Source organism: Argopecten irradians, chromosome 1, assembly GCF_041381155.1.
Source record: "Argopecten irradians isolate NY chromosome 1, Ai_NY, whole genome shotgun sequence".
NCBI classification, from domain to species: Eukaryota; Metazoa; Mollusca; class Bivalvia; order Pectinida; family Pectinidae; genus Argopecten; species Argopecten irradians.
Genome location: NC_091134.1, coordinates 13,951,508 through 14,023,596, shown reverse-complemented (window position 1 = coordinate 14,023,596; position 72,089 = coordinate 13,951,508). Strand labels below are relative to the sequence as shown.

The 72,089-nt window shown below is 36.2% G+C and overlaps 2 protein-coding genes, 1 long non-coding RNA gene and 1 pseudogene across 3 annotated transcripts; 3 read left to right on the top strand and 1 right to left on the bottom strand.

Annotated features, from left to right (window-relative positions):
• The first annotated feature begins 37,856 nt into the window (after window positions 1-37,856).
• On the top strand, window positions 37,857-55,358 carry LOC138309684 (uncharacterized). Its single transcript, XR_011206309.1, has 3 exons — window positions 37,857-38,144; window positions 51,639-51,756; window positions 53,658-55,358. It is a non-coding gene; the product is annotated as an uncharacterized lncRNA (long non-coding RNA).
• Window positions 55,359-55,393: 35 nt separating this feature from the next.
• On the top strand, window positions 55,394-58,350 carry LOC138318433 (uncharacterized). Its single transcript, XM_069260781.1, has 4 exons — window positions 55,394-55,931; window positions 56,265-56,349; window positions 56,631-56,879; window positions 57,170-58,350. Exons 1-4 carry the CDS (start codon window positions 55,515-55,517, stop codon window positions 58,039-58,041), a joined length of 1,623 nt encoding a protein of 540 aa, XP_069116882.1. The 5' UTR covers window positions 55,394-55,514; the 3' UTR covers window positions 58,042-58,350.
• A 142-nt stretch (window positions 58,351-58,492) lies between these two features.
• On the bottom strand, window positions 58,493-62,113 carry LOC138318414 (uncharacterized). The gene is made up of 2 exons (XM_069260746.1): window positions 61,400-62,113; window positions 58,493-60,959 (listed from the first exon to the last, which is right to left on the bottom strand). The coding sequence occupies exons 1-2, from the start codon at window positions 61,942-61,944 to the stop codon at window positions 59,840-59,842; spliced, it is 1,665 nt and encodes a 554-aa protein (XP_069116847.1). The 5' UTR covers window positions 61,945-62,113; the 3' UTR covers window positions 58,493-59,839.
• Window positions 62,023-64,561, top strand: LOC138311440 (uncharacterized; annotated as a pseudogene).
• Window positions 64,562-72,089: the final 7,528 nt, after the last annotated feature.

Sequence of the window (72,089 nt, the reverse complement as noted above, 5' to 3'; positions counted from 1 at the left end):
GAAATAGTAATGTTTTTATTAATTATAATTGTTGCACTATTTCGAATGTTTGTTTGTTTGTTTGATTAATTAACGTCCTATTAACAGCTATGGTCATGTAAGGACGGCCTCCCATGTATGCGGTGTGTTGCGTGTATGTTGTGCGAGGTGCGTGTTTTGGGAGACTGCGGTAAATTCATGTTGTGTCTTCTTATATAGTGGAACTATTGCCCTTTTTATAGTGCTATATCACTGAAGTGTGCCGCCGAATGTAATGATGTACTGTCGTTTCTTTTTTTTTAATTTAATATATATGTATTGTTTAACAACAAAAAATGATTTTTTAACGTAGGTCTAATGGCATATGTAAGTACGAGTTCTGTCAGGTCGAGACATTTGACTGAAGCTTTCTATATGTTAAAACCGCTCAATATCCAGACTCGTCACCAATCATTACTGAAATTTGACTTGATAATTTTAGTCGGTGCGGCATGTCTGGTTCTAGTTTCAAACTAGGGGAGTTAATCTAGTTTACAAATTCTGTTGAGAACATATTGTCAACATCATAGGGTCTGGTGGCCAGTCTACTTAATATATTGTGGTGGTGATAGTTTACATGTCTGTTTCTTCAGACTGGTTAAAAGTTCATAAATTCTACATAAATCATTTTTCTATAAAAAAAAATCCCTACAAAATTATCTCCCCTTCCTTAGATATAGCTTCACACAATGACAAACAATGGTAGACAATTAGAAAAAAAAACGTATAACACAGGCAACGCAACGCCAGTCTACACTCTAACTAATATCGGGCATAAATGCTTCCAAAGTGCAATAAGAACAATGTACATGCTTTTGACAGGGTTCGAAGACAAGTCCATCTAGATCTATAATGGCACCGCACGATGTGACGAAAAATATTGAAAGTTCCAGCTCTAAGACAAGCAATCTGAACTACTTATCATTACTCTTTGACATTTTTGTTTGTAAGGTAAGGGTATGGTAGGGGTACAATGTGTTTAGGATCATCACATAAATCAAGCGTGACGACACGACAGCTGTTGGCGGCGTCATGGCCGGAAGTGACAGGCGGATCAGGTTTGTTCACATGCGCAATCAAGATAATCTATTCTGATAATGGCCGCCGTGAAATCTACTGATAGGCTATCCACCAGATCGAAGTATAACACATGTACTCATTGGTCTAACGAACTCAGTCACGTGATACAACATACATGGAACAATACCCACCTGTTATAAACCCGACGTTTATAATCACAATGAAACCTCGTAGTTTCAATAAATGTTTCAATATGCATTCTAATTCACATATATACCACACATAAAACGTTTAATATGTGTTACAGGAAAAGATATATAGATAGAGGGATTTTCCCACAATTTATTAGATTACTTAATTAGTTTCTGGAGTCTTTATGTAAATGACTAAGTCGAAATAACACAAATTCAAATGTTTTTTTTTGTTTTAAATTCTATTTCAACAATTTATAGTTCTTTTTATTTCTTTATAAAATGTCCTCTCATAAACAGCAATTGCTGCAATTCAGGAAACCATCGGATCCTTCCCCCCTTTCAATTCTTCACATAAACTTTAATTTTTATGCATTCAGAGCGTTTGCGTCAGATGGAAGAAACTACGACCGTTCAAACAACAACACTAATCTTATACAGAGGACAAAAGCAGTACTTATCTGTCATTATGTTGTGTTTACTGTTCTATGATAACCTTTTACGTCTTACATCGTCACACTACCTACCGTTACAGCATATCTCCCCTTTTAATCGTTCGTGTGAGCAGAAGACAATGCCTGCTCCGAAAAATAACTGACCCCAAATATCGAACTAACGATTAGATCGGGTTCCGGTAGCTCAATCCCGGACTAATTAATTTACACACATCGCTGAACGGTTTAATTAATTATGACGAACACACCTGTTTGTAATCGGTCAAAGATCGCAACTTGTTCACCATACGATATTCGTATGTAAATGTCTGGATTTAAAAAGACAATACCTTTAGTGGAGTTTATTTATATAATGTTCACAGCGAACAAACTGATTTAGAATTCAACGCCTTCTAAATGTATCATCTGTCCTGCTCGATGCATCATGGGGTCGCACCCATATTCATTGTTCGTGTTTATGTGTTATCAATGGCCCTTCGCTACAGACTATTGGCCAACAGGTCCTAAGTTGTTGATAAAAATTGTACAACTACATTATTACCCATTGTTTGAAACGCTGGAGCAAAAATAATCAAGCCATTATTATAATGAAGAGACTATTCCTTCGGCTTTACGCCGCAAGTTTGAAGTTCAAGCTATCAGGTGCTAGTAGGTCGGTGGTTTTTCATTTACTAGTTTGGCTTTTACCACTGATACCTGACACTATACGAACTAGACTCTTGGTAGCACGTAGTACAGCAAGAAAACCTAGATCTGCTGATTATTTATTAAAGTTTATTTTGTGAGACTGTTATGTTTTAAGATGAATGTTCCAAATCATGTTCTCTTAATCGTGTATGAAGTAAATGTCGACCGAGATATATCACTGTAGTTCGAATGTCTACACTCGTCTGGTTCTCCTTGGAACTCTAATTAAGTCTTTGATCGAAGTTCTGTTGGTCATTTTTCACCTCCCATGTCATTTTGTCCATTAGGCATGTCCATACCACGACGGCCGGAGAATTTATCTGACCAGTAGCGGCTTTGACCCCTTGACCATTTCCTCTTTATCAATATAGCTGTTTTATTACAAAAATATTTTAACGGCGGATTTATGTGCTCGCGATTGTTTCAGAATGTTGTTTGTATGTAGTGAACAGCCGTTATAGTCGAGAAAAACAAGTTAAAATTTGTAGCGGTCAGTTTTAATGACAGGGTAGGCTAAATACCGTTTGACAAGGGGCGATTTAAGTAAGTTTTATGTGTCCACCATGTGGTCAGCTTCACAATGGTCAGCAAACTTTGAGAACGGCCAGTGATATTTGATAGGTCTGTACTAGCTATGGGGGCATGGTCAGTGAAACATTAAACTTTCCATAGAGAAACGATTCAAAATACCATAAATCACTTGTGAAGTACGTAATGATTTATTTCTTTATACATCATTGATTAATTCGTGTATTTTTATCATGTGTGCACCAACTTATGTTCCGTAGTTTAACAGTCTAAACTCCTTAATTATGATACAACATCTAACCAAGCAGATGTCATGAGGATATGATACTTAAATCGACATAACTACTAGCTGTACACTTACTACTTTTCGAAACTTTCGGGTAAGCAGATTCTATATAGTTACATTTAATTGTATCTACTGATTTTAACAATGTTGAAATAGTCATGGTCATTGCTATCATTGGATGTCGATATTTATCTATCATGGCCTGATTGAGAGGGCACTATTGCCTCATAGTATTGTCGAGGGATGGAATAGTGCCTGAGCTGAAGGCGAGGGCACTATATCCCATCACGAGAGACAATAATATGAGGAAATAGTGCCCTCTTAACCAGGCCATAATGGGTTTAGTACATCACCCTGACATGAGACCCGTTCTAATGTCATCGTATCAGAGGTGGTGTGTTTCAGTGAGATAGGACTATAAAAAGGGCCACAGTCTTACGATTACAGGGAGACACTACCAGACGAAAACTTAGGTTAAATTTGTTTTTGGTACGAACACCTACATATAAATGAGAATGGCATCGTAAGTCACAACACAAGACTGTAGAATTAGAAATGCAATGCATACAATTGCGGGTTGAATGATTTTATATTCCGTACAATAGTTCCTAACGTTTATCTTGAAATATCACGCTTTAAATTCAAGGAGATGGGGGAACAACACAGAGATGCCAGTTGTAAATGTGTAATATTGCACGAAGTCGTTTTTATTTGCAGCATTCTTACCAGAGAAATGTCGTTATCACGACTATATCCGACTACAATGTGTGTCCTGGCCCATGGTCTGTGAGAAATCGCGTGATAGGAGACAAGATTCGCCGTGGATCCCTCCAGAAATTCCCCAATAATGATATGGTGGCGAGCGTTAGATAGAACTATTACAAGCCGTTGGATGCGTGCTCGGCCGTTATATATAGTTAAAAGTTTATTTACGAGACCGATACACGGATATTCTCATTACAGAAACCAGTTCCTTCTCATCGTTCAGGACATAACCTCTGCAGGATTGCTCAGGACCTTCTGGTGATGAAGGTCACTAATTACACCCACGGGTCCAATTAGTCACCTCCTATTCTATCCAGGACATTTCGACACTTCTAGATGGAAATTAGTCACATGCTCGTCCTTAAAGGACATTTCGTCTCCCTAAATTGGCCAATCAGTCACCTTCTCGTCCCTATTAGGACACTTCGTCCTTTTAATCTGACCAGTCACCTACTCGTCCTTAGAAGGACATTTCTTTTTTTCAACTATGGACACCAACTAATCCGTCTTAGGACATTTCGCCCTTTTAACAAGGTACACTACTGGTCCTATTAGGGCATTCGTCCCTTAAATAGCTCGCACTGTTATTACTTTCTTGTCCATCAGTTCGTTCCATTTGTAAGATGGACTAGAATTTGCGTGGTCTGTACTGCTGGCTTCAGCACCACTTCTCTTCACTAAACTTAATCTAGGTAAACGTAATTTTTCTGTCGGTATGGGGAGATAACTCTGTTTGGTTGATTGGTTTAATAGACTTAATGTTCTATTAACAGTAAACACCATTTAAGGCCGGTTATTCCTGTTTTGGTTCGGTTTTGTTAAATTCCATAAAAAACACGACAATCCAAGTTCTATTAGAGTGCACATATTCATATTTTGGCTTATTGAATTCTATTCAAATTTGTCTGTCCTTCCAGGTTTCTGTGTAGAATTAGTGAGTATTCATTTGTTACTTATCCTTAGTATATTCAATGGCGCACACATATGGACGGTTTCAATTTCGTACATGGACAACTCTCGTTAATTGCTATGGTTTCATCCGAAGGGCTGAATATTGTTACATGTTAGCCCCATCGAATATGTTTAAAAGATTCATAAATCTTTTGAATATTAAGTAAAATTCATCGTTACATTGTTAGAAGATAGTGGACTTGTAATGCTTCACACGATATATAAGCGTTACTATGGAAACAAACACTCGTATCCTTAGAATGTAAAACCACTACAGGTCGCTTCAAGTTGACAATACCTTCCTTCAAGGTTATGTAGCTACGTAATGGCGGTTTAAATGTAATTTGTCAATGAAATTCGACATAATTTCATGCATTTAGTTTTAAACCCTACCCGTGCATTACACGGCGGTGACGCGTCAATAAACACGCACGTGAAACGTCTGCGCTAATTTCTAAGCACGTAAGTTCCCAATTAATCACAAACCTTTCTCCTTCGTGATCCAACTCATTTTTCACGAACGCTCCACACAAACTTTCACAAGCAAATCCCAGCCATTTCCTACGCCATTAAAAGACCACAATCCTTGTATTAAATTCATCCTGTTTTTCATCATCTTCTGTATTGTTATTTTGTGGGTTTTTTCTTCGTAGAATTGATTAACAGAGAGCAGATTTTATGTCTTATGAATTTCCAAAAAGGCTGATATTTGGAACAGAAGCTTTGTGTTTGCTCAGTAGACGGTTCCTGTGTCGTAATACAGCCAATTTTGACATTGTAACACTTTAAAGCCGGATTTGTTTGTGTAAACAACGCCCAAAACATTTATTTCGTTTACAACATTTTCCAAAGGTACCAATCGTGTCGTGTACACTGATTTGTAACCCAATAAACGCTTGCTTTGATATTACCAAGAACATATCGCACAAAACAAATCAATATTCAAAATCGATCGGTTTGATTGAAGCCGATTAGTTTCCGTGTTTATGACCATTTGAACCTCTGGGGACCCTTGAACATGGCGGTCGGTAAAATGATAAATGGATTTTCTAATACGACTAGCATAGTTACGGTATCATCTGGAGATGATACCGTAACTACAAGGCAAGACAAAACGTTTAAGTCTCATACTGAAATAAGAGTGTAGCAAAACAACTTTCAGAGCAACATACAGATACATTGATATATGACGCAATCCCATTCTAATACGTCCTATATACTGAAATGAGAGAGCATAGAAACAGCTTTCTTTGGAAAAATACGGATATTCTGGCACATTTCAATTTTAGCGCAAGCTAAATCTCGAACAATGTAAGATTTCAATTCCAGCTATTGTTCTATCATACCTGGAGATATCCATGATTCTGTGGACTCACCAGATGACTGGAACGAAAAACGCTTAATTAAGAGTTACGTTAAAATGTTGACATTTACAGTAAGCAAACAAGCTTTAGTAATTAAAGCATTTACGCATGATGCGAGACTAGCATGAATCCTATCAGATTGTCAAACATATTGACCTTATTCTAAAATATCAAAATAATTTCACACATGCGGTAAGATACGGACTCTAATGCTTTATACCAATGCTGCAATAGCGAATAGGAAGTTACTGGCTTACAGAAGAGAGAGAGAGAGAGAGAGAGAAAAAGAAAGAAAGAAAAAGTGACTTTTAAAGCGCAGACATCTTGAAGTAGTTCTTCTTATGCATGATGCGTGTATACGTCTATAAATTGTTACAGTATTCCCCTATTTGACAATTATACGCCCTGAAATTTTGTTGATGCTGAAAAATACAATATATGTCTACTTTGAGCTCCTCTCCTCTAATAAAATTGAAACTTTTATTTTCACAACGAGTCAGAATAATCATGAACATCTCTTCCAGCGTGAAACGATAAATCAAAAATATTTCCCTGAAGATGAAACAGTTATTGGAATAATTTTCCTTTTATGAGAAGCAACAAATAACAATACAACTCCATCAAAAGACAGGAAAGTCAATTCACATAATAATACACAAAATGATTCAAAAGATTCCGGAAATTCAAAATCATGTCTTTGTGTTTTTGTTTGTATACACTGTTTACATATTTCTGTAGACAAATAAACAACCAGAATTCACAAAAGACGCTATTTTGACGAGACAATTACTCGTCAAAACGAGAAAAATGAAGAAAAAATTCGTAAGCATTCCCTAGTTGCAGGAATAAAATAGCCTCAGACTTTCGGTTTTAACTGCATGACGGGTTTTACGAGCAGTCATTATAGATTTCGTCTCTGTGTTTTGACATGAAACAATGACGTCCTATGGGATATTGTTGCATTATAATTCAGCTGTTTTATGGTGTATTCTGTACATACATGGTAACATATTTGGCTACCAAGGAGAAAATTGATAATATATATCTCTGCCAGATTCCACTGGGGTTTGATTTAGATAACTTATAACGGTTAAGTTTGTACGAAATTTTCTCATTACAGACACTTAACCCACTGCTAATGATTTACTAGGACATCATACAAGAGGAGGGTTTCAAGTAATACCCCATAATCGTGTATAAATATCCCCAAAGAAAGACATATTGTTTTATTTTAGAATTTATAGAAGGAGAAATTATTGTTCATTTATATACTGTAATATATTCATAATGGTATTCTACTGCATAGGTTTGGGAACACGCGTATAGCTCCAGTTTTTTTTTATAATATATTGTGTTTCAAAATTTACATGAAAGCTCCGAGAAAAGTAACATTATATATTAAAAAAAAAAACAAATTATTGCAAATGTAAAACTTAATTTGATAGTAAGACGTTGCATCTTGTACAAACAATAATAAATAAATAAATAAATAAAAACACTTTAAAAGATATGAGACCGGACAAAATAAGAAAAATATTCTTTCTAAATTACACGGAACCACACGGAGAAAACGATACATACACATGGATTTACACAGAGCATAAGTCTCCCCCTCTTTTGCAGCCGAAGACAGCCTACATGTGGCGGCCATGTTGGGGCGGCTGAAGGCGTGAAGACGATATGTAATGGCGATGTAGAGAGCGAGATAAGGCGACAGAACACATTTATTGTACCCCATAGAAATTGGCACTTACACGATAATGTATGTGTTCTGTCTGACCAGTAACAGTCCGTAGCCTGGTAGTGGCGATCGTCAGGGGCAGCATGGTGATAGCGGCCATCTCGATTCTAGATGGGATATAGCCCAGGGTTGACCAACAGCATTAAAATTCCCGAAAATAAAAAAATAACATGTATTATATGTATACATGTTTGTGCCACAGCCACACAATTAGCGGTACTCTAAATGACTCTGAACGTACAAATAAATAAATATGAATAAAAAAAACTATTAAAAACCATGCATGATGTTGAAATTCAGTTTTGATTATCATCTCAAACATTCGAATGGCAGGAAGTTAATATTGCAATGGAGTCGACATTGAAAACGAGGATAACAGGAAGTAGATAGAGGTTGGTTCAGTAGTACGCATGCGTTCATCTGGTGTCGGTTCGAAGAGGCCAGAATACGGACGCTGTGAGTAACTATATATCGAGTTAATTGCAAATTTGACTCATTTAGAGTTATCAAGCTGCTTCATGTTAACAGGGCGGTAGTGTCCGGTAGTAACACAATTTAACAGACCACCAATTCTCTAAGACGGACACATGGCCGTTAATCAGACACAACACGTGTTTTCTGGCCATTACCAATTACTGACCTATTTCCTGACTCATCATCCATTTACAAAGTGATCATTCGGATAGACACAGATACGAACTATTCAGATGCCAAGTGTCTATTCGGAAAAATGGGGTTTTAGTTTATTGCGTAATTTTACTAAAATATCGAAAACCAATATCAAGGCATGGATATTTGACAAACATTTCGTCTATCTTCGAAACATCGTATATATTCAAGTAGTAGGGCCCAGTTTCACGAACATTCCTTAACTTTAAGGAATCCCTTAACTTAAAGTTCTACATAGGAAAGAATCACAGAAGTTGAGGAAACAATCTTAAGGAGCCTTACTTAGAGTTAGAATTATACCTGCTGCCCCTATTGCGTGATCGTAAAAGGCGACTAAATTCAGGATCTTATCTTTTCTCTTTTTCCTAACTTACTTTATTCTTCCTAGCGTTTCCATTGATACCGCCTCACTATTGGCCTTCTGTTGAACGCTCTCCCCTGTGAGGTAGGCTCTGGGTTCTTTCACCTAGCCTAGACACACCAAAATCTATAAAAGTGATAGTTTCTGCTCCTGCTTAGCGCTCAGCATACAAGGAGTGGGACGACTGGTTCAGACGTTGTCAGTATAATGTGACCGGATGGGATGTGTTGCTTGGTGTCTTCGGCGGCATGCTTCAGTAATATAGCAATATAAAAAGGGCTACAATTCCACTATACAAGAAGAAACAAAACTAACATGCCGCAGTCTCCCAAAACAATTTCCTTGCACTTCATACACACTACACACTACATACAAGGGAGGCCGTCCTTACATGACCCTGGCTGTTAATATGACGTTAATTAATCAAACAAACAGACTGTAATGATTTCCTATGGACAATTTTAAGTAAGGAATTCTTAAAGTTAAGGAATGTTTATGAAACTGTAATGTTTCAAATTGGTGTTAAATGTGACAACTATTCTTCTTAACATGCTCGTAAAATACGAGGTCTTCATTTTTGGCTACGGTTTTTGATTGTTGACTAATTTGAATTTTGAAGAGCTAAACATCCGGTCAACTTTCATTTGATATAATGGTAGTTCTATAGTTATTTAAATATACATGTATCTTGGTGTAGTGGTTAAGCCACCCGCCTTTCACCACACGGACGTGAAAAGGTTAGGGGTCACCTGCCCGATCACGTGGGTTTTCTCCTGGCACTCCGGTTTCCTCCCACACTAAGATCCCTCGCGCGCTTACATCCGGGCCATCAAGAGTGATTTACATAAGTTGGATAACTTGTTTCGTAATCGATGTAAAATAAAGTTTAAAAAAAATACATGTATCTCCTCCAGATGTACCTTGTACCGTGTTTTTGTTTACTGCAATAATCGAGAGAAAAGAAATCAATTTGACCTTTGTTGACACAATTACTGTGTACAAATTGACCTGTGGTTATAGCGCTGTAAAAGGGAAGTATATCACGACAAAGGAAACTACTATGGAGAGAAATATCACTTTATTTCATGTCTGTCTATTTATTTGGATGCCCCAATCATCCTGTTAACTATTTGACAGAAATTATTTGTTTTGTCTTTCTGTCTGTTGCAATTTTCAACTCGAAAATGGTAGCAATAATTGGCTCTGACCGCCACAAGCGGCGCTTCCTCTTCCCCTGGGCGCATCGCTGTCATCGAAAAGGCGCCAGGGTGCCGAATCAGACAAGATCGAACTCTGCACGAGAAATCGCGGCGAGAGTCTGATGGTTCATCAATTGATAGAATAGACAATTCCGCAGGAATAAGATTGTTTTACACGGAGATAAACTACGAAATTACAACATTTCTCATAGAGATTATTAAAACACGACAAGCAAATAAAAGTATGACGGCCAATTCCGTGGCCAAGAATGATTGGTAGCTATTCGGCGATATATTTGAAAATGCTATCAGAATTTGATGCAGACAGCGCGACGAATATCCGAAGCGTGCCCGGACCGTGGTTTCCGGAAAGCTGGGTGACAAATGGTTTGTGTGAGATTTTTTGATTAGTCGGCCATTGAATGATAGCGTTTGTAGAAAATGTGTTTGACAAATATAATGAAGGTGACAGCATCCGACGGGTAGTGTTGTGATACGCTGACTAAATACGAAATAATTCAAGACCGATGAAAAACCGTCTTTCTGTAATCTAACTGTAATCGTTTGTACTGGCCGCTCCGAGTTATTACAGCACCGACCAACAATTTTTTTCCCGTGAACAAATCCATTTTTCATTTTTTTCATAATTTTATGTATCAAACTGACAGTTTTCATTTGATCCGTAAAATACATCAGCAGATCTTTCAAGTTCTGACAGGATGAAAAAAATGCGTTGCGGTTTTTATCTTACGCGATAACCACTGATAGCTTCAAATTAGTTTTTGATACGTTTTTCATTGCTTGATATCACCAAAGAAACCATTTTTCTCACCCACAAACACCGGCAAATTCTCCATGGCGTGAAGACGACTTAAATGCAACGGAACCACAGTGCCCCTTAGATCGTAGCAAAATAGATTATTCAAATCAGATATTAAATTTGAAGTGTAATAAACGCCGATTCCATTACCAAAATGCATTACTTTCTCAGAAGCACAAGGTGTCCTACGGCGCCTGCGTTGGGCCCCTATCCATCCCTCGGGCGCCTTTTGTAAGCCAACTCTTTTCAGAGAGTGATGAATGTCCGTTTAAGACGCTGACAATTTCCCGCCAAGTAGCTATATACATTTCAGGAAATGGGATTTGAACGTTAACCGCATGATGCCTTTAACATATTGGCCAAGGACATTCTTCAATCAGAGGTTTTGGTAGTGTTTTGTCATGATAATTATAGCGTTTTGCTATTGCGTGGGGACTTTAGAAACTCTAGCTCAGTACTTGAGAATAACATTTCGGAAAAAAGGGAAAAATCAAATGTAATTTGTACGTAAAAATTCAGAATTTTTGTTTTAAAGTTGGTTAATTTCCAGAATGATAGCAATGATACATGGCTTTATATGTGTCTAATCTGACATCACAAATTGCCCAAGCATACCGTTACATATTTTCCTATACATAGTTTTTTTCTTCCACACATTTTCCTTTATTCTGAATTCAGATGCTCAACCATCAAGTGTTGAATGTTGATCTGACCGATTGTAGGCTTAGCTCGTCGGACCAATTACAATCATCTTGATGGACGTGCGCGCGTGCTCACGAGACCTGCATACCTACCGTGTTATATATTTGCTTACAAATAGTTCAGGCCTATCAAGATTTTGACGAACAAACGAGAGAGATGGAGAGCTGATGAAAGGCGGACACCCTAAAGAACCCTGTCGTTTTAACCATGGTACTATCGTTTGTTTATAAACTGAACTTCGTCAATTGCAATCATCCACTGAAAGGCGTGAATTTATGATTGTACAAAATGACTGACGAAAGCTGATGAAAGCTTCTGTGAGATTTTTCTGTAGATGTTTGCTATCAGTTCAATGGTTAACAACCAATTCACATCACATTTGAACAACAGAGTAAAGGTCAAGGACAGTTGTCTCTTTTCTCGGTTCTTTTCCCATTACAATTTTTACAATTCCGACCACTCGCTAGTTGCTATGTAGAGTTCTGAAGTCGGTTGATGAACCATATTGGTATTTGGGAGCGTTAAATGGTTTTTGCCACATTTATACTTTACCAATATCGAAATAAACAGTTTGAGGATATGGTAATAATATCAAAGTAACTTCCAAATACTAGTTCTCCAGAGGGAGAATATATATAAACATTAAATAGTATAAATATCCCTTCCACAAATTTTCGGCCTCTTGGCCATCTTCAGGTACATAGAAACACAAGAAAAGCTAGGTGAAATCCATCTTAAACCTTTTGATATGATGCCGTAGCAACAATAACGTCATAGATATAGAGATGACGTAGCAACCAAAACGTCATAGATATAGAGATGACGTAGCAACAAAAACGTCATAGATATCAACGACAAGAAGGAGAAGAAGAAGAGAAAATGATGAAAATGAAGAATACATTTGAAAAATGACGCACGGGCTTACATATCTAAATAACACACTAAAGACAAACTGGGTCATGTCACACGCTCCATGCATGTTAAGCTCTAAAGAAGACGACTGTTCACAATATAATTATTTTTTGTCCTTTCAGGCATCTTTTAAATTAAGATCTATTTAGTTTCATAAGAATAAATGGTTAATTAGAGCGAGACCATATATGTGAGAATGTACTGGTTATCAAATCGGCCCGGGTACCGACCTTATTACGTCACAAGTTCTTTGTTGGGTAAAAGTTGAATCCCTGTGTGACAACAAAAGGATATAAAGCACGTCGTTCAACACCTTTATAAGCCCTAACGCGATAATTGGTCATTTCTCGTGTGTCCAAAACGAACCTAATGAAAAAGGTTACTAAAATTAATTTCAAACCGCAGCCTTAATGAAATCTAAATATAATTAGACTGGACCCAATTACAATTATAATTGGAATAGTCGTCAGGAACAGCCAGTGTTCGGATGAATTCTTTGTATGTCAATTTTTTTCTGGCGAAGAAAAATGTTTTTGCTTCAGGCGAAGCATTTACGGGCAGACGATCGCAACACTCTTTGCGGTAAAACTCATAATTGGAGAAAAGAATGGAAATAAGAATTACAATTATTACCGATATCTGTACGATGTACTTGGGCGGACATTACTAATTAATTCAGCGGTTTCCGGTAAATGAGATTCCGGAATTGTTCCAAATAGTTTCGGTTTGGCGTTACCAGTAACAATCTATTCAACAGGAAATTGAAAAATTATGAAAGGTTATTACCCTGCTTGTAGACTGCCGTACCTTTCTCCAAGTGATTGGGATTATCGAGTAATGGATGCCTTCTTTAAATTCGACACAGATATGAGATATACATTCACATTATATCTAAATAGGAAACGAAATTTGGTTTTGTTTTGTTTGCTTTACTCTATTAACAGCCAGGGTCATTTAAGGACGGCTTCCCGTTAATGTGGTGTCTAGATATAATGAACTGGACAATATTGTCATGAAAGTGTTTGTTAAGTACATAGGTAGCCATTTCATAACATTTACCCTTAGAGATCCACTAATATAGACGTATTTGTTTTAATTTTAGCATTTATGCATCAGTAAAAAATGTCCTTGGCTCGGTATCAAGGTGTGGCGTTGTCTGTGAAATAAATGAAAAAGACCTTGACAAAGGTATATAGGGAGGAATGACAAAATATTCAGGACAAATGACATTGACAAAGGTATATAGGGAGGAATGACAAAATATTCAGGACAAACGACCTTGACAAAGGTATATAGGGAGGAATGACAAAATATTCAGGACAAATGACATTGACAAAGGTATATAGGAATGAATGACAAAATATTAAAGACAAACGACCTTGATAAAGGTATATAAGGAGGAATAACAAAATATTTAAGGCAAATGACCTTGACAAAGGTATATAGGGAGGAATGACAAAATATTCAGGACAAACGACCTTGACAAAGGTATATAGGGAGGAATGACAAAATATTCAGGACAAATGACCTTGACAAAAGTATATAGGGAGGAATGACAAAATATTCAGGACAAATGACCTTGACAAAAGTATATAGGGAGGAATGACAAAATATTTAGGACAAATAATCTTAACAAAGGTATATAGGAATGAATGACAAAATATTCAGGACAAACGACCTTGACAAAGGTTTATAGGAAGGAATGACAAAATATTCAGGACAAATGACCTTGACAAAGGTATATAGGGAGGAATGACAAATATTCAGTACAAATGACCTTGGAAATGTATTCGCACAATATGACATTGACCATGTATCCGGGGAAAGTATCCTTGACATTTAATCGAGAGAAAATAACCTTACTGTGTAAAAATGTAAACTACATTTACCAAAGTTCATATGCTTATTTACGTGATAATAAAGAGAAAATGAATATTTTCATAAAGTTATTGAAAAAATTGACATTGGCAAACGTTTTCAAAACGAAAGAAATGGATGGCGTAATCAGAATGAATGACCTTGACAAAGGAACTCCAGGAATGGCGTTGACCATTTTCGGGGTACAATGACCTTAACGACGGTAAATGACCTTGGTAATTGAAGAAACATACTTTCTAAAATGTCTCACACAACATGATGCTTTATTTGTTCAAAGCACTGCATTGACTTAGATTTTTGAATATTCCGCATACGGAATAATTTATTTTGTTGTATGTCTGGTTGGGAATGAAACTCAATTTACGTGGCCTAAATTTGAATTACTCTGTTGATTGCAGACTAGAAGTTAGTGTACTCTCCATCGAGGTCACCGAAACAACGTGGTTTTCAAAAGTGCCTGGCATTCACAGAACCAATATCAATCAAGGTTAAATCCTATGTATTCCGAATGCAGACTGTATCTGTAACCACAGTATCACTAATAGAGAATCGGCGTCGGGAGACTGGACCAGGCTTTAAGTCGTTTGTCAACGTCCGCACAGATTGAAAATCTTGGCTGAAAAAGTCTTCCACCTACTAGATACAATCCGCTAATTACCAGGCGCATATAGCCAATAAATAATTAGTTATCTCCATCGGGTGGATGTAGTTGCTACTTTCATCATTTATCAATGTCCAAGATGACATAACCATGTGACCAAGCGACATGGCGTCCTCGTCGACTATCGTCTGGTATCGTGGCGTGTAGTCGTTATTTCTCAGTAAAATGGAGGAAGCAATGACGGTTTGCACAAAATACAAACACAGCCCCTCATTTATCTGTTATTTATCAGTTAGCCCGCAATCGTCCTTTCCTCCGGATCGCGCGTATCGCAGTTGAGAGACCCGCATGTCGTCTGCCGACAGTGGTTCGTTATGTCGTAAATACTCGCTAAACGAAGTTGTTTAATTCTGTAAGTGTGAAAGGCCAGTGATTGTAGAAACTAAAAGGTGAACAAAACACGAATCACAGATAAATAAGTTACATTAAGGAAGTTATCTTAATATCAGGGGAGCATAGATCATTGTCAATTGTAGCCTATAAATTGTCACACTTATGGGATACTCTGAAGAAACCTAGGGAGTAAAACATCAGATCAGCTCCGTTGTTACTTTCTAATTTCTCCTGAGATCACTGTGGGTCTTAACTGACAAGACGTCTTTTAAGTTCAAGGTCATCTGTCCAAAGACGCCAAGGTCATTTCCATAGACAACGGAGGTTGGACTTAATGATCCGAGTTCTAAAATCTTCAACGTTTCGGAAACATTGAATCTTGACGAGATTTTAAAAACAATACCATGGAATTGACCTTTGCTTAATTTGAAACCCCGAACGTGACTTCGATCGATTTTGAAAACAAAGATCCCAATAAGGAAATTTGTAGTTTTCGAAAAAAGAAACTTTGACCGAATTTGATCATGACGATTTCGCAATTTTTACTTCTTTTATCTCGTAGTTCTGACAGATCTCCGGAGTTATCAAAAATTGACAAAATGTACCTTAATGCTAGAAAAAAATGCTGCGGCTGCTAGGCCTCCGTAGATATATGTAACTTTCCCTTACGTCAAATGGTGACGTTTTCAGATGTAGCGTGAAAATCACGTGGGCTTTCGCTCACAGACATGTAGGTTCGGAGTACGTAGGATGCTGGCCCGATACAGGGCAGAAACGTCCAGGAGTGACATATTTAGTGCCGACTTAGAGTAGGGTCGCTCATGAAAGTTTGCGGATTCGTAATAAAACTGAAGGTTATCATGTAATTTACTTCGCCTTAAAAGCGTTTTATTTGTTGCTGCCTGCTAAGGTACAGGTCAATAAAGCGATTTCCCCCGGCTTACTGTGTAAACATGTGTGTTGTACCAAGTAAGTAAGCATCAAAATCACGGCGTTATACAGTATATACAAACCTAGCCTGGCCATCCGTTTGACCTTAACTCCGGACACAGATGCTAGGAAATGTCTAATTCTTAGAATTATTTTGTCTTCAAATGTCATGGCCAAAAGTGAGGCGGCTTCAAAGGAGATACAAGGAAGAAGTCAGTTTAAGAAGAACAGAAAATATAAGATTCCAAATTTAGTTGCCTTACGAGCTCCAGAACGAACAAACTCCGTTGAGCTCACGAAACTTACAGAACGGCTCGTTTAGAAAAAAAAAACTCACTTGTAGTTTGTAATCTCCAAGTTTAAGTGATGGATGAATGTATCATTAACGAATAGTGTTTTTGCTTAATTCTTCAGTGTTACAAGTTGACAATTTCGATCAGCAGGGATTGGAAACGTTAAAGATAATGCTATTCCAAATGGCCTATCTTAATTTGTGTTAAAAGCAATTTGCCGAAACATAATAGGAGTAGTTACATCAAAACAATAGCGATATGTTTGTTTTTTTCTTTCTGAGAAATCGTTTCTCAGACACCGTATAACAGTTTTGGTGCTGCATACGTTGTAATCGTACGCCCGATAATTGCAGGATTACGTGTTACTCATATATTCTTGCTCTTGACGCTAGAACATGTATATTTACTGTTAGAGAAAGAATCATCAGAGACAATAATACTCAAGTTTTTTTTTGTCGAACGAAACTACATTTATTGGTATAGAAAGAGTAATTAGCTTTTAATTCTTGTATTAAACGAACAATATCGTTCCTTAAAGATTCAGAATATTGGGCTATAATTTTTCGGAACACTCCTTGTAAGCACTTCTCTTTTCCCTAAGTTGTGTCTCTCAGGACCGTTCTATATATTTGAATTAACGCTGCTGGGTAAGTATTACCAGGAAGCTATTACCCACAACGACCTCAGTACATTGTTGGGAGTATCCATATCATGCAATCTTACATGTGTAAGATAGAAGGAAACTATATCTAAAACAAATTTATGGAGATCTTACACATTACAGTAAAATAAAATATATCATGCTGTCGTTCATCACAAATACTCTTTTCAAAATTTCATTATACTTTGAAATGGTCATTTCCTATGTGTTTTTATGTAGCGATCTTTACGTTTTCTGCTAGACTTCAGACACGAACGCTTCGTCACATTGCTTGAAAACTATATACTGCAACGCAAGACAAAATATGGAAGGAAAAACAGCAATTTTATTCCAACTGTTTTAAATCTCATGTCATCAGTTGTTCAATTCTTTTTTAAAGTGGTTCCCGCCCCTATTGCAGACGTAGTGAGCAAAGCCTGGTAGAGAGTAGACAACTAAGGGAGGAAACCATTGATAGTCATTTTGGTTCGCAGAGTAATCTTCCCATAGAAGCGTGTCACTTTCAAAGGTAAATGACAAAACTACATGATCATAAGAAAGGAAAATCGTCGTAACGAAAAATCTCAATTCGTCAGATGGTGCTGGTATTATGCATTATCTGATAATATCACCTTCATCTTTTATTCCTCACAGTACCGAGCTATGATTTGTGCAATTCCCTACATCTGGTACTGACGACTTTCCGCTCTAACTGTCATTGTGAATATAATATCGTAAGCAGGCGTGATAGACCTAGAAGTCATATTTTATAGTAAATCGTCCGTACCGAATGAGATTTTATGAGAAGAATGATGGTCTGGGCCCCGTGGGGTTCCATTCTGCGGCAAATATGTCCGAGACATCTAACATTCCAAAATGGCGGCCCCGCGGTGTTAACGCGCACGTGACCATGCGCAATCTGCATTTTTTGTGCGTACTGAAAAAAACATTAAGTCAGATGTTGAAAACAGACATCATAAACCTGGAACCAGAACAAAAGTACATTATATAACGTTCACAAGATTTCTGGGCCTGGCATTACGATATGAAACACGAGATTTATTTCATCGTAACAAAAAATATATAGAATGTCTAAGGCGAGTTGTATTTCACAAATTTTCCAAACTACGAAACGTGTTCTTCAGCTTTGCAAGTTTACAAACAGTCCAGCGTTTCGAATTTTACACCGATTGCCATGCATCAAAGTCTACTCAATTTGTGGGAATCTGTTTTAGCCCTCTTTACAAGTTAACTGATAAAATTGATCGTATCAAAAATATTATGTTACTAATAAATAAATTAAAAAAAAAAAAGTTTGCAAAATGGTTGGTATGATGTACATGTATTTATTAAAATTTTGTAAAAAGAACAGAAAAGGGATAAATGGAACTTTCAATCAAAGAAATGCATGCCAAAGAATTTTACAATGTGTTAAAGAAATAAATAATTGTGGAAAGGTGAAAAGAATTAGAAACATCAACTGTTATGTTTCCAGGGTTTTGATGTTGAAATATATAGGTATCGTTTATCTTGACCATCCGTTAAAAGATGAATTGACTCATCTTCAGCACAGCCCAGATTGTTTTTTCTTTAACGTCTTCAAACGATGCAACTCATACATATTCATGTTCACAAGAAAGCATAATAAATTTTTTTTCATATATGAATAGACCTAGGTTGGTAACCGTTTTTGTCATTAATTGCTATTGTATATTTTTGTTTGGTAACGATAAAAGGAGACTGAATATTTCTAACATTATTATTATTTTAATGCCAATATTGTCGATGCGACTATGAATACACAAACGTATATATAATGAGACAGACACATCAGCATTCATATATATAATGTCATATTTCTATTTTCACCAAAGAATAAAAAGTTTCTAGACATGCGACTTGAAAATGACAGCTATTTTACGAGGACAAGCTTTACTTTGTCATTCGAATTGTCCACTTGTCACTTGGGATACGGGTATGTTTTCCTACAAAGAGAGCTTGCTTTAATTACGATGTATCATTCTATTGTGGGACTGTCACGCGCAAATATGACCCCGGCGGGGAAGGTCGATCAAATGTCACAAACATGGCGGTGCATCCGGGCTCTGCGTGGTAGAAAATGACATTAACCACATCAGAAAAGGTTAGTTAACTGTCAAAATACTTTTCAAGTCGGATATTCGATTACTGTCGATTTCGCCGAGAACCTAGGGCATGTCAATTACATGGAGAACGTTGACAGACTGGCCGGACGGAAACATGCAGCCGCTGTCAATTTCAGGTGTGAACTCACTTTACCTTTGACCTTTTTTCATCACGTGGTGTATGTAACGGCGTTGTTGAGGATAATAGGTTTTGAATCTGATGTGAGGAACAGTTTAAAAAGAATCTAACGCGTTTCTATTGATTCATATGACGCGTTTAAAACAGGGTTTGGAATTGCAAAGCCAGATGAGAAAATGGATGAACAGCAGTTTATGTTAATGTGGTGCAATTCATGGTTATAGGCATAAAACTGCAATGGCAGAAATATGACGTCAGTGATAATACAGAAGGGGAACATCTCATTAAGAATTTAGAAAAATTTGCGTAAAAGCATGAAAACAAAGACTATCATTTCGCACTCATTTGTCCACGTTCTAGTCTAGTGTAATATTTTTTATGCTTCTCAAAATAGCTAAAATTGAAAATATAAAAATTTAATTTCATCTGATACCATAATCACTTTGTTTAACATAAAGGTATTAGGGCCCTGGTATTAGCTTGTTTTTTTTAATAATATCCAACTATGTGTGTACTGCTTGGGACGATACACTAGCTGGCAAAGAAGACAAAAGCTGTCAAAACTAAGATGACAAAAGAAATAAGGAAAATACACGCAATAGATTTTAAAAGCAGGTCTATTTTGACTGTCATTCCTGAACCTATATGTAATGGAAGAAGCTTTAATTGTGGTTGTTTTTTTGACCGAAAATGTTTTAGAAATCTTTAAGGGATTCAATTATGGCGTTCTGGTCTGAGGTATCGGCTAGCAGAACCTATAATTTAATCAAGAGCCGAACAATTACCGAAAGTCGACCAAGTTCGGCACTCATTTGAATAATTTCAGCTATCTAATGATTTCTGCTCTTTTCGTTTTTCTCACGGTGTTAAATTTTTAAAACAATTAAAGTTTGAGTTTCTCGAGGAAGTTTCCGATTGGCTTTCTAGTATGACTGAAGGCATATTGAACTGATACACCGCATATATAGCGTATCTGGTTAAAACACTATCCGAGCCGGTATTCTTTTTACTCATTTGCATATAATTAAAATTCCCGCTAATTGGATCGGTAAATGTCTTTAAAATTGTGATAAAGACGTAAAATACTCCTTACATTGGCTCCATGGCAATCATTACCGGGTTCCTGCACAATTGAAAAACCATAATGCATTTTATTGCATTGGGTGCATGTTTATGCCTGGGGTCTGTTCAACCTTAGTCAACAATACTAGATGTACACTTAATAACAGTGGCTACATTGTTTACTTAGCCGTTTGTTAGAAATCGTGAATAATTAGAACGAATTATTTCTATTTCAGGTATTGAAAAAGCGTCAACATCAGCATACAGGGACAGAATTTTCTTCAGTGTCAATAAACAAATATACCAAAGCGGTAGGGGGGCAAAATATACCAGTGACAATACAGGAAAGCAAATAAGATAAAGTGCTAATGTACTGGAGGGCAAATATACAGGATATACCTCAGTGGGTGTGTTCTTCTTTAAAAAAAAACATGGGTAAAATATATTATAGAGCTAATAAAGGAGGCCAAATATACCATAGTGCTAATACATGAGGATAAAATATACCATAGTGCTAGTACAGGAGGGCACAAAATACCACAGTGCTAATGCAGCAGGGCAAATATACATGTACCATAGTGCTAATACAGGAGGGCAAAATATACAATGTTTCTAATACGATACAGGAGGGCAATGATGTTAGTGCTGATACAGGAGGGCAAATATATATAATAGCAATAATACAGGAGGAATATGTCATAGCTTCAAAGTCGAGGGCAAAGTATACCCACAACTTACCACAACTTAAATAGTATACAAAACCAGTGTTGGTCTAAACCGAGGTGTATTTCAGTTGTCAGTATATAACATCAGATTCCAAATCGTCTTGTGGGGTCAAAAATTAAATATCTCCAACCCCGAAATGTAGGTGAGAATTTCGACATAACTCTGCTCAGGGTGTCATTCCAGTAACTAACGGTCGGCCGTGATAATTCCACTGTCAGAACGCTTAACAGAAACTCCGAATAAATAACGAGAATTTTACAAAAGGACAGTTGTTTTTGACATGGAATGCACGTGCACCCAGTTTGCGCGCGCGATTAACCGACATCAATCACTCGAGTGCATGCTGGTATCTTGTGATACAGAAACGGTTATCAGGCAGTGCTTGTTACGGGTCGAAATCCGTGTTTGATTTCAGAAAACAAATATATTTATCAACAATAATACAACAATAGTACTCTATTTCTGTGGGTGGTAACTCAAAAGTTTGTAGTTAATTTACAATGAAGCACCAGAGACAAAATGGTCTTGTGAAATTGGATTTTTGTCGTAATCAAACCGTACCAGTTTTTCCTAAAATTATAGAAATGAAAACAGAAAGAAAACGCGTCGATGTAGGCATACGTGTAAGTAAAACCGACATTTTCTCTAGCTGTATTCCTGCTCACAGATAACAGACAGGGCTAATTAGTGTAGTGTCAAAAGATGGCAGAAAAATAAACCGAAAAATTCAGAAAAATACAGAAAACATCTACATCCTTCGTGTTATCTGATGAAAACATGACATGACGATCACGCCAAATATGTAACGGATAACGTGATTGGTGGTGTCGATTTCACGTGCGGAATCAGCGCACGTTCTCTTCCCGACGATCGCGGTGATAATGAGAGCATCCCACAGAAAGCAGCGGACGATCGGCGATAAATGTCCGGATTTTTTGAAGATTTGGATCAGGGAGGGGGCCAGATAGAGATAACCTGATATTCATACCCTAATCAGCTTTCACTGGCAACCACGTGTTATCTGACAGGTTGTTACCTACTTTTACTCAGAACTGATTATCTTTTATACATTTTTGAAATTAAAGAAAATAATGTCAGAGTTCTTCAGTGCGGCTTAGAACCAGAATGTTTCATATCTGAACGCCATCTCTTTTTTGTGGCTATGATCTAAGAAAGAAATCATGGGTACAAAATGCAAAAGAAATTTCAAATTTGCATTAATCATGATGAAAAAATAAAAATATTTTCCTTCTGTATTTTTGTTTATGCTGCAATTTACTCGAAATAAAGATTACAAATGTCCATAGAGTGCAATGTAAGTTTCAACAAAACATCCCACAACACCCTTTAGGTCTAATTGCATTGACAGTAATTAATACACTGTAATTACAAGTACAAAGTATAGAGATTACAAAACTGCAATCCTCTGGGAGAAATAATAACAAACTCGACTGACTGTTAACATGACAACATGGTTAAGCAACAAAGTGATTTTATAAGCTATAATCAAAATGCTTTTACTTTAAATATGCGCTAATTTAGGCAATTCTGGCTTTGTTTTTAACTTTATCAAGCATTACGCGGTTTCTTCCACAACTTGTATAGAACATTGGCTATGGGGAGGAACAAAGTGTTGCAAAGAGGTTAGGAAAAGGGGATGGGAGGTAAGAATTAGCCCCTCATAGGACCCACTCGACCTAGAAGCCGGATGGCCCCTCCCCCAGTCCTACCGACCGGTTCAGAATTCCGTCGCTAGACGCTCATTTAATTTCTTGAATTAAAGTCTGGATTGCAATATGACCTAGCCGACATTAATACTTAAAGCAGCTTATGTTTTTCTAGATTTTAATTCATATACTCATTAAGTCTATGACCGAACCATTCAAGTGTGATATGTAAGAGAAAGAAGTGAAATAGGGTACATGATTCAAGCCGGGTTCACTCATCTGAAAATGAAATAAAAAATGCATTAAACTGTCAAAATATCGAATGTTTGCTGGTGGGGTAAGATGAACCTCGTACTGGTTTCTCTACAGCACGTGCATATGACCCAATGGTGGCCGACCCAATGACCTGTAATGCCTAATCCCCCCCCCCCCCCCCCCCCCCCCTAATCCCCCCCCCCACCCCAAAGGTTACGGAGTGCGCCTCAGGCTTGATTAAGTAATATAAATTACGTAAATACGACAACCGGTGTTAACGTTTTGGATTTAATGGCAGATATATATAGGAAACCTTCTCTAATCTGAAGTCATAGTGAGTCAATTAACCCGAGTCTAATTAATTAAATTAGTTAATTACAGTACATAGATTCTAACCCACTGATGTGGTCTCGCACAACTTTTCATGTGCAGAGGATTAAAGTTTTATTTTCGTACGTAATTGAAACAGTCATTCCTACGCGTCCCCTGGTGTTCGGAATGTGACGTCGCTAGGGCTTGTCTAAGATAATGTTACAAAGTCTCTGGATTTTACACTCAGATCTATATATTATGCCGGCTTTAAACTATTCTCCAAAATTCGAAACCTTTGGTCGGCTTTGACCGGTTTTATTGAAGACATCTTCTGTTGTGATGCATTTTAATTAACAAGTAATCACTGCAATACTATTTTGTTTATTTTGAAATAATAATTATATAACTCTATGTTGGCTCATTGTTTCATGTGGTCAATGCTCCAGAGTATAATAACAGTGAAACCAATTGAGAGACTTGAACAAGTGGATTTTTTGTTGTTATAGAGATATAACACAAAAACCTGCGTATATTCTAAATAATCTGTGACGTAGTTAGCTTTTGTGTTTCATCTCGTTAATATATTAATCCTCATAGTTCAATCAACTCTAGATCAGTTCAAAATTCTCAACTTGCTGAGGGACTCTTTTTTTGCCTATGAAATCGCTACGCCGTTTTGTTATGGTATCATCCAATCAGAAGTGACATTGTAAAAGACAAGGCCATTTTCTCCTTGAAGAGCTGTCCGCTGTTAAAGAACATGTTAAAAACAATGAAAATGCCCTATACAAGCACTTATATTCCAATCATAACACAAAACATCATAAATCAGTCAATTCTTGGAGGCTATATATCCCACTGCACTGTAAAGAAACGAAAAGTGGTAAACGGTTAAGTTAAGAAATGAAAGAACACCGTGAAGCGGAAAGACGACATTTTGGATAAAATTAAAATAAGAAATGAACATGAATATCACAACAGAATTTATCATGTGCATAGCAATATAATAAAAAGGCTTTACATCAATATGCTATATTCTAAAACTAATGTCTCTTAATGATAAAACCATGTACGTTCACCCAAACAATCTTTAGGTTTTTAGATTTCCTTTTAGGTTAAATACTGGAAGAAGATAAATAGTTTTCTGGATACATATAGGTTGGCTGATTGGGCAGAACGTCAAATTAACAGTTAGAGATACTTAAGTACGGTCTCCTCTGAATGTGATATTTATGTTGGGAGGATGTGGTGTAATCGTTTTGTGTCTCCTTGTGACAATGAAATTCTTGCCCATTTTTAGTGCTATCTCACTAAAGCATGCTGCCGAGGACACTTGATCACGTGTCTTATCACGTGTTAATTGAAATGAGAAAAAATAAGTAAGAAAAAAAACCCGATCGTAAATTTGCATCACTTGATTAAAATAACATTAACCGAAATAGCCTCAATATCGTGGAATTAAAGTGCCTTTGTTAAAAAATCCGCACATTAAAATGATGTTGAGACGTTGAGGTAAAAGTAGAACCAAATGTGATCTGAAATTGTGAAAAGCTGCCAGAAATTATATTCAGACTTTATCAAGTACCCCCAAAGGACCAATCAGTATGTCTGACGAAGCGTCCAATGCTGCTTTAATCCGGAGAATCATCCCCTGTCGTCTTTGAAGAACACTATATTTAAATTTTGTTCTTTAGGATGTTAAATTGAATTATCTATCCTAATTGCCTAAAGAAATGTCCTTTTGTCATCTTTCGCCACGTGTTTTAAGAATTAAATAATGAATTTATATCCTCAATATGCTTAAAATTAGCCTAAACAAATTATACAGCATGACAAACGTTTAGCTGAGCTAGATTCTCTGAAGCAATTACGTGCTGCTAATTACCGCGTAGAACACGATTTCACCCGGGAGTTGTTCCGCAATATGTCTGTCAATGCCTTACAACGCAACGAGGTTCTTTCATTCGCATCAATGTGCTGACACTTCATCACAAATCTAACTCACATTAAAGTTTTTTTCTATTGTGGCGACTTGCAAGATTATAGCTTTTTGACGAAATATATCTGGCTGTACATGTATTTTATTTGAAACGGACACTTTTCAGACATAAGATGTAGAATGATCAAGTGCACCATGCTGTTCGGAACTCCTCTCTAAATATGCCGTCATGCCCGCGGAAACTTGAGTCTGTAACCAACTGGGTAATTAAACATTTTAGTAACAATCTAGAGCCCGGTCACGTGTCGTTTTAAGTCCCAGACGGAAGATAAGGAGACAGTTTTAAAGGGCTAACGAAACTCGCTAGAACTTTTCCGTTTTGTCATTTTCCATGCCTTTTCTCTATTTTGGTCCGAAAGATGGTCAAGTCGACAATGAGTTCTTGTCAAATTGTCAAAACGTCCCGGAAGTGCTATTTTTATTTGAGGACCATGTCACGTGAGGAACAGGAAGGCATCACGTGTGTCGTCACTTTTTTCGAAGAATTTTTTACGCATGACTTCTGGAATAGGAAGTCGTATTTCGCTTCCGGATTGGTAAAAAGGCACCACGGAGAGAATTTTTGCCGCGTTAAGTAGGTCAAGGACAACGTTAATGAGCGTTTGACTGTCTGGAAAGTTTAACACCAGTTAGCCTTGAAAAGTCCAATGAAGTCATGATTTGCGTTAAAAAACTTGTCAAATTTGATGAATTTTGTTCAGGCAATTGTAAATACCCTTTGATCCGTTTCTTTATTTGTTATTTTTATACATTCGTCATATTTTTGTATAAAATAATATCTTCTAGTAAATTGTTGCCTCATTAAAAGAACCGTCAAATAAAAGAAATAGTCTGATCCTTGACCATTGTTTATTTATTCGTCTGTTTGATCCAAAACATTTCTGAATATTGATGATTGTTTATTTATTCGTCTGTTTGATCCAAAACATTTCTGAATATTGATGATTGCTTAAATACAAAAAATGTGACGAAGTGTCCTGTGGGAAACCGTCTACTCGGTTCATGCTCGATATAAATATTTGGTACCGGTCAAAACCAAACAAACTGTAATGGTCGTTAACTAAATATGCTCTATTTGTTCAGCAACTGGAACAAGACATGATATATTACAGTCATCAAGCACAGATATGTTTGTTTTCATTTTCCGTGTAAAAGGCCGAGTAGGACGGGACTAACTTTCATCCCAATGTGTGTAAATAGGGACAGCTGCTTGGTCATTTTTCACCGCCTGCTCGTGGGATTAGATAAATACTCCGGCCAGGGATAAGTAAGATGAAAGACATGGCCGGACGGCATCGGTCACTCAGTGACCGGTCACTCTAGTCTCAGATTAGGGACGTTTCCTCCATTTTGAAAGGCCGTTAGATACCATGTATATCTTAAGAAGTTGTCAAAAATGGTCAGTTCCAGACTTTAGTATTTTGAATAATCAGTCCTGTACACGGTCTAATTTTAATCGCATACAACGTTCATTTATTGATTAAATATCTTGTACATATAAAAGGAAAAAAATCACTTAACTAAATGTTTAATCTCATAATAGTTTTTAAGAATTTTATTTTTGTCTACACACCATTTCCTCGTGCAATATGTATAATTGCTTCTGACGATTCAACATTTTAAACCGATGAGGTTATAAAAATCGAGATGTTTTGCTAAAAGATTTATAGCTAATAGAAAAAAAGGAACATATGAACTCTGCGCAACTAACCAATGGTAGTCAACACTGTGGTGGGCAGATACGTGTTATTGCTGAAGTCCGAAAGTGATCATTTACATTTGGAAGCATTCTTATCTGACCAGTGATGTTTCACTTAGCTGTGTTGAGGATTAAGTGACCTTGACCAGTTATCATCATGACCTTCAAATTCTCATCACCAAAGCTAGCGTACTAATAGCTTTGCAAAAAACTATTTCTGGGTTATTATGATATGGGAGATAATCTGAACGCTTAAATTTTATGACATTATATATTCTAGCATTTAAATGACCAGTATTAGAGCTTTCATTTATCATGACGAGTTTTGCTATCAATATAGGGAAAAAAGCAGTTGTTGAATTTATTTAATTCAAAAACACATTGACGCTTCTGAAGAAATAAAATCAAGTTAAAGCAAAGTTTCTTTTGGATCACAGTGCCCAACAGAACTACCTTCATAATACACAAGATGACCTATTTTTGTTTTATCCAAATCACTAAACATCCCTAAAACGCAATAGCATTAAATAATAATGATCATGAGTGAAGAACTACGTGCCCAAAGATAAATTTCCCTCTTGTTCTTGAAACTGAATTTGTTGATATGTTGCATGTTTTCAATGCTGTGATAATTGATTTCACTACACGGTGGTGTTGTGTATTTCCCTTCCCCGGCGGATCTACCTCCCCCTAAAATAAAGCCTATGTAAGCTCCCTCCCAGAGATATGTGGTAGGTCTGTGCTCTCATGTCAAACTCGAGCTAACGATTTGTTTACTTTTGCCTGGAATACATTGACATTAACTGACACTCTAGGTCATTGTTTAGATATGTACATTTCAACACCAATTTTCTCAGAGAACTACGGCGACTATCTGGCGACACATATTTGTTATCCTTCGTAACGAACAATTAGACATGCACTTTTGTCGATGGACAATAGACAACTATATACGCGTGAACGATACCGATTAATATGTCATCAATTTCAATTTAATCCAGAAGGGGATAATTTTAGAAAAATGTGAAACTTGCACACAAATTTGCTTGCAGACATTTTTATATAGTCGTAGAAACAACTCAATGAAAGACAATTAACACAGTGCCTGAACGCTTAGATTAGGGAATTAAGATAATCATTCATATCTTCTATATATATCTGTGTATATATCTGTCTAATTAACACCAAAAACTAATAAAAATAATTTATTTTGCCTTTGGTGCATGCGCAATTAGTACTTCATTCCATATAGAATATAGTGCCGCGGAATTTTTTCGGGATGCAATTAATTATTTTTCATATTTTTACCTTGAAGTAACATTAGAAACTCAAACTTTCAATGGTGGTAATTGTGAAAAGTACGTAACTTTTGTAACTGAAGAAATATACTAAAATCGTCTGCTCCGGTTTTTGATAGTGAAAAACTTCATTTGTCAGCGGTGGAGCATCTTTAACTGTGATACAGATATCATCCCTCTCGACCACAGGATTAGACATAGAAACCTACTTCGATTTCTAATATGAAATCGATTAGGTTGGAAGAAGCGAAACACATTATGGTTTCACCTTTTTATCTTTTATATATCTAATTATTCCAAATCATCATCTCGAGTGTTGTCTTTAAATGCTTAAACATCAAAATAACCGAAAACATACATTTTTAGAAGTTGTGTGTTAAGAACGGAAAAGATCCTTTAAGGTGAGTGATAAAAGAAACATGATAATGAATTCGAAAGTATCTTTTCAGACGCCTAGCTTGGACGTGAGGTCACCCTTAACCATTGACATATGTGGAGATTCATCGACTCCTCACAACATCAACACAGTGTATTTATCCAGTCAACAGACGTATAAACATACATATGGCGATACACTGATGAAACAGCTTAACATTTGTACATAATTAATTATATACGTTAATGTCAACCGTAATCACAAAGAGATAGAATATGTGTCGGATACGACAAGGAATTGGTGGCGCTCCGTAACTTCTGTGTCAAACGTCATGTCCAGGCGTCTCTTGCCAGCTGTTGGACAGATCACAAAGTCAGTGACCTGGTGATGGGGGCAGAACTGGTCAGATGGTAGGTCAAGGTCATTTTCAGATAGCGTCACGTCATAATTCTTTGATCAAGGTCCAGTCGACCCCACACCCTTCATACTGAGCAAAAATTACCACTTTTATAGACTATAGACAGAACCTTCCTCACAGGGGCGAGTGCCATGAAGGCCAAAAGTGAGGTGGTGTCTAGGGAGACGTTAGAAAAAAAACCTAGTTGCCTTTTACTTTCATGAAAAGGGGTAGCAGGTATTATTCTAACGCCCGACCTTTGTTTGGTTAAATTAACAGCCTAATGACAACACCAGGGTCATTTAAGGACGGCTTCCCATGTATGAGATGTAATGAGTGAAGTACGTGTTTTGGGAGGCTGGGGTATATTCGTGTTTTGTCGTCTTGTATAGTGGAATATTTGCCATTTTTAGTGGTATTACACTGAAGCATCCCACCAAAGACACAACAAAATTAACATAATTGCAGAATCAACCTTTACGACGTGGCCATAGCATTTCATGATGAGACACTACAATCAATGAAGGCCGATTCATTTGCTCTGTATATCTTATAGGATGCAATGATTTGCAGTTTTATTGGTTGCATCGTTCCTTTCACACGGGATTTATCATTTTTATCACAAATTTTCAACATTTCTGTATTTTGTATCAAATCTTTGTATCTGATAAGTATTTAATTGAATTTGAATGTTAGATGCAGTCGCTGAAGATGTCCCGACATATTACCACAAGCCCTCCACCTCTGGGATGCGGGTTCGAATCCTATGTGGGGCAGTTGCCAGGTACTGACCGTTGGCCGGTGGTTTTTCTCAGAGTACTCCGGCTTTCCTCCACCAACAAACCTGGCACGTCCTTACATGACCCTGGCTGTTAATAGGACGTAAAACTAAACAAACCAAACGCTGAACGCCATCAGAATATTTGGTCACTTTTTTTGAAACATGGTATATGGTGTTTATCTTGGAAAGGCGATCATACATAAAGTTCTTTGTGTCTTTCATACAACCCTAACAAGACGACACTTTAACGCCAATAAATTCAGCAAATACAGACAGATTTACCATATTGTAAATACTGTTAAGACCTGTAAACCCAGCAGTAACCCGACAGAACGGTCCAGGTTTTGTGTAGGTTTAGAGACCCTGACATTTATACCCCTCACCAAACGTCAGCCACATGTATGAGATATGTGCCCGGATTGTGTTGTTACATTTGACAAATGAGAACACTCCAAATTTCTGTCACAACTGGAAATCCTCATGGATTCCGTGGCTGCTCTATCGTGTAAATCTCGTCTTATCACGTTGACATGGTCTGATAACGCGAGATCCATCATGGCGCTCGGCTACTGACATACGGCAGTGTGATGGTTACTATAGAACTGTTTACGTTGCTACAGTTTATACCTGGTATCAGACAGAACAATTCAAGTGGTGAAAAATCGAAAAGATTTTATTTCGAGTCGAATTGGACATGATAGAGCAAACGGAAATTCAATCACGTACATAATATCTCACTTGTGTCTTCTTCTGTCTTGGTAGAGTTCCCATAAGTTTCTGATGATCCGGTCTTCCATTGTATCGCTATTGATTCATTATTAATTTAGATCTTCTTGTTTATCATTGTCATTGATTTTATACTGCAATGTTTGCACCTTGCATTCTTTTATAAACATTGTGACTTGTCAAATGTTTTTGAAGCCGAACTATTTCTGCAGTTTGCATGGTATAGCGTAGGCAATGCTACAGTATCACCATATTTATCTAACCCCTTAAGTTTTTTTCGTTTTCTTTTTTTTCGTAAAGTACCGAAGAAAAAAAAATCTCACAACATAACGTCAAAGGGTATGTTGTACATGGCAGAATGGGAACCATTTTTGTTTGAGATGTGACATACACTGCTGTATCACAGCTCCCTAGGGATCGTAATTATACTAGACAGCTGATCAGATTGTGAAAAAAACCTACCCGTCGACACCGTGAAGGAGAATGTCATGTTCATTAGACCGGAACCAAAGAATATTGAGACTGAGTAACTGACATTGTTTATTAATGCCACTCCTTCCATAATCCTCACAGCTCTCGGGTGTTCAGTCTTTCAGCAATACTCTTTATTAATCAACATCTCCCGTGATCGACATATTTTGTGTTGCCTCATTTTCCATGAACCAATTTACTCTTTGAAATATCCTGTTTTGTTACATTGTTGTAATACAATTGTACCAATTGTCCAACAATCTTTGTGTGACATTATGGCGAGGTACTTCAGTAATGTTTGTTTGATTAATTAACGTCCTATTAACAGCCAGGTAACACTTCGTGAGACGTGTGTGAAGTCGGTGGTTTTTCGAGACTGTTTTTTTTTTCTTCTTGTATAGTGGAAGTAAGCAACACATCCCATTTTGTCACATTATACTGACAACAGGCGAACCAGTCGTCCCTTCATGCTGAGCGCAAGCAGGAACAGAAAATAACACTTTTATAGACTTAGTGTGTCGCGGCCAGGGGACAATACCATCGGGGCTAATCGTACAAGCCGGACTACGCTATTAACGCTCCTGGAAACGCACGCGATAAACATTTGCTCGGTGTTCAACTCACGGTCAAGAATCCAAATTTACAAGTTACCCACGAAACATTAGAGATATTCACCAATCCCTAGAAGCAAAATCGATGTTTTATTGTATTATACTTTGTCGTGTAATTTGTGCAAAATATAGACGGGTATGCCATATCATGGTTGAAAAGTGTGTTTTTTGTTATATATTCAAACAGATATATATCTAAACGAGAGACCCAACTAAAACTGGATGTAGTTCATAAAATTATCACATATTTAAATTATAAGGTGACTTTTTTTCTTGTTGAATGTTCTGTTACAACTATCTTGTCTAAATCACGCATTCGAAAACGCTAACCGGTATACACTAAGCAACATACAAGGCGGTGGATATATCATAGTTATCCCCCCGCCCAACGAAGTTGGCGGGGGATATACAAATGGGTTCCGTCCGTACGAATGGTTTCCGGAGCATAACTCTAAAACCAGTAGAGATATTTCCACGAAACTTCATACACACATTGGTCTTATGGTCTAGTAGTGCCTTTTGCTATTTTCAGGTTTTCATTTTTGCATTTTTTCCGTAACCATGGAAACATTGCTGAAAATATCATATTTTTGTACCTGGTTCGTTTCCGGAGCATAACTCTAAAACCAGAAGAGATATTTCCACGAAACTTCATAGACACATTGGTCTTATGGTCTAGTGGTGCCTTTTGCTATTTTAAGGTTTTCACTTTTTGTACTTTTTTCTGTAACCATGGAAACATTGCTGAAAATGGCAGATTTTTGTGTAAGAGTCGTTTCCGGAGCACAACTCTAGAACCAGCAGAGATATTTCCATGAAACTTCATAGACACATTGTTCTTATGGTCTAGTAGTGCCTTTTGCTATTTTAAGGTTTTCATTTTATGCACTTTTTCCGTAACCATGGAAACATTGCTGAAAATATCATATTTTTGTAGCAGGTTCATTTCCGGAGCATAACTCTAAAACCAGCAGAGGTCTTTCCACGAAACTTCATAGACACATTCTTTTTAGACCCTTTATGACACTGACATCGTACTAGTTATAAACAGGTTAATAGTTTTTCACCTATATGCTTCGCATTCATAAAACTTGCTGTATCTGCCCTTACCAGAAAAGAAAGAAAAACATTTGGAATATATTCGTGGCAGTGTTATTTGGTGGATGAAAGAAAATACGGTCAAATTTGAATGATATATATGTATCTTAAGACATTAGACAACACAGACCTTGAATTTAATACTGCGTGGAGTAAAATATTTAAAAAAACGGGAAAATTATCGCCAACAAATGTCAAGGCTGTATACCTGACTCAACAATTGCAGCCCCGCTCTACTTGAATTATACTCCGTTTTTCTTTAGCTAAACTTTCTTTTTCCTGTTTTTTTTTTTTCGTATACATAAGTCTCCACAATCAAACTTACTTCAGCTTTGATATCTCCATTGGCGGGGGATCTGAATGACTATGTCCTTGTTCCTAAATTATTTCTCTTTTTTTCCCCAGTAGAATAGTACGTGCTGCCCCTAAAATCATCTGAGCAAATATCTATAGCTTTGAATTAAACAGTATATAAAGAATTAATTGAATTAACATTTTCGCATTGTAATTCTCCCTACTCTGACAGCGAAATTAAAGTTATGGGGAACATTTTAGTTAATACTCCGTGAACCATTCTAGGCATGAAGTACTTAACATGACGGATAAGCGTATTAGAACTTGAAGTCCTGAAACGAGACCTACCAGACGAATCGGTTTCGTTCCAACGTCGTATTCAATTTGACGTCAGTTTCGTACTGTTGTCACGGATATGACTTTCGACTGAAACTATGATATTATAAGAATTAATATATGTGTACAGTTAAAAGTCCACAGCGTATTCGCATGCGTAATTTGGAAAAAAATAGTTATAACAGTAACATTCAGGGCCAAAAAAAGTCACCTAATCATTGAAATCTGTAATCATTTTATTAACAGAATCCAGTTTTAGCTCTGTCTCCCGTTTAAATATATATTTCTTTGATTATATGACAAAAATACACTTTTCAATCATGATATGACATACCCGCTATACTGTGCACGAAATACAGTACAAAGCATAATACAATAAAACACAGCCCTGCAGGTAGGGCGTTAGAATTGTACCTGCTGCCCCTATTGCACGATCGTGAAAGGCGACTAAATTTAGGATTTATCTTTTCTCTTCTTCCTAACTGACTTTATCTTTCCTAATGCCCACCTTGGCACCGCCTTACATTTGGCCTTGAGTTGAGCGTTCGCCCCTGTGAGGAAGGCTTTGGGTTCTGTCCCCTGGCCGAGACACACCAAAATCTATAAAAGTGGTAGTTTCTTCTCCTGCTTAGCGCTCACCATATAGGGAGTGGGACGACTGGTTCTCCCGTTGTCAGTATAATGTGACCGGGTGGGGTGTGTTGCTTGGTGTCTTCGGCGGCATGCTTCAGTGATATAGCACTATAAAAAGGGCAACAGTTCCACTATACAAGAAGACACAACACGAACATACCGCAGTCTCCCCAAACACGCACCTCGCTCATCATACACGCAACACACTGCATTCATTAGAGGCCGTCTTTACATGACCATAGCTGTTAATAGGACTTGTTAATTAATCAAACAAGCAAACAATAAAACATCAATTTTTCTTCTACGAATTGGTGAATAACTCTTCTGTTCCGTAGGTAACTTTATATTTGGATTCTTGGCCGTGAGTTGAACACCGAGCAAATATTTCATCACATATCACATACGTACTTCTAGACGACATTTTTCAATGTTAAGGAAGGGTTTCCACGAGCGTAAATAGCGTAGCACGGTTTGTACGATTAGCCCTGATGAATACCCAAAGCCGAACGTTCAACAGAAGTGCTGTCAAGGGTGAAGTTAGGAAGTAAGGTAGGGAGAAAGAAAAGATAAAATGCCAAATTTAGTCGCCTTTTACGATCATGCAATAGGGGCAGCAGGTACAAGTCTTGCGCCCTACCTGCAGGACACTTCGATAATGTAGTTATCTAAATGGTACATATCTGATATTGGAAGATAATTTGATTCAAGGTTGGATGCTTTCGACTTTTGTCTTTAGAAGCTTGGGTTATAGACTTCAGTGACAGGCTTCATGCAAAGGTGGCCGAAGTTTTTCTCTTCGTTATTTCGTCTTCTAGCTTCAACAATTTTGAAACCTAAATATTTTTCGATCAGGAAGAAAAAGCCGAAAGAACGAACAGGGCACTAATCAGCTACCGTACCCCCTTACTATATCTCTCTGTTGATTGCAGCCATTATTCTATACATTGTTACTGTTTAATATCTTTATATCAAACTTCCATCTTCTATCTGCGTTTTAGTAATGTACTGTTATCTTATTTTATTCCATCTTTTTGAATATGTTCTCACAGTATCCCTGGGACCGAAATACTTTAAATTGCATTCGGCTGTGGCAATATAGTTACGATCCATTTTATAAGTGATGGGAACAATAAACAACTGTTGACATGTGCTTTATCATTAATTCTAAACTCTGTTTTACGTAACTGAGACCCCTAAAGTAAAATAAACAGACTACACCACAAATCTGTCATCCCGCCCCCCACACCCCGAACTTGTAAGCTCGCCAGTGACACGCCGACGGCCTGTGTAGTGTTGACTGGAAATCCAGCCTGACATTTATCGTTTGGGTTTTGTGCCATTTATGTCATTATGTATTTTTATGCAAAGGCGGATGGCATGAAGCTGCATAAATACACCTAGATGTTTTATCAGAGGTTTGATTCATATGTATACTTTTGGATAAACATCTGATATCGCCAACATGTCAAAGATAGAAAAAGAGTAAAAATTTAAGCAAAGAATGTACAAGTCTTTTGGTTCTATCAAATATCTCGGTCGTAAATTTGCGGCCTCCCTCATTGCACGTTGTATATGTGTGGTGGATCTGACCACGTATGTGCTTAAGGGGTAAATAGTTGTGTGCTTTCTTGCAAGTTGTATAGTGTTGTCTCACTGAAGTATACTGGCACAAACCCAGTAGTAGTGCTCATAAGGTCATGTATTACCAAACAAATTGTTTTGTGTGGTTATTTTAACTTCCCAGTAACAGCCAGGGTCATGTAAGGGCGGCCTCCCATGTATGCAATGTGCAGCGTGTGTGAAGTGAGAGGTGCGTGCTTTAGGAGACTGCGGTATGTTCGTGTTGTGTCTTCTTGTATAATTTAACTGTTGTCCTTTTTATAGTGCTATGTCCCTAAAGCATGCTGCCGAAGAAACCAAGCAACACACCCCACCCGGTCACATTAAACTGACAACGGGCGAACCAGTCGTCCCAATCCCTGTTTGCTGAGCGCTAAGCAGGAGCAGAAACTACCACTTTTATAGACTTTGGTGTGTCTCGGCCAGGGGACAGAACCCAGAGTCTTCCTCACAGGGGCGAACGCTCAGCTCATGGCCAAAAGTGAGGTGGTGCAAAGGGAGTTATTAGGAAACATAAAGTCAGTTAGGAAGAAGAGAAAAGATAAGATCCTAAATTTAGTCGCCTTTTACGATCATGCAACAGGGGCAGCAGGTACATTTCCAAACCCCTACCTGCAGGGCCATTACCAACTGTCCACCTCCCTATTTCAGCTATGGAACAGACCCCATGCCTCTCAAGGGGCAGACACTAGAGTCAAAAACGGAGTCGTCAGGGAAGAGATGAAACAAAAGCTGGTTGATAAAAAAGACGACGAAATAAATTTCCGCCAAGTCATTATTTGCGGGGCGTGCAGCAAGTCCAATTTTACATCTTTGTCTCAGGTATGCTATAGTTTGGAGTGTCGCAAGAGAAAACATGTTAGATCTCACTATGAATGGTATGAAAATAGACATACTAACAGACCAAAACATTGATAATAATACATGTATTATAGTGTGCCCGCGAGATTTATTTTAAAGGGCATTTGAGGATACAAATTGGTTACAATAGAGATCACCTTTGGTGTGTGTAAAAGTCGTGTTTCGAATGAACGGTATGAGCATTGAAAAAAAGAACTGATACAGCAACGAAGGATGACCGATAATTATAGCCATGTGATATTGGAGGGTGAAGGTACGGTCTGTCCCGAGGTGTTCCTTACGTATTATTGATGGTGAGTAATATGTCAACATGTTCGATACATCAGTTAGAAGGACAGTGAAAGGGTCACCTGTCATATCGGATCACTCGTATCCGCCTATTTACAAAGGGTCATTGGCCAATACTGTACACATCGTTGTAGGAAACGATGACCTAAAATAAATCCTCCATCGGACACCATAGTTACCCATTTCTCTATCCTCGGTGAAACAAGTCTCTGGAGATTCCGACGATGTCTTTACAGCATCTACGGAAAATGTCGCCTCTAGTAAATTTTATATTCGCAATTCATATTTTTTACTTCGCGTATACGTTTTAACCTTATATTCCTTGACGGTAACGATGAACTTGCGACGCCTGTAGCTGACAACACTTTAAATGACTCGGATCAGATGAACGGTAACGAACATATAAATTGAAGACTCCTTAATCATAGAGTACAAATTGACAGCTAATCCCTTACTTAAAACGAGAGCCAAAACGTGTAAACCTCTTACTTTTTTGTTAATTATGCTCCCTATAATTTCTATTGGTCGTAATTTCTATCCCCTCAAACTTCCCCGTTCATTTCCGGAATTTGTCCAATCCGGATTTCGGTGATAAATTGTTATGTTACCAAACATCGATCAACGAGTCAGGATCACCTGCGCGTTTGTGGCTCATAGATCACGTGATGTCATCTTAGAAAGTGCGCTAGGCGTCGCCTCGCTGCGTCTTCTGTGTCACGGTGTTAGATTAACTTCCTGTTGACAAATATCCAAAGCTGATTATAGCTGGATGTTGAAACAATATTGAAATACATCAAATCGTATGAGCCGCATGACAAGATGGCGTTAACTCGGAAAAATCATTTTTGAAAACAAGGCCTGTTAGAGAAATGTTACGGGTTGAAACTTTTTTTCTCTTTCATTGAACAACAAATGGATTCTGGAGCAGTAACAGGATGAAAAACAATGTAAGGATATCAAAGAAGTATGTGTTGTTTTTGCTTTTTATCTAGGCATGAATATATCCCTTGTCCTTCATGTTCATCAGCGTTGAGTAGTCGCAGAGTGACAAAGCATCTGCATGGCTGTCTTTCCAAAATGTGCCTATGTGTCATTTGTAAAATCACTTCCACCTTGCGTAAAAGAGTGATATGAGTTACAACTTCATTTTACAAGATTTCTCGATTGTTCCATTCATAGTCACTTCTAACATTTAATGTAGTTGATCCAATTACAATGTCGACCACATTTTACAATTTCAACAGAAAGATTTTGAATTCGACAAGCTATAAAATCATCTGTTCACAATAAAGACAATAATGACAATGTAACAATTTGCAAAACATTCAATCATTGGTCATTCAGTTTTGTGGGTTAGTTTATTATCGTCCACTCTCTTGGTACCGGCTACATACCACACACACTTAATACCGAAGCATTTCAATATTTCTTTACCAAAACCTAACATCAAAGGTTCCGATCATGGTAAGGCAAGTATTATGACCTTGCCGTGATTTTTCGGATAGTGATTTGTTCTAATATGAATTTATGAATAACGTAAGCTAAGAAGCGATGATGAAATCCCTCACTCGGTTTTGGCACATATAAATACAAATACCTTCCATAGCCTTGCAGGTATGGTGGTAGAATTCTAGAATCCTTCTGTCCCTATTGCATGATCATAAAAGGCGACTAAAATTAAGATATTATCTTTTTTCTTCTTCCTAACTTAGCTAAACCTCTTCTTCTTGACGTCTCCCTTGACACCGCCTCACTTTTGGCCTTTTGTTGAACACTCGCCCATGTGAGGTAGGCTCAGGGTTCTGTCGCCAGGCCGAGACACACCAAAGTCCTGTTTAGTGCTCACCATAAAGGGAGTGGGACGACTGGTTCGCCCGTTGTCAGTATAATGTGATCGGTAGTGGTGTGTTGCTTGGTGTATTCGGCGGCATTCTTTTGTGATATAGCACTATAAAAAGAGCAAGGGTTCCACTATACAAGAAGAACAACATCGCAATTTTTCAAAACGTGCACCTCGCACTTTACACACGCTACACACCGCACACATGGAGACCGCCCTTTCATGACCTTCGTTGTTAATAGGACGTCTCAATTAATCAGACAAACAAACTCTCCGAATTTCTTTCACTATCTCTTGCCTTTTGGGTAACACGTTCAAGATCTCCATGGAATAGTTCAAAAGAAATTATCAAAATATGTTGTGCTTTTTCTTGAATATCTGGAGCTTTATTCACGATTCCAGGACAGTGATGTGACCTAATACCAATTTACAAATAACTTAACCTGAGAAGCGATGCTTCTAGACTCTGTTTTGGTACTACACTACATATGAATGTATAGTTTCTCCAATCCTATTCAAAATTGAATAGCCTGTATCAACACCGCGTGTCTTCTAGGTCCAGTTTCTATATACATCTCTGTCAATTGTCATAAACGCCACATTGCTTTTAGCTTGAGTTTCTGACATTTCCAAACTCTTTAAACGTTAAATGTATGTGCACGTTGTCAATTATACAACCATCTTTACACACAAACAAGATTAACGATTTTGTATCCTTGTCCATGCTAGGTTTTAAATGTCGTGTTCCCTTTGAGTGACTAACCACATACGATTCTTCAGAATAGTTTGATTATCTCATAAATTATCAATTACAGGGTTCTATTTCGCCAATCAGCCCGTCTTTTTTATCTCGGGAACAAAAGTGAACATAATTTTTCGGAATGTAAATATTAACAAGGAAATGACGACGAGACTAACTATTGTACACGGCATTGTCTGAAGAGAAACCAGCCACGCAGCCATTGTACTTACACAAAAAATCCACCAATCGGAAAGATATCATTTATCATGGTCTCGTAGATGCTTTATTGTGAAGCCTCCCGGTGATATTGACCCTATGATCTAGTCAGGGTTTTTATTGAATTGAGAACACAGACGGCTGAAGCATTGCTATCGTATGGCTTTGAAAAAAAATTCAACGAAAAATAAAAACAAATGTACAAAACTGTTTTCATTTGTCGACTTGACAAATAAATTCACAATTACTGTCTGCTGAAAATTGTTTTAAATCTTACGTATGCTGTTGTCCTTTAAAGACATCCAGAATAACCGTCATTCTGTGGTATGAAATGTGTCTCGAGTGACGCAGACTTGAACTTTGGCATGTCATCGATATTTAGGCTTGATATGCCGTTTTGACTTACATATGTAACAAGTAATTTTGTTTTGGATCTTAACCATCTTAATCTAAATCTATGGTAATGCGCGTGCGTTACAATGAAAACAATCGTCGTAAAAGTATAAAACAAAGGCAAAGACTGAGGTCAGCTTAACAGACGGTACCAGCGTTTATGTTAAGATTTACCCTCATACTCTGCACATTTTTGTATCAATCGGATTTCTCTACCATTCTTTCATACCTTTACCCAATGATGGAGTTTTATTGAGCGCTTTTAAAATGACTGCGTCTCTATGAGTTCTAGCAATTATATCTCATTCTTTTTCTTTATTACAACATATAAACAATTGCCATTGTTTTCGTATATTTAAGTTACCCGTGTTGTTGTCTTATACTCTTAATTTGACCAGTCAGTCTTGCTTTGTGTCCTTCGCAATTTTTACTGTCGTGTTTCCTTGGTGTTTGTATCATAAATTCTGCGCTAGGTTATTCAACACATGTTTATGAAATCAGCATAATGTTTTCATAAAATTTGTTTCATTGCGTTTTCATGTTAACATTATTCTCTTAAGCATTCCAATTATGTTGGTTCCGCCGAGTTAAATGATGCAGCAATTTCAGTTTTGTTTCGTTATTCTTTTATTTCTACTATTAATTTTGGGTTGTTATTGCACTTGTGTCCTGATATCATGCTGTTCATAAACTCTACAACCATTAATTTCCGTCATTTATACAATTCTTCAGAATTTATTTATATCGTAACAACATTTGAAAAACTTTTAGCTACAATTCGACAATATAAATTGGGCTTATGATAGCTCTATTTCCTTTTTAGCATTTTGTAACTCCCTTACCTCGGTCAGCGTTGCCATTTTATATAACGATGAAGGATATTCATTTAACTATGAAATTGTGAATTTTAACCATACGCATCAATCTTCCTTACAAGGACATCTGCATAATATGTAGGATGCATGAGGTAACCATGCCGTCTGCTTCTACTCCTACAATACAATGATTTATTGTCTGTGTCTTACAAACGTTTATCTGGCAGGAGATATGTCGACATGACGTGAAAGTAATATAAACGTTTTTGATACCCAAAACAATTTGATACCGGAAACGTTTAAGTCTCCTATCGTCTCGATTCTATGCCTGTTTGAACATGATTTGATATTCATACTGAAACGGAAGGAGAAATAAATAAAACGGATATGGCGTTATCTATTCAGCGAAGGATTTAATAGATAGTTGAAACATTTTTCTCTGTCTTTTCAAAAACGATATTTTGTAACGGATATAAAATGGAAACGTAATTTGTTTGCAATATTTTTCACGTTTCATGTCGGAGATGATGGCCCGTAGCGTCCCGTCACTTCAACAAAATGTCATACTCAAAGACAATGAGAATGGATTGTAACGACAATAATTCTCCCGGCGAAGTTTCAATTAGATAAAACAATCACATATTGATATACGTCAGAAATTGAATATGATATGTAATTGTTATTTATATACAGCATACTACGACAGATCCATACAACATTCAAAGTGATTCTGCCTTTCTTGTTGTTCAATTTCATGTAGAATACAAGATTGAATTATTTCTAGAGTCTAAATGATTTCATGCAAACGATCCTTTGCAAACAACATTAAAGTGAATAGTCGGAAAAAGATAACCAGTCTGAATGATTTCATGCAAACGATCCTTTGTAATCAACATTAAGGTGAATAGTCGAGCAACCAGTCTAAATGCGTTAATTGGTCTCCCGAAAGTCCTAACATATCAAAACGATGCTGCGTGCTGCTTACGTTGTCCAGATTTGACCATTGAAATTTTGGAAAAGTAATGAAAAGAAATTTCAACACGAACATAGACAGTCGGGAGGACGTTTAAGGATTCCTTTAATATAAATAAATTTCTTGGCATGCAGAGTAATTTTGACGGTTTATTTTTCTATACTGGATATATTTACACCATTTTTACCGACTTTTAGCCTTCCTCTGCCCGACTATTTACTTTATCGGAACTATATTCACTCTTGGCAATATCTGGACGAAAAGTTTGTCGCGTTATTTTCTCTTCAGTAGGCTTTAGAAAACCATAAGTTTAGGTAAATTTGACTGTGAAAATCATTCAAAGGCAAAGATAACGTATGATACCTTATAAACATTGGTTACAACATAATTGCTTTGGTTTCATGCTTTATGTTTGTTTCGATAAAAACATATATGCAGAAGTTATTTTACAATTACTAATAACACTGTAAAAATGTGAAATGAAATTGTAGACAACATGTTGGTTTTAAAGTCTGGTCGTGTGTACTCATTTGCATCGTAAATGTAAATATAATGATGTAAGTATTGTCCTGACTTTGCATATCATTTCGAACAGACGGTAACGACAAAGGCAAACCGACGTCAATGCTTTAAGTGCCTATCATATATTGTTTTCTCCATTAAACTTGTGGAAAGTATAATCAAAAGCGCTTGATATGCAACATCGTGGTAATATTGCTTTCAAAGTCATAAGTAAATGTGACCAAACGTTATGGATCAGTTTCAGCCCTGCAGGTAGGGCGTTAGAATTGTACCTGCTGCCCCTATTGCATGATCGTAAAAGGCGACTAAATTTAGGATCTTATCTTTTCTCTTCTTCCTAACCGACTTTATCTTTCCTAATGCCTCCCTTGGCACCGCCTCACTTTTGGCCTTGAGTTGAGCGTTCGCCCCTGTGAGGAAGGCTCTGGGTTCTGTCCCCTGGCCGAGACACACCAAAGTCTATAAAAGTGGTAGTTTCTGCTCCTGCTTAGCGTTCAGCATACAGGGAGTGGGACGACTGGTTCGCCCGTTGTCAGTATAATGTGACCGGGTGGGGTGTGTTGCTTGGTGTCTTCGGCGGCATGCTTCAGTGATATAGCACTATAAAAAGGGCAACAGTTCCACTATACAAGAAGACACAACACGAACATACCGCAGTCTCCCAGTACACTCACCTCGCACAACATACACGCAACACACCGCATACATGGGAGGCCGTCCTTACATGACCATAGCTGTTAATAGGACGTTAATAAATCAAACAAACAAACATGGATCAGTTTCAGCGTTGCTTCTGTATAACAAACTACGTTAACTGCCTGCATACATGCGAGGCCGTCCTTACATGACCCTGGCTGTTACTAGGACATAAATATAATATACCAAATCAAGCAATAGTGTTTGAGACCAAGATACTTCTTATAAAACCTATCAGGCAAACATGTACAATCGTTTAACATGTAATAGTACCCGAGTCTACCATTGTTATCGAGCTTTAATTCGACTTCCGCGTCCCTCTTGCCTCATAACATCTCTCGTTGTCAGTTACAGTTCTCTTCGCGATGCGTTAGGATTTCTCGCATTTGCTCTCTGTTTAATACTTAGGCGTATAACATGCATGGAAAGCCCGATATATGCATGCTACTTTCCGCATAATACTTATCTTAAGTCAAAGTAATTAAGTATAATTCAATTTTACTTGTTACGAGCATTTTCATTGGCTTAAAAATTACTTAATCAGCGCCCATAAAGGAAAAAATGGCGTCGCCGTTTGTGACGTTGCTTCTGATTGGCTGAGATGACGGCGTAATGATTTCATAGGCAAAGGAGTCCTAAAATGAATTTTGAGTATTGAAGAGATTATCTTTAGTAAATTGGATTATAAGAATTAATTTGAATATTTTTTATGCTATGGAGATATAACACAAAAATCTGAGTGTACTCTCATCATAAAACGCTTCGCGGTTTATTTAGAGTACACTCAGATTTTTGTATTATATCTCCATAACATAGGAAATCTATTTAAGTTTATCCTTAAATATTGTGAAACCATTTATTTTTTGTGTCCGTTTCAATATGGTTAAAAAATCATTCGCTACAATATTGTTTCAATGTCAGACACAGTGAATATCGCATTGAACAAATCGTTTGGCATGAAATAGCCACGGTTATAATTTGGCTTACCGTATATTCTAGACAAATATAAATGTTATAAGACGAAAGATCTTTCATATGTGGATATGAAGGATAGGGATATTCTACCCGAGGGTCACAAAATGTAGTAAAACCCGGCCTGAGCTTGCCGAGGGTTTTGCAACATTTTGTGATCCCGAGGGTATAATATCTCTATCCTTCATATCCACTTATGAAAGAGTATTTTTCTTTCATACCTCGACGTTTTATTGCAATCTTACCAATATAATATCCCACCGTTTTGAAATAAATTCGAAGAAATCCACGGCTGAAAGTCAATTTTTCATACATGAAAAAATTACGTGATATTTCAACAGAAATGCCGTTGTATGCATCTTTTATAGTGAAACCTGTCAAGTTTAAAAAAAAAATGTTAAAATTTTACCGAGGATATAGAAATTTTGTTGACGCCGTGACGTCACGAGGTTTTATTGCATGGGTAGCCATGCAATACAGCCTCAGGCGGCATGATTGTATTACCCTAGAGCAGCCAGTATTCCACCCGTAGGTATGAAAGAAAAAAAAGTATATACCTATGTAACTTCGTCGACGATAACTTAAACTTTTTTAATCAAAAATATAATGATGCTGATTTATTTTCTATCTATGTAATTAGCAATAGAAATAGACAACCTAAACGGGCCTGAAATGGATTTACGTTTATTCCTAGAAGTACGATATTGTCCTATCTAAACAAAGGACCCTGGGTTTGGGGGTAATAAACTATTTGTTTTAACGTACCAGTGATATGACTACCCGATGGGGCAACCGTTGTCATTTCAAGTTTATATGAAGCTTAAATAAACGTCAATTTCACGGCATGAAGATTTTTTATATTCGTCAAGATAAGCAAGGGTAGATATAATCAGTGTACACAGAGTACAATTTGATGTTTGGGGAAAGCCGAGCCGGACACAGATAACTCGCCTTGTGGGAGAATTCCTATATGAAGAATCGATTTTTAATAAAAAGTCACCACAACTGTACAATTAAATTTACAAAAGTGCAAAATATTTTATATTTTACTAGTCCTATCATTAAATCACTAATGTTTTCTTGATTTATCTGTGAAATTATTATTTTTTGTTGGCTTTATTGTTCAATGTATACATTTTCATTTGATTAAGAGAGATGGAGGTTTATGATAATTGCTGTCTTGTTATCAATGTGATTTGGATGTACGAAACTTTACTATCCAGACACACAATGATAGGACAGTACATCCGAAAAATGAAGTTTATGACGAACCATCTGAAATATAATTTTTCTATAATCTACTTAGTCAATTAGTAATAGCTTTAATACAGTATTAAAGATGACATATACAATTGTATGTACTCTTAAAGCAGAAATAGCAAACTCCCATGATATATAAGGCAATTGCAAGGTGTTCTACATATTTCAAAACACTTTAGATAACCAGTCCAAAAAACAACAATCTTGCTTACGAACATTCAAATGTGACACAGAGATGGGATTTGGTTTTACCAATATATAGATAAATGTTGTTACACTATACACGAAAGTTTAACAAATAAAACTCTTTTTAGGTAATGTTACACACATCTTGCCAAAGTTTTGTCATTTTATACGTGTCTTTTGCTGAGAAACCCGATTATTGTCCTTTATTGAGTATAATACTGTGGTTACTTCGGGTATATTCCTCACAAACCCTTGATTTCCTAGGTGGTATTGTATAGTCAGGAAAAACAATTTCGGCCAATCATTATTCTTTGCCGAATATATCAAGGAAATTAATCATACAGTTATTAATTAATAGATATCGGGTATTTAGAAAATAACACGTGCCATATCAACGGACATCCGGGACTTTCGTGTTAACACATGACCAGGGAACACAGATAGAGTTATTGAATATTCTATCTTTGATCACATTATTTTATTGACAGTACGTGCAGTATGTGTAGCTATAAAACTCGACATGTCGATATCTCTCCATGTTTGGTGATGGTCGTGTATGTAAAAAAGAACAGCATTTACCGCGATCTTTCCGCTTCTTTTAATCTCTTGTCGAACACTGACATTAAAGTTGGTCATGCTAATGTATTATCACATGTTTCAATTATAAAAAAAAAACATTTGTATCTGTAATAGCACGCACCATGACACGAAATGAACTTCACATAGATAGCATTGTTGTCCATATATTATATATAAGCTATTTTTAATTCTTTAGTGAATTGTATTAAAAATATATTTCACGGAATAACAAAAATTCCGGATACTGTCAATCAGTCTAGTATTAATTCAATTGTATCAGGATTTTTATGGTACTATCCCTAGCAGGGGAGTTGATTTCCGGGAGTTCCTAGTTTTGCTTTGTTGTTATGGTACAATCATTGCAATGATACGTCATCGCGATACTATATGTTTGATGGTACGTCAATAGGGACATTTGGATGCGCCGTGTGTAATTTATGTGATAATGCGTATCATACATGTTTAATCTTGCTTGACCAGAGATGACCAGTCTTGATATTGAAATGTTTCTCTAATCTTTTTTTTATGTAGACTCGTTTGATGTATGAACTTTTCTCCTGGAGAGACGGGGAAATCTTTCTTGGGATACTTTCACTCAAATATAACATTGTGTAAGAATACTATTTTCTCCAAAATGTAAACAAATGTTTTAAGACCTCTAACGAAAATTTCTTTTAAATTTTTCTTCTTTCTTTTTTGCGTTCTATTCATTAGTCAAATTAGTAAATTATACTACTTATTTTGTTTACTTGTGAGGTTTATGAAGTAAGTTTTGTTCAATGGACGACAGCCCAGGAAATACCCACAGAAGATGACATCGTTGGACAAATTCCGATATTGGTTATTGACGTTTCTTTTTGTATTTAGTAACAAACATTTCAACCAATGCTTACAAGACATGTCCATATAAACGGGAATGGTTAGTTCCATATCATATTGAACGTCTTTTTAGAAATTTCTCTTCAGTAAGGAATTTAGAGATACCAAAGCGATGTGGATTGCCGTCGATCAATCCCACATTCGCCGTAATTAATTGTGACGTCACAAATAATCAAGTCATATGCGGAACTATTCAATTGTCATTTGCACTTTACACACGTAATTTTTGTATTTCAAGATCAACGTATCGAACACTTATATTTGGCAAACCTTGGTACCCTATTTCTGCACGATTTTATTTTATTTCAAATTTAGATTTACCGTAACTTGGATTTGACTGCAGACAAAGCCTATATACGCTCTCTCCATAATCGATCAGATTTATCATTTATAATTGGAAATCAATAGTTATGTGCTTTTAAGCAAATATACGATGAGCATTTTCAAACAGTTATCCCACCTCCTCAAACTGTACGGTTTGTCATAGCTCTTTTTTCTTAAACGAAATAAATGGAGGCGTTCGAAATAGTTGTTGGTTCCAAACATATCTAGTTTTATAAAAATAATCATAGTAAGGGAATGGTGTCTTATGGGTGCCATGATGTTCCAATGTTCAGTTTCTTGAATGTTAGTTTACTATCTCTAGTGTGGTAATTTGACTTAGATCTATACATCTGTTTTATTTATATGACCTAGATTTGTATGTCTGGTGTTTTATGATGGTTTTCTAGTGCAGTGCTTTTGTATCGGATCGAGAGATGATTTTGTATGGGATTTTGCGGTGAAATATAACAGGACGCTCACTCTTCTTAGGCATTTTTTTTTGCAGTTAATACATCGTCTTTGCTTTGCGATGAATAGATTGATTTTAGAATTAACAATATTAAATAAATTTTTAGAAACTAGTATTACCTTGTCCGCTGTCTAATGTCCTTATTTCATTAAACTTTGAAAATTTCTGATTGGATGTGTCTCCTAGACTTTGTCCCATGATGTCATAAACCTAGTTGCTGTCATGAGAATAGTGTCTTTATTGTTTTAGACCTTTACGGTTTCGCGATAATAGCAATGTAAGGGGATCTATCGTGATTGTCTCTATGATACCCTTATCAGAACACACACTTAAACTATTACCGTAATTTAAATACCAAGAGAGTTTACTTTCATTCTCGAAAATCTATTTTTACTGCCATGAAATATGATATCGTTTTATATCATTAAATTTTTAGTACTTCATTAGATAATACGTTCTCGGTATTAGTATGATTTGGGGAAAACAATAATTTCACCACAACAGTAAAACAAGAGTTTCAGTAACTCTCAGTAGGGCTATAGTATTCTCTATTGTCAAACGGTGAAGGGACACTCAGATTCAAGGGAGATAACCCATGACAACACAAGATCAGGGGCAGATAACCACTGACAACTCAATAAAAATAAAACTCAGAATTGACCATAAATATGGTAATAAAAGCACTGTAGCAGGAAACTTGAATTTATCGCCCCTCGCCAGTATCATAAAACAAAAGCTGCATTCCGCCATCATTAGGAGATAAGTTGATATCGCCTTGTCGCCATCACCAGTTCGACATTAACGACACAGCCACCCAATACACTCAATTAGGAGCTGGATTTCATTTGGAACTATGAAATAATTTTATTACCATTCTTTCTTATCATAGTTAGAGGAGAATACCAAAGTTTTCCTATCGTATCCCAATGCTAATAAAAGTGTAAGGTAATCTGTCTGATCAGACAGTTAGAAAGACTGTGATGGCTCCACTAACGTAAAAACCGACAGGTCCAATTATTCCGAACATCGCATAAAACTATCTTACCTCATTTATGTCTTTAAAATCCAAACGAGAATAACTTAATTTTTGTATTTTCCAATAGTCAAACCAGAAAAAATGACTACTTCTATGGTCAATAAATGTGAGCTAACGATTGTAGTTTCGCTTTAGGAGGAATTTTGGTGCCATTCTGAGGTTTTGCTGTATAATATATACTGATTCCATCGCATCCTTGTTTTTTTATCTCATTTCACAGTGTGTATTGGTAATTTTATTATCGAGATTTTCTCGTAGATTTACCCAAATTAAGGCTTCCATGCACCCATGGTGTTTATGTTCTATTGTTTTTAACAATTGTTCGCGGAATTCTTATCTGTTCTTTATGATTTCCATATAAACAAAACAGACATTTTGAATAGGTAGATAGATAGATATAGATATATTCTTTATTTCCTCATTTGTATGAGATTACAACAGCAAGAAACATAAGAACAAATGTAGTGTAGATTCAATTCATATGAAATAAGCAACGTTGCTACGTTATGTTTGGTTAACTGATTGTTCATATTCTAGTTGTTTCTTAGATTAGCCACTGTCATCTATAAATGTTCATCAATTTTTGCATACATTTTTGGTATCATTTTGAGATATATTTCATCATTTCTGTCCAGTTTTCGTCTGGCAAATCGATGTCTTGTGATCGTCTGCCAAGGATATATTTTGTTTGATCAGTTTCACTTATGTTCGTAAATGTAACATAGTCATTAGCATGAAGATAATTAACAATGATTTCCAGGATTAGATCCCTCTCAGCCAACAGAATATGGCATTCTATCAGAAAATGTACTACTATATCAGTTACCGTTTTACCACAATTTGCAAATAACAGGAACAGCTTCCTAGACAAAGGATAGGTGTATAAGATCACTCATCTGCCATGTATCCTTCACACTTAATTTAGAGATCTCACACATGGGATGTGCTATGTTCTTAGTTTTTGTGTGTTTTTTTTTTATATATTTATATTTGTATGTTCGTACAGGGTACGCTACAGCACATATCTTATGAAAACACCATAACATGCCGCACTACAGCGTAGAAGTAACTCGGATCCATGTGACTTTGATTAGGGAAGGATATCTATTAGATATTCTCGTTGAACTTAAAACTTTTCTCCTTGCGTCTTCCTTGGATTGCACGAAGGGCATGTCAAATCGCCTTTTTCCTATTCAAAGACTGTCCTCGCTCATCCCACGTTACAGGACACGAGATAGATCTAGCAACGACGATCCAGCCTTCTCATACTAGTCTAGGATGTTAGGGAGAATGTAGAGTTGTGATGTCGTTATAGAACCGAATTATGTTACCAATGTCTTTATAAATGGCAACATTTTAGTCATGTTCCAAAACGAACAACTTTATTAAAGAAAATAACCAATGCATGTAGTTTAATCAATAAAATTATGCAGAGCTAAGTAGAAACATTATCAGCACTTTTAGTCTTTAGATAATAAATAATATCGTTAATAAAAATCTAAATGAAAGCTAAATGCCTATAATTAAGTTAAGTTGTTTGTAACGCAAAGTGGCGTGAGTACATCATTTTAAATTTTTTTTCTTGATATTTCAATGATAAATCTAGATTGTAAAAAAATAAATATTTTGAAGATTCCTTTTCAAAAGAATCCTAAATGTGTAAGATATTAAAGAGGTTCCTACGTAAAACATCCCATGATAAGAGTTTTTAGTTTAATAAGTTAGAAAGAGTACAGTAAACTGCAATTGCATCAAGCTAAATTACTTTGTACACGAGTTTTCTTTTAATCAAAATCGCAACATGTTTCAAATGTTTTGTATTTACGAATATTGACAAATTAATGTCAAAATAGAATATATCAAATTTTATCATCCAGTGTTAACGTTTGTTTGTGATAATATTTCATTCTGCTTTTGCAGAATATTTTCTTTGTGTATTGTTCTGTTTTTCCTTATACTCTTGCAATTTTGTTTAATATAATTCTTCAGTGTACGAAAGACAGAACAGCCCTGTTTTATTTTAAAAGTTTTTGTTGTTGCATATTTTTGCGTTTGAATTTTTTAGATGATTTTTTTACACCATTACAGCACAATATTATGACTTAATTTGTTCGGGAAGATAACATTTTATAAAATATTAAGTGTTTTACGGGAATATTTTGAAATACAGTTTTAGACGATGCCCTATATAACTATTTAGTATCGGAAAAAAATATATTCAATGCATTACATAGGATATAAGATATTTTATTTGCTTAAGCAATCATTGTGATATTATCCCGTATAAAAAACAAAACGGATAACGGATAATTATCATCTTCTACATAATTAACAACAAATTCTGTATGTAGGATTTCCTTTTTTATTTAATGCACCTCGTTACAATGTAAAAAATATGCTTCCTGTAAATTTTGCTGATATACACATTTTTTTTCTTTTGTAATTATTTTCTGTTCCTTTCATTTCGTTCAGACAATGTAAGTGTTATATAAGTAGGTGGAAGCCATTACATCTTATAACAAAGGCTCGTTCGTTACAGAAGCATGGATCAAGGCTCGTTCGTTACAGAGTAGGGAACAAATCCGACACTTCGGCCAGCCAACCAGGCACCAGTCTGCCATTGTCTAACAGTTTTCCCATCACTCTCCAAGACTCCGGTACGTACTCCCGAGATATACGGTGTACCAACATTGTCACCGACTTGTAACATCTCCAGAAACGGAGACATTTCTCATACGCTTTTGTTTGGGAAGTCTTTGAATTATTCATTGTTCCCATTTTCTTGGGCCATTTTCAGGAACCGTGGAAAAATCGATTTTAAACTTCACTAAATGTGTCTACCAATTATTAGGAAGTGCAATTTCTGATTTACCTTTTTAACATAATTTGTAAATTTAGCAATATGAATAACTTACATAATTAGGTCAGTTTTGATTGATGTTGTATTGCAAAAAGTGTTGCTGTTTACCACATTACATGTTCTATAGAAGGAAAAGATACTTGCCGTGAACAGTAAAAATATACATTGTTTCAATAGCAGATTTATTCATGGAAAAAAAAATGCATATGAAGAAATATACACAATGTGTCCATTAATACGTTTGATATGACATTTTTAATTTGAAAGAAGAAAACATACCTTGTAAAGAATCAGAAAAGATGATGTCTTATTATAAAAATATATCTGTATTTCTATGTGAATGGTATTTAGTTTAATTGTAGGAACTCGTGAGAAATATCCAAGAGCTACATCTCACGAATGGTCATAGAATCATATAAAATAGTAAAAGAAATTATAAAAAACACCTTTCCTTGATAGTCGGACGATGTATTTACAGTTATGACAATATGGTTATTCAAGATAGGAGCCTATTATGGTGTTTAATTACTAGAGATAGATAGGAGGTAAAATAAAAATAAAAATCTGGATGATGTTGAAGAGATTATTTGGTATTTTACGATATGATGTAGGCGTGTATATTAATAAATCTTAAGAATATTCTGTATTGTAGTACATTTAACTACTCGGTGGTTTTAAAGAAATCATTTAACTACAGAAAAAAAACCATATTTTTATTTTGTAGATTAAACCCAAGCAGAATGTTGTAATAACTTATTTCTATCACGAAACTTGCTATAACTTAACTTTTTGTGTAATTGCAGTCTCATTCACCCAGGGCGATGGATCTAACGCATGCGCAAACAAGCATAATTACATTGAAATACCGAACTATAATTAAACACGCGTATGGAGGCTTGTTTTAAAGAAAGCTAATTATGCACAATTATCAAATAACACAATTAGGTTAGGTGGCTACACAGATTAGAGTGGTGGTGTCAACGTATAAAATATGTATAACAATCATAGCTCGCCTACCGGGCATTTTAAACATGCAAAGATGTACGTGAATTCATCAGCATAAATTGTTAGGACGCAAATTTGTATATGATATTCAAGTTATAAAAATGCAGAATTCGTTTGCTTTCTTTTAACGTTCATGGCGAATAGATGATTCAATCAATTTCATCAATATTTTGTTTATCATGTCATTAAATTTTATCAATACTATGTATTCACTTGATCCTACGCCGTTGGAGATATTGTTCTGCTTTCTTTTGTTCTTATTATCTTGCCAGTTTCTTTCATATTGACATAATAATTGTTTTTCTTCAGGTTTGATATTTTTCAGTCATTGTTGGTGTATTTATTTTGTTTTAGTATTCGGAATGTCTGTATTTGTTAATTAATAATTTCCGCTGTATTTTGAGATTTTCCCATTAAATCATTGCTGCTATACTTCATATTATTTTTATGCCCGTCATTTCCTGCCTTTTTGTTCTATTTAAGAACATTTCTTTTGTTATTTTCCCTTTTGTTAAGATGTTCCTTGTATTCATACAACACTGTAAACAATTTGGTTTTTTTCCTGCCAACTTCCCATTGTCTTAACTCCTTTATGTTCCTTCTTGTGTTATTTTACCCTCACAAATTTATATCTTTCATGCATGGCTGGCTTGATTTACTTTACTTCATATTCTGTATTAATCATTTCTGTAGATTAAGACGGAGCAGAAGGATTTTCCGCTGAAGTTATTTTTTACGGCTGTTTTCGTCGACTGACCAGCTGCACCTAATGAATCTGCACATTGTGGTTAAACTGAAGTGCAAATGAAAACCAAGAACACACTCCACAACGCTTTACAGAAAGTCATAAAGTATTGCGTTTTATAACAACCAAGAAAGTATTTTATTTCAGAGAAGTCTTACGTTTGTCTTCATTCTGTAACCATAAAACTTATAGTCATACATCTGCATACTGTTTAATATCGGGATACAGTTACACAGATCCTGCTCGGAGAGACTCTATTAAATTAATTCACGCTAGAGATACTTCGCCACCAACGTAGCACAGACCATGAAATGTATTTTACTGCGCATTTCATAAAATGTTAGATATCTTAAAGCGACAAGGTTACGATTTCAGATGGATGTGTCTACTCGGCAAACATTAAAATGTTTAGACAGATTTTGAGACAGATGCATCCATTGCCCACAAAATGAATACGGGCGTATCAAACATTTAATCTTGGGCTAAATATACCTAGAAATGCATTTATTTTTCCTTCGGTTCTTCAAGGGCAAGTCGATGATGTCATGGTACAAATATTGAACATGGAAGCAAGGACAAACATATCGCTCCCTTTCTCAAAAGGCGATGATGAAGCGTTAATTGTTGCTATCGTAAAAAAACAAACATTTTTTTTTGAAATTACAATAAAAATAACCCAGACAACGAGAGTCTTACATAGAAGGCTATCCTGTACAATGTTATTGCTTTTCTAGTGGACATGTTTGTAAACAGAAATATGCATAATGCTTGATTTCTTTCGCTTAATCATTATGCAAAATTGATCCCTTACTGTCAGTTCGTAATTAATAAACATTCCGTATGTATTGCTTTAATATATTTTCGTATCACTGTCGTCGGATAACAACAGTAAAAAATATACATATAAACCTGTGGCTGTCACAGGTAACTCTACCTGCCTTAATGTTATAGATATTCAATTAAGTCATCGTCGGCTTTCTTTCAACTTTTACAGGTGTGTGTATACCCGCATACCACAACAAAACTAGGCATTGTTTGTCACATAAAGGCCACGGGCAGTTATAGCTATGATTTACATGTTCCAAAATGAAATATGTTATACTTTTGAGAAGTTATATAAAGTGAATCGTAAACATTCAAATGAAAGACATAGTGTGTGTCTTGTATGAGCGATTTTATATTGTCAACGGCAATTTGATGTAAAATTGAAGTTGTTTCATTTTCCAACAGTTTTGATGACGAAATGTTTCACGGCAATTATTATTCAAACATACGTCGTGTTAACCAAAAAATGGTGTTATGGTCAGAAACAATTTAACAAAACTACCTACCAACACGGGAAGATAACCAAAATATTGGTATGGAGTAATAAGGCTGTCCTGAAACTGAAGATATACTGGTGGTATAGAACAAGCATTTCATTCGACATGTGAAACATGCAGAGATTTGGTTAGGCCTAAGCTGTGGGTAGACATGTGTCACAGTCAAACAATAAAAGAGTTTTGTGTTGTGGGGAACCCCATCACATTCCAAACCACAACCACGTAAATTTTCTGTCAGCTAATTGATTTAGATAATTTAATAAGCAGCCTACTGGCCGTAAATATCAGTATTATCTTACTTGTTTTTGTAAGAAGTGAGGACCCTATCAGATTGTGTGTATTCAATATTTATTTGGAATAGGAGAGTTTCGAGTTGCTCCGGATTCCGTCTCCTTTCTGAATTTTACACGCAAGGGTCACGTGATTTCGTAAAAATTTAGGCCCCAACAACTTCCGGTTTTCGTTGTCTGGGACGCTTTGAAGATGTCAACGCCGAGAACACGGTACTATTGCGCTGCAGAAGGCTGCTTTTCTGACAACAAGAAGCTTGGGAAGTATGGATACATGTCAGATGTAAAATTTTATCCATTTCCAACCCGGAAAAAAGACCCGAAAGGAAGAAGGCGATGGCTAGAGTTATTGCGTCGCCAGGATTATGACCCACCACCATATCATCGTATCTGCTCCAGACACTTTGTTGATGGCCTACCGACTGCTGAAAACCCGTATCCGACATTGTTTTCCTACAACAATTACAAGCAAGCAAGGAATACCAGGCTTTCAGCAGCGTCCATGAAGAGGCAGGTGAATAGATCTCGAGAGGAGTTAATTGATGTGGGAGGACAAGATGATGCTGAAACTGAGACAGAGTGTAGTAGCCTACCAGATCCGCATATTATGGTTAGTTGATATTATATCCCTATGGTTTTGTGGACTATAAGCACTTTTGTGAAAAAAACTCAAACATATGTTATGCCTACTAATTTTTAAACAATATCACTTTAAATGTTTTAAAAAACTGTTACTTTGAAAAGAATTAACGTGGGTCGGTAGAATAAAGTTTTATATATACAATGTTAACTAACAGTACATGTATATAAAATTACACAGATATACAGTATTACTTGCAGTATATGTGATTCATGGCCAATATTAACACAATATTTCCCAGAAAAAAATGTTGATGTTGTATTGTATTGAAGCCACATTCTTAAATTTTTAAATTCCTTGTAGGATGAACACACTTCAGTGTTTATGGCAGTTGCTCGAGAGGAGATAGTTGTTGATTGTGATAGAAATGATGCTGGTTTTGTGAGAGGTAAGTTGATAATATGAACATGCGGCTCTTAAATCTGAGTGTATATTGAAGATCTGTATTTTAATCAGATTGACAACTTATATAATGTTTTCAAGTTCTGATAAATGAGTACTGATCAAATTTTTATATCTTGGCTAACAGGCATGTTGTGTTTCATGTGGACATTACATTATACTAATACTTTTAATTCTTTAGTTATAACTTTTTTTTAAAATAGGTAATTTTAATTTGAAGAGATTTCAGTGAAGGAAAGAATTACATAATCTAGGGTCTCTTTTCAGTGTCAGTCCCACTAGACCATGATTATGTAGACAGCAATGGCTCCATTTCGAATCCTGAGCAGTGTGATAACTGGACACAGACTAGCCTCACTATGAAGGACTTAGAGCAGCTGGAGGGATTACAGCAAAAATTTGAAGATCCAGATAAGTTGATGAGAGATCTGTTCATTGAAAAGGTGACAAAGGATGACCAATCCATAAGGAAATACACAGGCATACCCACCGAAAGGATGTTGGAAGGCTTTTTCAGTATGTATATAATGCTCTCTATAATAATACTATTGATCACATGGAGACATACTAATTCATAAAATCACAGAAATCCATGTTCATTATTACAAATGGAATCCTTGCATTTGTTAACTCCATCCCATTTGAGAGTGTTTTCTTCCTTTGTTTTGTATTACTGTTACATGGTATATATACTGCAACTTTTTATGTACAATCCTAAGACATCAGAGGAGAAATTATGTATCTATATATATATACATGTGTATGTATTAAATATATAAAGTTTTCTACATCATGTTTGTCTACAGATATTCTGGATAGTGCATCACCAACTCTCAAGTACTGGTCAGGCCAAAAGTCTTCTGCAGATTCTTCCTACCAGATGAACCCAGATTTGAAAAAGAGTGGACCACAAAGGAAACTTACAAGATACGAGGAGTTTATTTTGACACTTGTGCGACTTAGACTAGCAGTGTTCACTTTCTTTCTTGCAGACATTTTTGGAATATCCAGCAGTAGAGTGTCTCAAATTTTCGCGACATGGATAAATTTCATGTATTGCATTGTTTCTCCACTACTCAAATGGCCATCATCAAAAACTGTGAAAATGTTCATGCCTAACAGTTTTAAGATTTCATATCCAGATACAGTTTGTATCATTGACTGTACAGAATTTTTCATTGCCAAACCCCAATCTCCAACTGCTCAGTCACAGACTTACAGTTCTTATAAACATCACAACACTTATAAAGCCCTTGTTGCTATAACGCCATCTGGTGCTTTTTCGTTTGTATCTTCCTTATGGGGAGGAAACACTTCTGACAGATATATTACCAGAGCTAGTGGATTTTTAGACAACATCCGGCCGGGCGATGAGGTCATGGCTGACCGAGGATTCCTCATTAGGGACTTGTTATTGGAGCGGCAAGCTAAACTCGTAATTCCACCTTTCACAAAAAAGTGTAAGTGGGGTAAAGGTAAACGTTTGAACAGTAGTGATGTTGTTAAAACAAGGAATATAGCTCGTCTTCGAATTCATGTGGAGAGGGCAATTGGGCGTCTAAAGACTTTTCACATTTTGTCTAATACTATGCCTCTTAGTCTGAAACCATTGGCGAATCAGATGTTGAAAGTTTGTGCATTTATGTGTAACTTACAGAAACCATTAGTCAAGAAGTAGATAAGATATGACTATGTCTTGTTTTGTAGACAAAAAATAACAACATTGTATTTTGTGTCATGGATGGTAGCTTATATTAATTCTGTACAACACAATAATTTTTTATCTGAAGTCAGGTTATGACAAAAAGAATAAAATTACTTGTAAGGAAATTGATCATAATATAAGCTACTGTACAGTGTACGTGCATAATTGTAATTGTACATGTATGAATCAGAAAGAGCGTCAAAATTCATTTTCACATCGCATGTTACCTGGTACTTTAAATGTCACATCAGAGTGCTCTTATTAAAAGAAAGTGTTCATCTATTTTTGTCTTTTAGTCACATTGTTTTACAGCATTGAGTATTAGATTGACAATGTAATATAACAGTATTTTTCTTTGTCAGCCATAATATAAGTTGTCAAAAGAGTATTAATTATGATGTCTTGAGGGGCCGCAGTGGCCGATTGCCAGTAGTTAAGATGTCCAGACAGATTACCACAAGCCCTCTACCTCTGGGTTACAAGTTCGAATCCCACATGCATGGGGCATTTGCCAGGTACTGACCGCTGGTCGGTGGTTTTTCTCTGGGTACTCCAGCTTTTCTCCACCAATACACCAGGCACATCCTTACATGACCATGTCTGTTAATAAGACATCAAACTAATAAAAACCATACCATGTCTTGAACATTATATGGCAATATATGCCATATATCAACTTGACCAAATAATTGACCAAGTCTGTATATGTTTGATACTGTTTTATTACTTTCATATTTTCCATCAGTAAATGATTAATAGAGATAAAATCAAGTAAATCTCACTAATACTTCCTCCTCAGATGTGCATATTATTGCATTATACATACATATGACAAACCACAAACACATTTATTGGAAGATAAAGATATCAATCACTCATTAAAATGTGTTTTCTGTTTATGATTTTAATGAGTCGCAGTTCTCAGTATTTGAAACTCACTTGTACATATGATTCAGATGTGTGCCTTAAAAATTTCATTTAAAATTGTCATAACATAAAAACTAGCCATGCAAGACTCAAATTTGCAGTATTAAAGCTTTATATATATATATAGTGTTGCAAGTTTACTTTTGAAATAAAGCACACTACAACAAAAAACATGCTATAAAGTTGTTCAAATGATTATTTACCGTTTAAACTAGCATGTTTATTCCAGCATTATGAAATAGTATAATAGGAAGTTGGTATATATGTCTAGGATCTTACATGAGTGGCTATGTGATATGAAATTAATCAAATGAGCTCAATAATTTTATAGGCGAGTGGCATATCATCAGTTCATTTAAAGAGTTGATAAATTTCATATCACATAGCACGAGTGTAAGATTCTATTTATCACATCATTTTTATTGATAGAAATATAATTAAAACTTTAGTTTTCATCTCTATATAAAACAGTAGAAATAAGGTTCGGATGTGACGTTTCCATCTACTGAGACAATCATGCGATGTCATATAAATATTATGACTTCAAAACTACCTGTGATGTCACAATAGTGTTATTACACATGTGTCTTACAACAGTATCTAAAAGTGACTGAATTTTCCATAGACAATCAGTCTACAGAGAAAGAAAATTTGATGGCCCCACACATTTTTTCCTAGACCCGTTATATTATCACATACATCTAAATGTATATACTAAAGTAACAAAAACCAAAGTAGACATATATTACCACACGATTAAACACCAATTATTGTTCAAATGATGAGTATTGTTTATGCTAAACAACTTTATCGGTTTGGTTACAGATAATTAAGATCTCTTCTCCTAGTGAGCATGATCATCATCCATCAGAGATTTCATAATGTATTTGTCAAAGAATGCAGTGCATTTCTCAACAATATGACGGTAAAATTCTGCATCAAAGTATATTCGATCAACTACAAATCCTTTCTTCGTATAAAGAATAAAGTCACACCACTTCTTTCCACAAACGCCCAACTGTCCTTGAATCTGTGTGTACCATGAAGTACCTGGTTTAAGACGAACATCATCGTTTTCATCAAGATAAACATGATAGTGATTATCTGCACAGGCTTCTTGAGGTGTTTGGTTTTTATACATAAAAGAACATTTCACCTCCAAAAGACCTTCACCACAACACTTACACTTAACTATACCATCAGGAGAAGCCCCTAAAAATGGATGGTCTTTGTCTACAAAGAGTCCACAAAGCTGTAGAGATGCTTTCTGATGTTCCTGCTGATACTTGTTAAAGTACATTTGCCTAGCAATTGGTTCATTGTCATGTCCGAAGGATGTTGACATAGAGTTCACTGATGTGTTCTTACCCATAATCCGTTTTGAAATATAATTTTCATTTGCATCTGTAGATCGGAAATGCATAACAGAGAAAAAATTAGAAGCAGTTACACGACCTTTTCTATGACTGAACCATTCTGGATTTTCACTTTGGCCTCTGGTAGCTTCCTCAATATCTCGTATTGTTTCACAATTAAATGTATTTCTCAATTCTCTAATGAAATCTTCAGTGGATTCAGGTTTAACCTCCTTGGCAACATCAGACATTGTCGGCAACATGATAAAATTTCCATTCTCATCATCATCACTTTCATAAAGTGTTTCTAATAACAGAGCACCAGATCCCTTACACATACTTTTGAACTTCTTTTCTATGTCGAGATCTGCAGGAAGTACTTGAACAGATGGTTTGTAGTCCACATGCACAGGAGTAACTGGAGGAGGTAGTGATGGATCAGACCTCACATCAATATCTGCGATTTCCATTGGCTTTGAAATCTGCCTTGGCTTGTCCCAAACACACGTCACATCAGTACCAACTTCTGTATTCCTATCGGTATGCCTGGTACAGAAACTCCCTAGTCCAAACAGTAGAGCTACACAGTGTTTGCATGTCCCATTATCACTGCAAATGAAAGAAGTTGTTTGTAAAAAATGCTGCATAAATTATGATTGATTTAATTTGAATATGCTTAACATCCTATCGACTGCTAAGGTATTAATTTAAGGACGGCCTCTCCTGTATAAGATGGTCAGTAGTGTATGAGGGTGTGCATGTGTGGGAGACTACAGTTTGTGGTTTCTTGTCTCCTTGTGATAGCATAGAACTAAAGACAACTTTATAGTGCTACCTCAGTCAAACTCAAAGACACCCAACAGTGCATCACACTCGTTCACATTACTGACAAATGGCGAAGCAATCGTCCCACTTTATATATAGATGATTTACAATATTTGTATGTGTTTCCAGCACATTTTGTTTTATATATTATAAGACTACTAATGAAAAATACATATATAATCCGATAGACAGTTACTGAAACATGTTATAAAATGATTACTTACGCTACACATGTGCATCCTCCTGACAATATTTCTCCTGTATCCCTTATCAACACCCATACATCGTATGGTTTTGCAGTCTGACGGGTCTCTGGAACACAAGTCGCCTTCACATACCTAAAATGCCCCTGTAGAATGTCTGAAATGATGACATTATCGATGTGGTTGGCAAGAAATAGGCGATATCCATTGTCATTTTTATAAGCTCGAAGTCTGTCTTCACCCCACTTACAAAACCGCATCAAGTATATGAGAGTGTCACAGGAATCTATATCAGGAAGACATTTCAAACACGCAGACCAACCAGTTACCTTAGACAGTTCTGGAACCACAACCGTATCTTCATCTGTTACCACTGTTCTCCGTTTTTCATCCATCTGCTCATAGTCATCTGGCGATATCAATGTCTCGAGCTTCAGTTCAAAAGCTAACTCGCACAAACGCAACAGTTCATGTTTCCTACTTAAACTGCATGAAATACCTCTTTCTTGTAAAAAATTCTTCAATTCAGGCACATTCCAGCTGTGAAAATCGTAATCTGACGGCATTTTAACACGATCAACAATACTTTCAGTGTTGTAATACAACTAAAACTTCGTTTTCGCTTCTCAGGTGATGAACGGGTGATGGAATGTCAGAAAACCGGAAGTTAGGAGGGCCTAAATTTTTACCGGAAGTATTGACTAATATACGAAAGGTTGTCGGATCCGGGCTAACTCGAAAACTCTCCTATTTAAATCAGATTATTAAAATTAATAAGGTTATTTCATAACTGCAGATAACCTCTGACTAACTTACTATTGCAAAACATTGATTACTTTCATTGCAATTTCTCTATCACATGTTTACACATGGAGGCCGCCATAACTGTTACTATTTTTGGGCCCATGCGGTATGGTATCGCTTCAAAGTACTACTACTAAAATAATGAAGTTTACCCACAAGGAAAACTTCAATAAACCATATACTATTGATAAACTAAAGTTATCTGATAATTCAACATAAATTGCGCTTGCAAATAACTTTTTACAAAGTTCAAACACATAATTGAAGTCTGTGCACCTTGCGGCATGTTACACACATGGTCAGAATCTTCAACTTCGCTTCAAACTACAGTTTACCTAATTATACATGAAAATACATTTATTCAATAATGGCAATATATTATCGGACTCTTTTACCATAAATCTGTTTTATAATTATGGGAAAACATTGGATTCTTACCTGTAAAATACAGACAACAGTGACAGCAGTGAGGTTTGTGTGTTCGATGGTTAATTTGGAAGTGGTCATTTTGGGGTCCTCCGTAAGAGAACCAAGGCGTTGAATTACCCCCCTTGCTAGGTCGCACGCTATAATTCTCAGCGTAAAGTTTAAGGATAATAACATTTTTATATGGGTCCCTGTATACCAACCCAAACATCGTCACAGTTGTGTAAATTGTCTCATATTATTTTCAAATGTTTACAAAAATATATAGGATTAATTTACACATTGAGTAATTAAAATTAATTAAGGTGTTATATGTTTTGACATATAACTTATAACATGAGTAAAAATATAAAGAGATGAAATATATCTATTATTCTCTAAGAAACAAGGAATATCCTCTCTACATATAATATCATATTCAATTTTATCTATTGTATTATCTTTTTATTACTCACACATTTTTCATCAATATACATTAATTGTTACAGGTTGCTGTTTAAGGATCTTCTTGATTTTGCCAAGACACCAGAAAGGGAGCGAGGTATTAGGCTACTGAAACTTGCTATGGTCTACTTTCGGAGTATGAACAAGTTGTCAAAGTATGCATACGAGATTCTTCGTTTGTTAGTTCACCAACTTTGTACTTTAACAGAGAAAGAAGCAAATGAAGAATTTTACAACCTGTTTGTCAACACCACAGGTCAGGTTAACGGGCACATTCCTTGTGATCTGAGGATGGAACATCTTGTAAGAGAGGTCAAAGATCACTTGAAACATATGTTTTCAAACAAAACAGAAGCAAATATCCATTGCAGAACGAGAGCAATAGCAGGAATAGCAGACATTGGGAAAAATTTTGATCAGAATTCTAGAGTCATTGTAAGATCCAAAAAACATTGTCATAAGTCTGCATTAGTTGATGAAATGTGCATGTTGAAAGATTAAGAAAAGTCAGGCCTTTCAAGATTCAAACAGGTAGACGACATGCCGCATTTCCCACTATTAGCAGAAGTGTTGTACAGAAACTTGATGTTTCAAATCTTCATGACTGGATTCATGCAAAGAAGTTTGAATTTGCCACAGAAAAGGGTAACTGAAGTGGGAAATTGTTCAAAGCTACTGTTTTCTGCTACCATGATGTCACAATTAATATGTACCTGCAAGGGCAGATAACTCTGTATCATTTAAATACAGAATATCCTTAAGCTAGATTCTTAAGTTAAAATTCTTCCAGGATTTTGTAGATGTTACACACAAACTCTGGTTTAAGATATGGAAATTTGGATTGAATTTCATTTGGACTGGTGTAGTTGTGTTTGACAAGGAGTTTTTCTACAAGAGATTCTGTTAACCCTGTGACAATGCTTGCATTTTCCATTCCATACGCTTCATTTTCTGCGTAAAAGTATGATCTAAGATATTCTTTCATGATGTTGACTTGATCTTTGTGCTGTGTATATGTGTCCTCACACCCATCAAAGAAATCATCATTGAAACTGCAAGTTGACAACTCCCTAGAGAAACTACACTCTATGCAAGTGCATGCTTTTTGACATATATCGCAACACTTATGCTTACAGAATGGACTAAACTCATTGAAACCTGAACCAAAGTTTTCACAAATGAATTGCCTTCTGCAGGTGGTTGAAAGACAAAATTTTTTCATTTCCTCTCTAAGGTGAACATTAGCGAGGTCACTGTTGTTGTAGTAAAGAATTGCCTCACAAGGCCTCCCATCGCGGCCGCCTCTTCCAATTTCCTGAACATATGCTGTGAATTGACAAATAAAAAACACTGTTTATGGTGTCAAAATTTGGGGAAGGGGTATACACTTGATGTATGTTTTCCGTCTGTTCAGTCTGTTGGCTCAGGTATGGGTACAGCGTACATGTTGTACCTGCTTATCGTATTGATCAACAATTTGGAATTTCAAAGGTATTAATAAAAAATAATCTTAACAATGTCGTGAAATTTGTCAATGTTTCTTGATATATGTTTCATAAGGAATGTAGAACAATACATTTATGTCATATTTAGCCTCACTGAATTGTTCCTAGTGAGCGGAGCGCAGCCTGGCGGAGAGTAGAGAACTAAGGGAAGGGAACCAGTCTAAAATAAATGGAGGTGTTCGGACCCAAGAATCAATTCTCACTCTACAACCAATTTATCGGCATAACTTTTCAGTGATCATCTCAGAAAGAATGCACAGATGATCAAGGAGATTGTGCTTAAAATGTTAGATGGATGTTTGTGTCACTCTTGTTTATGATGCTTTCAATATACAGACGGTCTGGTGTAGTATTGAGGTAGGCCTACTGTGTACATAGAAATGACGAACTGTTGATTTATGAATTATTCAGTATTATTCTGCAGGTTCCTTATACAGTGTATTTGAAAATTCTTGAAATTAATAAATGAATAAATAAATGTATAGCCTACTGAAGTAGGCCAATTATTTTAAAAGTGTCGATTGTTTGTTATCATTCGCCAGTATGATTTAAGTTTGATTTCATATTCTTGACCAAACAAATACTATGAAATAGGAAACAAAGAATTAATGAAACAATTAAATGGTCCTCGATGCGATAAATTCGTTATATAGTCAGTTACTGACCCCCTATAAAGATATAGAGGGTCAGTAAGAAGTATTATAGTTTTAAGGCCCGTTATGTTGAATTGTCGTGAATTTTACAGACTAATATCTCAAATCTCCCCATACTACCGTCAATACAATCCATAGCTATGACTATTAACCTACTCCCACACCGGTCAACTGTTTTGATCTATATTCTAATCGTCAACATATTTGGTTAATCGGCAGTGAAGGAGCTCTGGGGAACAAGTCACTGGATATAGAAGAAGCTTGGACACGTGAAAGATGACGCAGGGGTGAAACTATATCAAAAGGGAAGATTCAATAATGTTTGAATCGAAACCATCAATCTGTGATCATAGTACTATGATTAATTACGACATATGTTACTTTTATCTTTCTTCACAACATAATGTACAAAAGACGATCATGATGTAAAGTACAAACAAGAGGCCCATAGGGCCTGTATCGCTCACCTGGTTTGTAATGCCAAGTAATGTCCTGAATACAGGTTCATTGTTTCTTTTCTGAAGGAATTTTAATATTTACCTCTGATTCCCCTATTGGGCCCCGCCCCTCCTCCCCTCAGCGGGTCAGAGGCAAAATTTATACAAGTTCTGTTCCCTTTCTCCCAAGGATGTTTGTGGCCACATTTTGTTACAATCAATGCAAAACTCTAGGACAAGTAGGCCTAGCGATTTATAGGATTTACTTCTGTTTCCCCTATTGGGCTCCGCCCCTCTTGTCCCCGGAGGGGTCAGAGCCAAAATTTATACAAGTTCTGTTTACCTTACCCAAAGGATGTTTGTGACCAAATTTGGTTACAATCCATGCAGAACTCTAGGACAAGTAGCGATTTATAGAATTACCTCTATTTCCCCAATTGGGCCCGCCCCTCCTGGCCCGAGGGTCAGAGCCAAAATTGATACAAGTTCTGTTCCCCTTCCCCCAAGGATGTTTGTGGCCAAATTTGGTTACAATCCATGCAGAACGCTAGGACAAGAAGCGATTTGTAGGATTTACCTCTATTTCCCCTATTGGGCCCCGCCTCTCTTGTCCCTGGGGCTTCAGAACCAAAATTTATACAAGATCTGTTCCCCCTCCCCCAAGGACGTTTTTAACCAAATTTAGTTACAATCCATGCAGAACTTTTGGACAAGTAGCGATTTATAGAATTACCTCTATTTCCCCGCCCCTCCTGGCCCCGGGGGGTCAGAGCCAAAGTTTATAAAAGTTCTGTTCCCCTTTCCCCAAGGATGTTTGTGGCCAAATTTGGTTGCAATCCATGCAGAACTCTTGGACAAGTAGCGATTTATAGAATTACCTCTATTTCCCCAATTGGGCCCCGCCCCTCTTGTCCACGGGGGGTCAGAGCCAAAATTTATACAAGTTCTGTTAATCTTCCCCCAAGGATGTTTTTGACCAAATTTTGACCAAATTTGGTTACAATCCATGCAGAACTCTAAGACAAGTAGCGATTTATAGAATTACCTCTATTTTCCCAATTGGGCCCCGCCCCTCCTGGCCCCGGTGGGTCAGAGCCAAAATTTATACAATGGCTTGTTCCCCTTCCCCCAAGGATGTTTGTGGCCAAATTTGGTTACAATCCATGCAGAACTCTAGGACAAGTAGCGATTTATAGGATTTACCTCTATGTCTCCTATTAAGCCTCGCCCCTTCTGGCCGCGGGGGGTCAGAGCCAAAATTTATACAAGTTCTGTTCCCCTTCCCCCAAAGGATGTTTGTGGCCAAACTTGGTTACAATCCATTCAGAACTCTATGATTAGTAGCAATTTAAAGGAAATGTTGACGGACGGACGACGGACGGACGGACGCCGCGCCATGACATAAGCTCACCGGCCCTTTGGGCCAGGTGAGCTAAAAATGTACCAAAAGACGATCATGACGTAAATTACCAAAGAATGTAAAAAGACGACCATGATGTAATTAAGTACCATACACCTGTTTTGCCTTTATAGGATTCGTCATTGATATTGGGAAACCGAAAATCAACATTCGGTAAAGTTAAAGCGAATAGTCGGGCAAGTGGCTGTAAAATCGGTAAAAAATGGTATTAATATATCCGGTATAATTTCTTATGAATTAGAAAAATAAAACTTTTCGTCAAAAAATCGCTGTAACATGCGAAGAAAATAATAATATCTATGGGAATCCTAAAAGTCCATCCCGGCCGGCTATGAGTGCAGTTCAAACCTTAACGCATGCGCAACACCCACCACTCTCCGTAGTAAACAAAACATGGCTACCGTAGTTTTGAACCAAAATGGTTTCCGCCAAAACAACCAACTGACTCACCTAAAATGCGAAAGGAAAGGCAATGGAGCAGCGAGACAATCCCAACAACTGACTCGGTAAACATTACAACGCATGGACACAGTGTTAATACAACTTGTTATAGTGAAGAGAACAGTTCAAACGAGCACGCGGCTCCGGACCGCTACTGAACGTACCTAGGCCTACTACCCGGTACTACCTGCTCAGCTGATAGTGAGTGAGTCTTCGTATTTTGATCATTATGTAAATAGTCCCTAGCAGTATTTTTTTCATAAATGACAGTGGTCACATATGGTCACATGTTTCATACCTGTTTCCCCAATCGCGTAAAACGTAACCCTGGGGTAAATAGCGGTTCTTTAGTGGGGCCTCTTTAGGGGTAATGAATGCCCTGTATATTTATAAAATGTACCGTTGTAATGCATGTACAGTTATAGAATGTAACCGCTAGTGCATTTATCAAGCTAAGATTTGTTTCAATTAATCTATAATATTATGCTACCGGTCAATTCATACAGTTCTGATGTAAATATTTATAGATTTTTAATTTGTAAATTTTTGTTCTGTACATGTTCTGGTAGTGTTACATTGTAGGTTAATTGGTAAAAATTGTATTGTATATGTTCTGATATACACATATACATATGTACATGTAGGTTTTAGCTTGTTCTTTAGATATATTTGGAGGACACATACAGTATTATTTCTGGTTCATAATAATAAATAGTGTTTGTACATGTGTATATGACAAACTTGAAATGTACTGCAGCCATGTATCATTTATAATTATTCTGAATTTTTGTTGGAACTATAGAGTAATGAATTTTGTATCTTTTTTGAAACAATATTTGATTCTATCAAATGCATCAGTGTGACACATTCACAACTTATAAAATGTTTTCTCTAAAATAAAAAAAACCTGTAGAATGAACCTACATTTATTCATTTATATAAATTTGAAATTTGATCATTTCAATTTTTGTCACATTCAACAGATATAAAAAATTGTTGGTTCTTTTTTTCAGGCACCATGCATGCATAGTGACATGAATACAGAAAGTTCATCCCTTGGACCTGTATACAAGTGTATGTATACATATACATACAATTAGCATCATATGAAGACTGAAGAATGTTGATTTGAGTGCTCTTGAAAATAAACTTTTCCAATATGGACCTAGAAGATCATGAACAGAACATTTTAAACAGTATTAATTTATTAAATGTTCCTTTCAACTGTAATCATTAAATAAAATTTATGATGCAATACTTTTTCATTGTGTAACTTTGTAGAAATATTTGTTTATATTAGTCCTCTAGATCCAGTGATTATAATTCTTTGCATCCATATGCCTGCCCATTTGTTTGTCAGGGCTTGTGAGATAGCTTTTCAATTACTTTTAAAATATAAGGATTTTTTTTTACATATAGCAATATAGATACCATTGTCTTAGGATTTCTAAATTCTACTTTACAAGAGAGTAGACTCAACATATAAATAAAAACCATAAAACTAGCAAGTTATCTGAAATGTTAAAAAATCTTTTTGTCTGAACCAAATTTCACATTTATTGTCTATGTGTAACTTTGTACATAGACCATTTATGTATTAATACTGTAGTATCACAGTGGATTACAAACACATAGACTAAAATGTAGTATGTAGTACTATGTACATCTGTCTTTTGATTTGAGTTTCTAAACAAAAAAGTGGTACCTATTGGGAAGTTGTGACTTGGGCGAAGGGTGAAATACAGAAGAAATAGCTACACATGGAAAAAAGAAAGATATACAGTACCATATGGATTCAAAGTTGCTCCAAAATCAATGAGACTAAATAACCAAAAAAAAAGCTATGTAAACCCCAAATATGCAATGACCAGATCAATGATAAAGCACCCTTCCACTTCCAGTTATCTGTAGCTATTCTATATTTCAACCCCCCACTCAAGTTACAACTTCCCAACCTCATGATTCTTCTGTCTTTTTAGCCCCCCCCCCCCCCACCCCCCAAACACACACATACCTGATTGATTGTCATGTTATTTCAGGTTCCTATTCAGGTATTATTCCTAAAAACCAAAAAGGGTATAACGACACTGTGAACGCTCAAGGAGGGGAACCACTTTCATTCAAAAATGGAATTTACAATTTTTATCTTAATTTGGATAATATATAATTATTTAATAACTGGGACTATTAAACAGAATAGAACAACCCCTCGGCTACAGACAAAAGTACTGTGGTAACACATTACTTCTTAATTAATTAAATTTCTTACAACTCAAATCATCTATATTTCCCCTCCAGAGCACACAAAAAAGAAACAGAAACACATACAGATAAAGGAATTGTAAGACAATACATGTAGGGCCTCATATGTTTTTTTCTGGAAGGGTATATATATTTTATGATGAGTTAATTCTCACAAGAACATAGGCCTACATGAATGGAAATGATTATTTTTTATCAATGATTTGTGCAGAATTTCCTAGGTTGTTATACTATAGCGCAGCTAATTGGATTGTACGTTCTTATTACTATAACATTGTAACGAAAAAAAAATACTCTATATCAGTCTTTTAAAGTTTCTTTCATTACTGCTGGACATAATTCATGTCAATACATCTATAAACGAACTAAATTATTGTTGACATATAAAATACAACTCACTGACACATAGTTCATTTAAATTAATTATCTGCAAAAAACTACACGAATTATATTGTAACAAATTATATTGTAATTGTAAAAATATTTAAGTATGAGCTATATTTATTTTCTACCTTCATTTGACTAGCTTCATTGCATGGACGATTTCTAATGGAATAGTTTTTAGTGTGGTATTAAGAATAGGAATTTATGCTTAAGATTATTTGTAATTTAAACCTTTCTTGATTTCTGGTTGATGTAAATTACGTCAGTATGCGTTGCTAGGCACAATAATTGCACAAGTGAAGGTGCCCCAATCTCTGACTTCGCCAGTATATTTGTGTCACAATTTCCATCGTACAAGATGCCCTTTTTAACGAAAAGTGATTACAAAGCATTGTCTCTTTAATGTAAGAATACTTCATTTTGCATCAAATGTATCATCTCAAAACAACAATTTGCATACCGCATTAGTGGTTTATCACACGAAACGAAACCGACACGACTGAGAAAAACACATGTCCATGTTTGACAATTTCCACGCAGCCCTCGTTTTCAAAGAGTTTGGCGAATTTATATTTAGAACTGTGCTAAATTTAAACGGGGCTTTTTTCCCCAAAATTTCAATGGTCAAAACTGGACAACGTAAGCAGAACTTGACCATCATTATGGTATACAATGACTTTTGGAAGGCCAAAGAACGCATTTTAGACGGTTTCCTTTGCCCGACTATTCACTTTAAAAACATACTGGATAATGCATCAAATATTATAATTGTTTTAAAATTGAACCCGAAATGTACATTATCGAAACTGTGCTACTAATGAACTGAATAGCACAGAGGAATCAATTGAAAAAGCACTGAGACTTGGTGATTCACTGGCAGTGTTTTATACTATCAAAGTTTCCACGATTGTATTTTCTAAGCAATAAAGTATAGGCATTGTCATGCAATTGTGTCAAATCTAAACTTCAATAAAATAAAAAGTACCTTTAAAATCTAAAAGCCAAGAAACCGGAAGTATAAACACAATGCAAGCGATATTCCAGCATTAACCAACATATCAACAGTATTATCCGTCCAGTTGTAAACCGCCTTCGCTGATTGGGCAATCGGTCCCCATCCTGACCATACGCAATTCTGGATACAGCTCACCATGAAATACCAGAAACAAAACATACCAGCGAGTTCGATAGAGCTTTCTCTTTGAAATACCATTTTGCACGAGTGGTGTTGATTGGTCATGTATATTTGGTTCCATTTTCGTGATATTAACGATGAACTAAGTAAGGAATAACATGATGTACCTGTTATAAAAAAGGAGATATACAGTCAAAATCTTGTTTTGTAAAACATAAACTCCATAACTTAATCCAGCCGTGTATTTGTATCACAAGATAATGTACAAATATCAATGATATGACTATAACTGTATCGTAATCTGTAAACTGTAATCTAACCAATCTGTTGTTATCTCTTTATGAGATCTTAAATAACGTATCAAACACCTAATCAAATCGGTAAACCCATTTACGGTTTCATCATCGTCGGTTGGAAAACACGGTATATGGGAAAAATACGGATTATGGAGAAATATGGTAATGGGGAAATAACGGAATATGGGGAAATACGGTATAGGGGAAATATAGTATATGGGGAAATACGGTATATGGGGAAATATAGTATATGGGGAAATACGGAAAATGGGAAATTACAGGATATAGGGAAATACGAAATATGAGGTAATACGGAATATGGAGAAATACGGTATATGCGGAAATACGGAATATGGGGAAATACGGTGAATGGGAAATACGGAATATGGGTAATTACGAAATATGGGGAAATACGGTATATGTTGAAATACGGTATATGGGGAAATACGGTATATGGGAAAATACGGAATAAGGGGAAATACGAAATATGGGGAAATACGGAAT

Excerpts from the sequence above, each read along its gene's own strand:
- LOC138318414 (XM_069260746.1), bottom strand. The coding sequence starts at position 61,944 with ATGCCGTCAGATTACGATTTTCACAGCTGGAATGTGCCTGAATTGAAG. Across the intron at positions 60,960-61,399 it reads GGAGGATGCACATGTGTAGC|TGATAATGGGACATGCAAAC; the intron begins GTAAGTAATCAT and ends TTTCATTTGCAG.
- LOC138318433 (XM_069260781.1), top strand. The coding sequence starts at position 55,515 with ATGTCAACGCCGAGAACACGGTACTATTGCGCTGCAGAAGGCTGCTTT. Across the intron at positions 55,932-56,264 it reads TACCAGATCCGCATATTATG|GATGAACACACTTCAGTGTT; the intron begins GTTAGTTGATAT and ends AATTCCTTGTAG. Across the intron at positions 56,350-56,630 it reads TGATGCTGGTTTTGTGAGAG|TGTCAGTCCCACTAGACCAT; the intron begins GTAAGTTGATAA and ends GTCTCTTTTCAG.